Raw genomic sequence first — 72089 nt, forward strand, 5'->3', positions numbered from 1 at the left:
TAAATTCCTCGTAACAAACATGTTTACTACAAAATTGGAATGCTTAAATTCCCCCAAAAAAAATTGTTCAATGTAACCACTGATTGTCTTGGCCGTTTTTGGCCTGTTTTTCTACACTCTGCACAAAAACGGAAGAAAAGCGCAGCGCAGCAAACAAAATAACTATTTTCTGTTATTATGGTGTTGCCCATATTTAGCCTGCAATTTCTAATTTTCTATGGCTCGTAACATTTGGTTGCACACTCAGTTTGAGTAACTATCTTGCCAAATACCCCGGGACTTTCACTTTGACCTCCTCCCTTTTTTTGAGCCATCCATTTGAGTGGGGACTTTCACTTTGACCTCCTCCCTTTTTCTTGAGCCATCCATTTGAGTGGGGTAGTCTATGGCAAGAATGAAAGCCTGGTCAATAGATCAATACTTAGTTGAATCACCAGTTAACCAAGGCCCTGTCAGCCTATAGAGTAGTGTTACACATTTTCAAGGTAAACTCTTTAAATCATGTGCCATGATAAAATAAATTAGACATCTCGTTTAAAATCAATTCTATCTGCTACTAAGATGTAGGACACACACCCCTGTGCATCCCATTTATATGCATATAAACAAGGAAATAAAAAATTCCTTAAAAACAGAGATACTCTGTTGTTTATATGCTCTCCAATCATTTATGCTGTCTGCTCTATTTGGCAGAATGGCATCGTTGTGTAGCCAAAAGCATTGCCATGGCCCTCATGAAGGCACACGTGGATACGGGCTAGTAAGAGAATTGAGGACTTCAGAATATAATTGACAGCCGAGGAAATTCCATCAGGAAGAGAATTCTATTCTTGTCAAAATTTAAAAATTTTATGAATAGTCTTCCGAGTTACAGCTTCTCTGAACAACAGAGCAGCATTAATCTGTGTTTTCAGATTACAAGAACAGAATCAACGATAAATTAAAAATATAGTATTATCACACTAGGTTCACAATTGACTGATGACAAACATAACCATCAAAATGAACTGTGTCTAGACATCCTGACACTTCGTGTCTGATGTCCTTGATTGAAGAATGCAAATGGTGTAATGGCCTGGTAAGCTTTCGTTCCTGGGATGCTTGCTTGTTCTACAGCTTCCCAAGCAATTGCATGCTTCTTTTCATTTATGTGTCCACTGCACCATTCATAATCTACAAGTCTAAATCCAGCAGCATCCACCCACACTACTCTCTAACTTGTCAAATCAGATAAAGATTCTCTTCATCCTAACCATCCCAACTACAAGCAAGAACAGCATCCCCCTTCAAAAATGTAAATTGTTAGTTTCCTTCAGTATGCACAAGTTCTGGTAAGTAACACCAGAACTATAAGGCTGGTCATGTTTGTCAACGCTCCTTCTGGCCTTAAAACCACTGAAGCTGAAACACATTTAAACGTGCACCAGAAAATATTCTAGCAGAACATGTCGAAGCACCAAACTAACTTCTCCACTGACACATACCCAGATATAGAATCCAAGTTAAGAAGTTTAAAATCCAGTGAGGGTGATGTCACGTCTGGTGCAGAACTAGAATCCCAAGGGATTGGAAGACAGAAAAAGGGATCCCAATTGCTGTCAGGTAACTTTGTTCTTTTAACAATACCTGATAAAGAATGCAACCTTAAATTTGCGTATAATGCAGTTCATGTTCAGCTATCTGGTTTGTGAGCTACACAAGATGAGGGTTACATTTCCAATTAAGAATGCACCCTTTAATTTTCATGACATGCAGTTCATGTTCAGCCATCTAGTTTATGAAGTACACGGGCACATTTATGGAACATGTTCCTGTTTGCTTATAAGGTTCAACAGATCTCTTGCCTTCCGTCTGGCTCTAGTAGTTCCATTCTGAGCAAGTTCAATCAAGTATTCAAATACACCAAGCTGCATTGCTGCCAACAAATGAGATGAATCATTCATACCCAAAGCCAGCAATACAGCAGCAGCATTCTCCTTGTTACGAGCTGAACCTGAATGGATCAATTCAACAAGGATGTCTATAGCAGAGTGCTGGCCAATGGCAATCCGGCCCTCCTGATGAGTAGCAAGTATTGCAAGAATAGCAAGAGCTTCATCAACCATTCCAATGCTTTGGTCAACAAGCAACACTATTAGAGGAGGAACAACTCCAGCCCTAACAGCCCTAAATTTGTTCCCTTGATAAATTGATAAATTAAAAATAGCAGTAGCAGCATCCTTTTTCCCTCTCACAGTTCCATCACGAAGTAGATCAACTAAAGGAGGGATGGCTCCTGAAGCCCCAATGATCACTTTATTCTCATCCACAACAGACAAGCTGAAAAGGGTCGCAGCAGCATTTTCTCTTGCTTCCATGCTACCATGCTTCAGGACATCTATTATACGATTGATAGCACCTGCTTGAACAATAAATGCCTTATTGCTGCTGTGAATAGATAAATTTAAAAGGGCAGTGACTGCATGCTCCTGGGTCTTCATGTCAGTTGAAGATAACAATTTCACTAACTGTGGAATAGCTCCTGCCTCTGCAATTAAAAGCCTGTTATCTGCATTTCTTTTTGCAAGTAGTCGAATCTCTTCTGCAGCAGCTCTTTGCACATCTATCTGTCTAGAATAGAGCTGCTGGACCAAAATATCTATACTTGTTCTGTTTCCAAAAGAGACATCCGAGCTATCAGACCGACTAGAACCTGCTTTATTTGGCATTTCAACACCATGCCTTTCACACCATTGTGCAATCAAGCTTCGAAGAACGTAATTTGGTGTTAAAGTCAGGTGGGGTAAAACTTGCTGAGTTTTGGGGCATGTTTTGTGTCCTGAGTCAAGCCATCTCTGAATGTATAATCGGTCATATGTCTACACACAACCAGCACACATTTTATTTAATTTTTCTAAACTAACTGCATATTCAACTTCAAATATATACAAAAGAGATTGGTCCCTACCTGTCCTGTGGCAACAATAACAGGATCTTGCATTATTTCTAATGAAATTGGACAACGGAAATCTTCTGGACAAACAGGAGAACTAATCTTCTCTAATGAGACTTCAGATAAAGAGAGACTGTCCAAACCAATCGTATCTCCTCCAAGGCTTCCAATCTCTTGCATATCTTTCATCTTTTTCAGAAGATAAAGTATATGTTCAGCAGTCTCACCGATATCACCACCTCTTTCTTTCATAAGTTTATCCACTGCCCTTGACTCCACAGTTAAATCCGACACTGTTCCAAGCTGGAGTTTGTCTGCTAGCCTTTCGAGAACAGCAGAATCTGCATTTCTACCATCCTTGTGTGAAAGGGCAATCATAATATCCATATAAAGTTCAATATCTTGAGTATCAGCCCTCCCTTTGGATCTCTTTAACTGCAAGTGCATTAATTCAACCTGAATGCAACCAATGGCTCAATCAGCAGTATGAAATGATTTGTACTTACAAAGCTAAAAAGCTTGCCAAGGCTGCATTAATATATTATTGAATGCATGCAAAATACATGGCCATCAAGAACTAATACTCTCAATTTTAAGAATGTACCAGTGACTCAAAAAAACAAACCCAGGCCCCAAGTATTCAGCTGACAAAAAAAGAATTTTATTTTGTGAAAAATGCATAAGATGAAGCACATCTCTGATCAGGACAACCCCAACAACTCCTGTGATATCCAATGTCACCATAAGTTGTATTCATGCTGTATTAAAAGTATTAATTTGTTCTCCCAAACTTTAGACAGCAATGACTAAAGATAGGGTGCCCATTAGTTCCTGACTTGTATAGACAGTTCGAGATTGACAACAAAATTTCAGGCTTACTTTCAAAAAAAATGAGAAAAGAAAACTAAGGATCTCTTCCTCTGATCATGCTTGAACAGAAAACAGTATAAACCTAACTGTTTCAAAATTTTGAATCAATCTTCAATCCAATAATAAAATCTAACTCAGTTTGACCTAAATATTGAATCATTTCCCCTCTAATTTGTAGTTTCTTTTCTTTCCAGCTTTCATCATTCAAGTAGCTGCCATAAACGTGTACAAAACAACTGCTTTCACTTCAAGAAGTTCTTATATGTCTAGATGTTAAAGACGCCTCTCATTTAACGTCTTTGGAGCTTATACTCTCCAGCAGTCAGTGGAATTGTAAAAAGAAAGATCAAACTATATCTAAAAGCTGTTTAAGCATACTGCATTGAGAAACTAAATTGGTAATGTAGTGCCAACAGAAGATTTCACATTGAATAATTAAGTAAAGAAAGCAGGAAAAATTTTCAGCATTGAACATAGAGTCTAATCTGCAGCAATTAACCTGCAACATTCCTCTTGATCGTGTTGCGCTATTTTTTGTCAAAGTTCCAAGGAAGCAGATGTACCTATTTTTTCAAAAGATTGACATCATCAACCATCAGCGTTATGTGTCATTGTAAACCCATTATGCAAGTTTTTAATGTAAACAATGCTAGTAGGACCATGTATGTATGTAACAACCTAGGTAAGCCTATTACTTTGGCAAAAATTTCATCCTAGGAGGTTTTTCGTCTTACAGACTCATTTGTGTTTCTAAACACGAATGGTTGGGACTCAGCGTAGTCTTTCCCTCCAACCTCACCCCAAAGCTAGGGTGGAATTTGTCGTCAAAGTCTAAGGTCAGTCCTAGTGTTCTAGTCAAATTTTATTCAAAAAGAATTTGGAAATAATTTAAGCTAATTGGCTAAATTATTTTATTATAAATCACTTGGTCTACTAGATCATATTGTGTCACAGAATTGAGTATGTAATTTGAAGGTCTAAGCCGAACGGGTATTCCCCCTTTAAAGCTTGAATTGTAAAAATTATGTAAAAAATATTTTAGTGCATGGTCCTTCGTACTTAAACACCATGGCTAATATATTAGAGGGTGGGAAAATATTTAATCCCCTCAAGTGTCAATTCGTTAAATTTTCTGGCAAAAATAAATTAAAATCCTAAGCCAAAAATTTAATTTATTAGAGTCAAAATTAAAAACCTAGAAAAATTAAATTCTCCAAATGGAAAAATTCGTGGGTATCAAAAACATTAAGTTTTGGTGGTCCCCCACAAAGGGAATATTGGAAATTTCAAGAAAAAATGGACCCTTGGACTTTAGCGATTAAGTGAAAGTCAATTTTTTCTGTAAATTAGTTCAAAATAATTAATTTTGAGCGAATAAAAAAAGGATTTAATGAGAAATTTGAAAATTCCTCAAAAAATAAAAATTCAGTGGCTAAGATTAAAAGATGATAAAGTATTTTCAAACAGCCAAGATTATTTTGACGAGGATCAAGCCAGCTAGTCGTTATTTTCCACTTGGAGGATTTATCTATATATAGAGAGTCAATTGTATGTCAAAGCCATCTAAAATTTGACTAAGAAATTGTTGCTGAAACATTGATGTAACACTATTGTCCCGCTGGAAACATTTATTTGAATCATAATAAAGACTTTAGGGTGCAGTTAAAGGTGTCAAGTGTTAGTTGATTTGTGGTATGTGTTGGGTATGGGTTTTCCTATATTGTGTTGATTAATGTTAAAATTTGTTTTTCATTAGATGGGGATAAGATCATTCTATTGATAGATTTTGGGTTTATCTTAGATGATTTGATTCGCCATATTGTCTAGCAAATTTTCTTGAGAAATATATGGTGTTTGCAGGTTCCCCAATTCTTGGTCTCCAAGTTCACAAACTATGGGCATAAACCGACTTTGTTTGGATTCCAAATATTTATGTGGTTGATTTAAATTTCGCTTAGCCTATAGCATGCATTAATTTTTAAAGAATTTTTAGCCATTTATCAAAGAAAAAACTCCATAAAAATTATTTCTCAAAATTTATTTCAAAACATTTGTACATTTGTAAATTTTGTAAATAGATTTGTAAAATAATTTTGTATATTATTTTTGTTAATTGGGGTTTCGGGGTTTTTAGATTTTTTGTATATATTGGGGTTTCGGGCATTTGTATATCTATTTGTGATCAAGTGGAGAAAGTTGGAATAAAGCTAGATCTAGTCCCTTGAAGGCAAGATCTAGTCTCTAAAAATTTTTGCAGGGCCAGCTATTTAAGAAACCAAACAGAATTGCAGATCTAAAGGAATAAAAAATTTCTAAAGTTGGGGTTTCAAGTTTTATCCCTCTCGGACCCAGATCTGGCGTCTCCAAGGCCAACGTTGGCCTCTAAACCACTTTTGTCATCACTTTTTCCCTCTAAGTCATCCTTTTAGGGCTTTTTAGGTTGGTCGTACCCTCTAGGGGCCTCGGCCTCCCCTTTTAGCCCTTGCATTAGGGTTTCAAGACCTTGAAAGGCCTAGTCATGGGCCCTAGGCCACACAGTTGCCCTCCCAATCCCTAGACAGTTGCCTCAAAGGCTAGTCATGGCCTTTTTAGGCCATAATTTGCCCTAGTTACCCTAGCGTCAAGCCCTTTGGGGCTTTCCCTCTCTCCTTTGCCCTTCACTCTCCCTTCTGTGGCTTTCTTGACCCTTATTCAACCCCTCTTTGCCCTTTTTGTTGACTTTCTTGAGCCTTTTCCTTAGCCTCTAGCACTCTTCTAGCCCTATTTTGACCCTCAACCATTTCTGAAATTTTTTGGGACTAAATAATTGGTGGGTTTTGCAGAATTTTGGACTCGAAAAAATTGATTTGTAGGTGGCAACTTCATTGCAAAATTTTGGCAAGTTTGGGCAAAGTGATCTTCAAGGCCTTAGGCCTAGGGTTTGCACTCTAAACCCTAATTTATCACTGTTTTGTTACAGTTGTAAATTCTGATTTATAATAGTGACTTAAAATCCCTAACATACACATTAAATTGGTCAAAATGCTCTAAAATTGCAAAATTCAATTTTTCTATAAATTTGGCCACTTGGTCATTGAGAATCTAGCTTGGATCTAAATTTTAGCTTGCTGGAAATTTTCTGCATAAGTGCTAGATCAGATCTGAATTTTTCTGAATAACACATCTAAATGGGCTCAACAATTGAATTCTTCAGTTTTGGCAAATTTTTCCAAGTTTTGGGCTTAATTTTGGTACTTGTTACAACATCAATAGTTCACTGATTTTAGGATCTACTTACTGCTATAATAAGTTAAATCAGATCTGATATAAGTCTAAACATTGCATCTTAAAGTGGGCTAAAACTCATAATTTACATTAGAAAAGTGTTGGACATCTCATTGATCATCTGTGGCTATCATAGGCATGTTGTTTCTCGAATCTAAAGCGATTTTATTACTACTGTCATAAGAATAACAAGTGTTGATATTTCTAAAGTATCACTGCTGATTTTGATTATTGGAAATCTAACATTCGTTTGTCTTGTCTTAAGCTCTAATAATTGTCAAAGTTTGCACTTAAGACACTCACACATCTAAGCTCTAAGTTTCTAAATCTTGTTTAAGTTACTTTTGACATCTTAAGTTTTACTCTTGAGCATCTTTCATTATTGGCATCTTGTGGATTTGATATTGGCATCATCATTGGCATTTACTTGATTGAAATATCTTTGAAGATCTCTAATTGTTTCAATTGTGGCATTGTCTTTAATAATCTTGCAATTGATATTTTGACTAAGTGTGAGTTAAGTTATTACAGGATTTGTGTACATCCCATAGTCATTAGAACTTTGTGATTTATCTTGAGGGATTCAACCCTTCTTAGTGGTTAACACAGTGACCTTGCAGTTGTCAGAGCCACAATCTCTACAACGTCGGAGGAACTAGGTGGTTGGAACACAGGGGGAGGTATTGTTAATCAAACCATTGTCTGCTTCTCGTTGGCTTCCATCTCACAACCTACTCTGAAGACTGTTTCTCAAAACAGTTAAGGGAAAGGTTTCATTTAGACTAAGCATATAATCTACGATTAACCAAGATCTTTGCATCACACATAGGTCTTAAGAGTTGCATTGCATATAGGTTAGTCAATCATATAAGCAGCATTTGTCCATCCAGTTACTTGGTCATAATTTATAATAAGCAAGAGCTTTTGACTCCATAAGGCACTAGTCTCCATTCTAAATCTAATTGAATCCTTAATCTTGTTAAATTAAACCAAGTAACTAAGCCACTCCGCTGTGTCTCCCGGGCAAGTTGGTTTCCAACTTGCTTTCCATCATCTCATTTCCATAGGGACTACCCCCCATAGGCTATTGTTGGGAGACAGCTAGAACAGAGTGGGCGGGGATCAGAGTGACAACCCCCGCCCTAAGTCATTATAGCAGTGCCTGTACAATCCGAGCGACAACAGATCTCATCCACCCTTTTTCCAATTTGCTATTTAAAAAAAAAAAGTAATCTGCTGAAGCTGGAACTCTGTCCAATCCATTCGATAGATCTATCATACAGTGAATTATATTTGACGTGTACAGTATTACAATCTAACCATTAACTATGCCATTGGCTCACTGACCATTTAAACCAAGTATCCCCTATCATAGGAAATTTTGAGACAGACTTTAGCTATCTGATATGTCAGACTCTACCCATGTTACTATTGTAGTGAACATTTCTAAAAATGTTTCCAAATATGAAAAAGGAATGCAACATAACTATATAAACTAGCAACAGCCTGCGAAGTACTATAGACTCTTAGCAATCACTTGAGGATGCTTTAGGATCAAAGAAAGGAAAATAACAATTTGAGGAGATGCAACATTTAGAAGACAGGACACTGATTGTTGGAAGAGTTCAGACCCCAACCTTTTCACATATTATGGAAACATTTTAGGAATGGGTTCAAGAGTTAGTAAATGGTTTTCAGACAACTAAAAGACGATCAAAATTATATCAAAGTGTCAATAAAAGAATAGAATAGTAGAATGTATATTGCAATCCAATGGTGAAATTGCTTCAAGAAATGGCATCTCTGTAGAAAACCAAGATATTTTATGTTTTAAATTGGAAAATTCCTAGTTATAACAAGTCTAAACTTCGGAATTTGCAAGGCCCTTCTCTATGAATTCTTAATCTACTAGACGAGTGCATATTGCATGAGCAATTGTTGCAATGAGACCATAGATTTTGTGGCACTTAATTATTCAAATTTAACAAACTTATTTATCTTAGTGTTCCACAAGGACACATGCTACATTTCCCACACTCCAAGGACTAGGGGCCACTAGGGGAAATGTCGCCCCACATCCACCTTTGGGGGAGACATGGGGAAATGTTTCCCCAGTATTGAGGATATGTTTATGGGGCACTTATTGAGGACAACTTGATGATTGAGCATTATTTTTTCATTATAGTGGCATTTTTGGGGGTCGGGCTAGACCTATCCACCTTGTATCATGGATTTTTGTGTTAGAGCTTTTAGTGGATATTAGCTCTTGTAAAGGAAAAGTGTTTGGTTTCCTCATTATATATAGAGGAAGCACTACCCTCATTTGGATCACTGCTACTTGTGGAGATAACACGCAACCCATCTACTCTTATTCTCTTATCTAAGCTATGGATGAATATCTAGTGAGACCTTCTGGAAAGATGAAGTTTGAATTGTGGACTATTTTTCAAGTTTAATGAATGGTTCATGGCTAGGGTTTATCGATGAGCAATGATTTATCAAGTAAGTGTTCTTCCTGAGTTTGTGGATTTATTTGTTATATGTATTAAGTGCAATTGTGCTTATCTAGTGGTGAGGATGCATTCTTTGCATATTATTCTTGGATAGAACCTATATTGTAAACCCTGAGAAGAGTTCTAGTGGAGAATCTTCCCTTTATTTCCCCTTGAGAGCTTGCAAAAGTCATAGGAGGATCTTTTAAGATTAATAGTGGACAACCCTAGTCATCACTCTACAGAAGGAGCTCCTCAGGTTAGTAGTGAACAACATTACTCATCACCCTTTGGAAAGATGAAGTTTGAATTGTGGACTATTTTTCAAGTTTAATGAATGGTTCATGGCTAGGGTTTATCGATGAGCAATGATTTATCAAGTAAGTGTTCTTCCTGAGTTTGTGGATTTATTTGTTATATGTATTAAGTGCAATTGTGCTTATCTAGTGGTGAGGATGCATTCTTTGCATATTATTCTTGGATAGAACCTATATTGTAAACCCTGAGAAGAGTTCTAGTGGAGAATCTTCCCTTTATTTCGCCTTGAGAGCTTGCAAAAGTCATAGGAGGATCTTTTAAGATTAATAGTGGACAACCCTAGTCATCACTCTACAGAAGGAGCTCCTCAGGTTAGTAGTGAACAACATTACTCATCACCCTTTATCCATTCTTTAACTTTCCAAGAGAGTCCCTAGTTTGACTCCATGTGCCAAAAAAAAAGGCACTAATCTCTCCCAATAATCAATCATTGAACTCAGATTTTAACCTTTTATTTTATGTTTTGTGGTTAGACTAGGGTTTGTGACAGCTATACTTTAATTTGCAGCCATAGATAAGTTAGACGTCTAGGGTGGGTTAGCACTTGTATGGTCAAAAATACATCTTATCATCATTTATTACATCGCTGATTTATGTTTCAGCCCTTTAAGGACTTTACGTCTTGCATTTTAGGACTGCTAATTGCTACCTTGTTTTCAGAAATAGTTAGTTAGTTTAACCTTAGTTTCACTTATATTTTCATCCCTAATTTTAATTGGTCATTTGCTTGTTAAAGCACTGATTTGTTTGCTACTGTTATAACTTCATATATTACTGAAGTCTACCATCTTTCACATAAGTTTTACAGCAGCTACAGCTTTTTCTTATTTTGTAATGTTGGGGTGCCCTCTTTGACCTATCTTAAATCTAGAAACTTCACACACTCAAATCTAGAAATTGCTTTGAATGAACCACTTTGTTCTCACCTTAAACATCTTATTTTACTGGTGGTGTTATGAGTAGCTAATATAGGAGAACTTATACTTGAATTACCTTTAGCCTAAGGATTCCTTGAAGTTACTAGCGAAGCCTCCCTTGTGTTGAATCCATCCTTCCGTAAAAAGGGAAAGTTATGTGCTACTTTATTTTCAGAAATAGTTAGTTAGTTTAACCTTAGTTTAACTTATATTTTCATCCCTAATTTTCATTGGTCATTTGCCTGTAAAGCACTGGTTTGTTTGCTACTGTTATAACTTCATATATTGCTGAAATATACCATCTTTCACATAAGTTTTACAGCAGCCATAGCTTTAGATTATTTTGTAATGTTGGGGTACCCCCTTGGACCTATCTTAAATCTAGAAACTTCACACACTCAAATCTAGAAATTGCTTTGAATGAACCACCTTGTTCTCACCTTAAACATCCTATTTTAGTGGTGGTGTTATGAGTAGCTAGTATAGGAGAACTGGTACTTGAATTACCTCTTTCCTAAGGATTCCTTGAAGTTACTAGGGAAGCCTCCTTGTGTTGAATCCATCCTTCACTAAAAAGAGAAAGTGATTGCCTAGGTGATAGTGGTAAAATTTCCATATTACACTTGTCTTATCCCCTTGTGAAAGGCTTTGCACTAAGGTACTAGATTTTGTAATAACAAGTACCACGTAACTGGTGTGTGCCAAATCAATTATATAACTTATATGTCGGCAACAATATAGCCCACTTGAAAAATGAGTAAGAATCTATGTTGCATTAGTTTCTGGAACGTTGGGAACTTGGGTACGGTGTCGGGAATGGCTAGAGGTTTCCCCAAAATCTACAGGAAACAGCTAATCCGGAGCTGTAATATTATATAATAAAAAAAATTAAAAATATAAAAATAAATTTATGTAATAATCAAAATTAATATTAAATCAAAATATTCAAATATTAAAATCAATTTAAATATATAAATAATAAATATATAATCTCTCTTATATATACATATATTCTTTGGGTGTCTCTCTTTGAGTCTCTCCCTTTTATATATATAATATTAAAATGTCAAGTTCATTATGACACATGACGAGTCTTTGAAACAGTCTAGCTTAAAAATACAAAGGAACAGGGTTACATATGTTTCTTTAGTTATTCTTAAGAGAAAAAGTAAAGCAACTCTAATGTTTAAACATTGACTGCCACATACAATATGCACACGCAATCTTTTGCAATATATAAACATAAACAACAAAAGAAATACTCATCAGCATGACATCCCAGATATCGCCCTTACATCGAGGTGCCACGCACTTCCTTATCCCATCAAGGGATTGCTCCAGTTTCTCAATTAAAAGGATATCGGTGTTAAGGATGTCTTTGGCCTTTCTTCCTACGAAGGTTTCAACTTAGGCTCATGTTTTGTGGGCAATTCAACATATTTATCTATAGATTTTGTATTCCCCAACCCCAGGGAACGTCAGAACTCCAAAAAAAATAGTCTTCAAAGCTCCCGGAACTTTCCCAAGCTCCCACTGAAAAGGGAGCGTTCCCATACTATTCCAAAGCTCCCAGGAGCACGAGAACCATTGGAACGAGATTCCCAACTCTTGGGAGCGGTTCCCGTGTAACAAAGGTAAGAATTAATATATATGGAAGATAAACTCATTTTACTCATATACATATGATATAGACAATATCATTATTCGATATTGTTATGCTTTGGAATTATATGGAGTTATTCTCTTATTTATTTGGAGTTGTGCAACTCATTGTCATTAGAACCAAGCCAACGTATATATATATATATATATATATATATATATATATATTAGGTTAGGTACAGACTCACTCAATCGCAGAGTAATGTAGTGCAACTTAACAAGTAACTAACACAATTCTGCAAGGAGTGACATGTGATAAGCCCAATGGATAAACCTCGCATGTAGTGCAAGAGTAACACGTGTACACAATACATGAAGCTGACCCATCCATGCACCTTCTTGTAACTTGAGACGCTAACGATACAACATTAATCTTATGTAAATTAGCATTGTTGACCACTGAAGTGTACCGAAATATTTTTGAAGGCTCCATGCCCAAGGATGTATCATAGGCTTCATGTACTATCAGATTTCACCATATCATCAGAGTTTCTCAACTCTACTTTTCTTCTCACCTTCTTCTGTTGTACTCATATTCCACAATCCCTGCGGGGATGATGTAAAGTGATGCTAGTATGATGAATTGAGTCATGTAACAGGCCTAAATAACTTGGGACCTTGTCATCAAGTGAGTTTACTCTGGGAGGTTTTCTTTTACTTGGTTAATTATTATATCCTTACGGGGACTTGATAATTAATTGAATTTTTTTTCCTCCAAGCATAACCCCAAAGTCGGAGTACGGCTTGAAGGCGTGGCCTTAGGTGAGTCCTAGTGACTAGAGTCATTATATATTACCATACTAGATTACTCATAAAATTTCGTGGAATGCGATTAGGTCTAGGGGTCCCTTTTCTTCTTTTTTTTCCACAAAACAGATATTTGAATAAAATTTGAATATATAATGTAAAAAATGATATCTAGAGAAGTTGTGTGGGATATGTGTGCTTAAAATTACACCTCTTACCCTCAAATTTCTACTATGACACACTTTGAGAGGTAAAAATAAGTTCTAGACCCTCAAAATCCATTTTTCTTAAGTTTAGTGGAAAATCTGACAATAAATTAAACTAGAAAAATAAATAACTCCATGTGGCGAAATGACATGGAAATTACTTACAAATTATCTCAAGTCAAAGGAATGAGTCAAAGGACAAGTGGCGCATGATTTGGCACCTTGCATCATAAATACATGGCCCACTCAAGGAAATAGAATTTATGGCATTAATGAGGAAACTGCTTACTTGGAAAATCGAATTTCTTGGAGTAAATGCACATGTGGGGACATCTTATGGAATATTTGATTGAGATTATTATGGAAACATGTCTCCACTTCCACTCCTCTTAGCTCTCACACTCAAGAAGAGGATTAATGCAATTCCCAAGGAGGCCCACGCAATTTCTATAGGAGGATCAACGCATTTCATGAGGATGAGGTGTCATCACATGGTTTGATCATGGAGATTGACATGTGTTAACTTCTTGATTAGTTCACACTTGGCTTGGCTTGTATGCACACTTGGAGTTCGATTTCCTCCCTTGGGATCTTCTCCATGGCCATTTGTCACTTGGTTGCTACATTGGGATTTGCTCCCATTTCTCTATATAATAGAGCTTTGTGCTCTCATTTTGTATCCATTGTTACGAGCTATTGTGCTTGGGGAAGCTCTGCTCTTATGTACACTTGTTCTCAATTGCAATAAAAGACTTTGAGGTTCATTCATGAGTTGTTCCATTGGAGGATGATGATTGGAAGACTATTGGTATAACTTTTTTGCTCATGCTTTGATCAATTTTATTTCCATATGCTCTTGTAGATTTGTTAATGTAAAGTTATTTTGCATTGGCAATTGATTTAGAAGTATGCTCTAGGTGTAGAAATCTCTAGTTATTTTCCAATAAATTCTAGAGTTTTCTTATCATTGTTTTCTTTGCTAGATCTATATGGGACTAATGTTTGATTGAAGTGTTGTAGAAGAAAAATCTTATTGGAATCAAATATCAAGCATGAGGAGAAGTCTTTGGAGAGACCAACCCACTCTTGACACATTCTCCAAGGAGCTCTCATTGGTTCTTTGAGCCTCCATAGTTTTATCTTATAAAGTGGTTGTTGTAGGGGTTTTCTTGGACATAGCTTGTATACAAACAAAATATTTCTAAATTTAAATCTCTTTAAAAAATTGTGCTTTCATTGATCTATTTAGCTATTTAAGAGCATTTTCCAAACTAAGCAAGTGATGGGGTTCACTCCTATCACTTGATTTGTTTTTGTACACTATTTTGTATCATAATTGTTCATTTTACACTCTCTCTCTCTACACTAATTGTGTCTTGGTTTTGCAGCCCATAGTTGGAGTTTTGACAACAAGTGCCTTGAGGAAAGACCATTGAAACTCTAACTATTTTTCTTATAGGACCTCTCAAACATTCAAGATTCATTCTAAGAAGGTCGTAGGCACTAGAAGGAGCCGCAAAGAAGGCTAGGCCGTGGGCCCTATTGGAGCTTGTAATTTTCTGATGTTAGGACTTCACTGGTCCTTGAGGTTACCATAGTTTGGAGGGATTTTCTAGCTTTTTCTAGCTCTCATCTTGTACAAATCTCTTTCATCTTTTGGGCAGCCCTCTAAGAGGCTTTTACATCATTGTAACAAGTTAATAAAAGGCTTAGTTTTCTTGTGGGAGCTTGGGTTTTACCCAAGGCATCCTTTCTCCTTATTTAGAAGGAGGAATTTGTGTGGGTGGATTAACTTTGCTTTTCAATCTTTCCATTTGCATATTTTAAAATTAACACAACCTCACTCTCACACTTTGCTTTTCTAAGTTAGATTTTGCTACAAGTTTTCATTTGATGCTTTGCATTCTATTTTTGCTTTGAAAGTACAAGTTGACATTTTAGAGAAACTCATTTCTTACATGCAAGTATCTCAATTTGTGTAGCAAGTTTAATTTAGTTGTTTAACATTTGCTCTCTTTACAATTTGCCTCACAATAGGCTCACTGGTGGTTTTGCTCATTTATTTTCAAAGCACACTTTACAAGCAAGTTTCATCTTATTTTCAATTTCTATAAGTTTATTGTTTATTTATACAATTTCCTTTACTTATAAAGCTTATGTTTATATGTCTTGTACAATTTTGAGAGCAATATTTCAAGTTATATCATTGTGAGCATATTTCCATTTACTTGAGGCAATTCTTTTTTCGCAAAGCACTAATAAACTTACTTGCATTTCATTTAGGCATTTTTAGCATAGTTTGCGTTTAACTCAATTAACCTCCAAGCATAAGCTTCATTGATAGACATCATAGGGAAAAGACTTTCTTGGAAAATTCTTCCAATTGGTACAAAGTAAGAATAGGGTGTGTGACCCTGTAGTTATGGATGTGACTTGTCCCCTTATAGGAACGAAGACACACACTAGCTAGTAAGACTGAGGGGAAGGGTATTGTTAATGACACCTTCGTGCCCTCAACCCCTCTTTCTTACAGTCACCCTAATTTTTACCGTTTGGCAAGAGTTCAAAAATGAATTTTTCTCACTTAGAGTAAGCATCTAGCTTAAAATTAACCAACATAATTGCATCTAACCTAAGTTAAGTGCATTTCATCTTAATTCATTTTACTTTTCAAGCTATTTTACTTGCAATTTATTTATATGCTTGTCATGATGAAAATGTCTTGAATTGATCATTTTGAAATATCTCTTTAGGCAAGTACCATATCTTTCATTTTGCAAGTAAAGCTTTAGTCATATTGCAGGTTATTTTACATTGCTTCTTTACACGTTTTGGAATTGTCAATGGATAAATTTTGAAAGCATTTCTTTAAGAGCAATTTTTATATCTTGCAATTTGAATCATTTGATTTGCAAGATTACTTGATCTTTTATTTTGAAACATTTCATTTTTAGAGCAAGTGTTATTTATTTTGAAGCAATATTGAAGGCACTGGTTTTATATGCTCATCTTTGATTTATGTGTTGATGGTTATTGAGAATATATTTCATTTCATATTGTTTATCATACTTGTTGAACTTGCTCATAATCTCTAAGTAATCAAATTGACTTTAACATCTCCTAGAAACCTCACACCCTTTTTAACTTAGCTTTTCATTTAGGGACCACCCTCGTTAGCTTAACTAGGAGAGAGCTTAAATAGAGAGAGTTGGGAATAGGTGACAACCCCATCTCTTGATTTTACCAACAACCACACCTTGTGGGGTTAAGGGATTTTCTCACTAACTTAGGTGTGTCTGCAAGACGGCAACAACAAGCAGTTTGTATGAAAGTTCATAATGTCATATCAAGGTCTTCAACTCCTTAGTAGAGTATATTATATTTGTAACATTTGTATAAGTTCACATGCGTGAAGTAAGCCCTAATAGACTTGTTACCACAAACTCTAGCAAGCCTTGAAGAGGGAAACCCTACAAAACAAAGAGCTAGACTAAGTGCTAACAATGGGGCAATGGCCCACTGTCACCACAGCGAATATCCCCTGCTCTTTATAGACTTTCACTGATGGAAGGAGTCTCGATAGGAGGATAATCACCCTTTAATAGATGTTCTAGGGTTTAAGCTGCTATGTGATGAGATAGGACCTCTAGAGGGAAGCTTAGGGTGATGAAATGATGCTTCAAAGGGTACTTCGCTCCCTCTAAGAGACTTGTACAAGACCTAGGGTTTATGGATAATCGTGGGAAGAGGCACTTCCAAGGTTAAGGCAAGGAGGAGAAAGGAATTCTTATGACTTATTTCACTAAGTACTAAGCCCATACAACCCTCAAAGAAGTCCCCAAGTTGAGGAACTACAAGCCAGGGTTGCCCTCTTAGGGCACAACTAGGGCAAGAGATTTTATGGATGAAAACCTATGGGATGCTCACCAAACTTTGAGGACTAGGAGATAAGATCCTAGGCTTGGTGTCTATGCTCCCGGAATCCACCAACTCACTCTCTAATGCAATTTTCTATATGCCCTAGCCTAGTCATCCTACTTTAGGGGACCGAAATTTTGGAGAGGAAAATTATAGAGAATTTGAGTTTGATCACCAAAGGCTTGGACCAATGCCTTGTCCTTTGGGCATATGGAGTCCTAGATGCTTTAGATTAGCCAAAATTGTCCTTAAGGAGGTCAAGAATTGATGCCCTAGGTACCAACCCTCAACAATTACCCACTCAAGAATTATGGAGTTTTATGGAGAAAAACAATATTTCACCACTAGGAACATTCATCACATGTCATATCATGAGTAACATATGCAATTGCCAACCAAATAGATTTTTAAAATTTATCTTCACAAAATTAGGGCACAATGTAGCATTAATCTAGTTGCAGCAATTCCATACATTAGACATTATTTCAAGAGAAAAATTTCAACAAAAAGGCACTTACAAGATGGCATGTAATATATCCATCTACAATCAAGAGATAGCTCCAAAAGAAGATCAAAAATCAGCTCCAAATATCGAAATGCATCCAAGATACTCCAATAGCCAATCCAAGAACAAGTGTGAATTTGCTAAAGAGGTTGCAATCCCAAGTGATGACAATGATAGATTAGAAATTATCTTTCTCTTATTTATTTGTGTCTAACTATGTCGAATTATACCTACTAGCCCCTTAACATTATAAAAATGGGTAAGATACATCCCTTGGTCACAAGCTAACCAAGTCGCTTCATAAAAATATGAATTAGCCATCCAAACACAAGCTAAAATGATGACAAGTTGATGTAGGGTTGTTGGAAGGCAACATTGGGTCCTCTTTGTGCCAAAATGTGTGAGAGGGCTCCATAAATCTCGAACAAGGGGATGGCCCCTTAATCTCCATGTAAATCATCATGTGGGCCCCAATTTGTGTTTGGGGACAAAAATTGGTCTCATGGGTCTCCCAGTGATAAAATAGCTTGTAAATGCTCCAATGCTAAGGGCTCTAGCAATGGTGCTTTCTCTCCCATGTATCAAAGGGTGAGACAAACCTCCTTTGGGCCTTGGATCAGCTGTCACACCACCTGGTAAATGCTAAGCCAGATAGGGCACACTGGTCCAAATGCATCATCTCGTGAATAATGAAGGGCAATAGAGCGGAATATTGAGGGTGTTGAAGGTGCCCATGGCATGGAATGATGCTTCGCACAAGATAAGAGTCCCATGGCTCTCAGCGCTTCATCTAGGTGTGTTCATATGATCCTCTGGTGGACTTGGGCCCCAATTAAGTTGCCTAGCCCATAATGAAACCACCTACCAATTACATATAATGCCCAAGGTTGCATCCTCACCATCAGGTACAATAATTAATTAGTGCATCTAAGTGAACCAATCTTGTTATTCAAGTGCAAATTGAGACTTCATATGGGGCTTCCCTTCCAAATTTGAGGTTTTGATCTCGTAATAGTATTACCTCCCTAGGTAGGAGTGGTTAATAAACAACCATATTAGGTGTTCCCAACCCTTAAGGGGAACGATAGGTCCCGTACATCCTTCAATCAATAGGTGGTATGTGAATGATGATAAAATGGATGGGGTCACAAGGGCCTTGAAGCCAAATGCCACGGATTCAAGGGTGGCAATGATGAGGGATGTCCACATATTGGGTGCATAGATGTAGGAGGGAGCAATCGTGGATACATGAGTTACCCCGACCTTTGTTTCTCCACCCTTCTTTATTGCCTTTTCTTGATTTTTTCTTTATATTATTGTTTAGGGCTCCAGGAAATGAGAACATGTTGTGTTACTTTGTGTATGATGTAAAACAGTTATTACCCCGTTATGGTGGGGCAGTTGATCGGCCCCTAAGGGTTGGGGCGTGCATGGGTTCCTTAATGATGTGGGGGCACTCATAGGCCTTAGGAACCAAGGTGATGGCCATGATAAAGGGGTAGAGCTCATGTTTGGCTTTTGCCCACGTGCTATATTAAATGTCTCAGACATCTTTTGCATTTTATAATATTCTTTTCTTTTGTTTATTGCTTGTGGCCATGATATGTTTTTAATGCTCCTTTAGCTGCATCAACCTCTAGAGCAACATTTCCAAGCCTGACCCAGCTATGTGGACAAGCGAAGGGGGAGTGTCAATGCCTTCTGGACCTAGTGATGACGTGGAGACAGAGAAAGAAAATGATGAAATAGGGCTTGTATTGTGTGGAGGAGAGTGAAATATGTGGAACAGGAAAACAAGACCACTCTACCCAAATCGGGGTTTCCCAAGTAGTGCCCTTCCTAAAACCATAGGTCAATAGGAGAGATCCCACAAGAATAGGATTAAGGATTAAACCTCCATTTAAGGTGGGGGAACAAAACCACGGTCAAAGCCCTTCCTTCTTCCAAGTCACCCAATAATCCATGCCCAAGATGCCCAAGAAAAACAAACCTTTTGGGTTGGATTACCCACCTTCTAACATATGCTCTCGACAGATGGGCAAGGGGCCATATGACTAATGTAGGGAGCAGAAATCAAATGGCACAATATATCGGCTACATCGATGGTTGTTTGTGATTGTTGGCTGCGAGCTGAAGAGATCAAATTCTCTCATGGGGTCACCCAATTATAGTGGATAACAAGACTTTTAAGATAATTAATAATTTAAATAAGAGCCTAAATACACTTTAATGTTGAGTTGGGCCCCTAGTAAGGGTTTCATCCTTCTCTTATATATCAAAACAAAATGAAGTTTTATAAAAGTGAAATTAACATTGTTATCATTCAAAAATTTCCTTCGAGAAAACCCAGGGGATTTCAGATGAACAGATCAGGCCACTGGCAAAATACCTTTCACCTCCAATTTAGTGCTTGATAATCCAAGAGGGGTGTCCCTAGATGATTCTTTATGTTTGAACTGTGAGCAGCTACAAGTAAACTTCATGTCACAAAGAAGACTCCTTGAATTTGATGACTGATTTGTCAATTACAGCACTTGAAATCGTAATTATATGCTTGAAATTCACTAGTGACTGGTGCCAAGTTCTTATGGGCAATCAAGGGGATGGAATGGACAAAAATCAGCAAGGCAAAATCAGTTTAATCTTGCTAATTAAAAATCCTAAAAAATGAATTGTTACCACCTGAAAATGCATGACTTATTTCGCATTTACAGGATCCTTCTCTCACAAACACGACAGGAAATCTTTGGAGTTCAGTGGCACTTACAAGTTGTGAGGCTATGCACCTTGTTCTATCTCGCCTAAGCATCATTCAGGGAAGACCAAAGATGCGAAGGGGTAATGTTGCCTTGAAGGAGAACCATAAACCCATGGATTGGAGAATGCCCCACCCTAGAAGAAGAAAGAAGCAGGCTGCAGGTAAGCATAAGTTGACAGTCCCTCCTAGGGTTAGGGTTAAGTGCTTCGTTGTAGAGAGGACATGCACATATGGAACCATTCAATCTCATAAAACAAGGTTTTCACAATGATGGAAGAACACTCCACTTCTTGGAGCACAATGAGGTGTTTAGGGTTATCATGACATGAAAACACCCACTAATGGGGAATGCCCTACCTCATTGGTGGCCTCAAGCATGACACATGGAAAGAAAAGGGGTTATATTGGCTTAATGAAGGAGTTTCCACCTATTTGGAGATGTACTTCACCTTTAAAGAACACTTTTGGGGTAAAGATGCATTGTTCAATGTGTGTTTCACATATTTGGAGGCACATTTCACCTTAGTTTCACTTTGTTAAAAGTCTATGTAACATTTGAAGTGCTGGTCTGGGAGGTAACAAATTTGTGTGGTTGCAAGAAGAAAGTCCAAAGCCCAAGATTAAATAAACTGGCTACAGTAGCCGGGCATTTATCTTTTGAAGATCTTTTCTCATCTCGTGACTTCATGAAGGATCAAAGACTCCACCAAAAGAATTTGAAGTGACATTATGTTTGTAAAGGTGGGGACATCCAGCAAAGTTTGAATGCATATGAACACTCCTTTGATAACTCCATTGATATAAAGAAGTGGCATGACCATGATGTGTTTCGAAAATTACATATCAGTTTTTCAATTTGAAGATTTGGAAGTGAAGAAATATGGCATCATTCCAAGAAGAGTAGGGCATCGTAGGGTTTGGTCCTTTAGATTCTCAAGTATCCTAGGATATCAAAATGAGCTCTTGGATCCAAGATGGGGCAAAGACATTTTCAATTTCTATGGAAATACTAGTTCAACTACACTATATGTTACATATTTCACTAAACTTATTTCAAATATGAATGTTGTCAATGAGAAAGTCATGATGAAAAGATTGCACTGACCTTGAAAATGATGTAAGTGTTGCACCTCATATAGCATGAGGTATTGATCCAGTTGATGGAGCTTCATGGTTTACTAAGGAGGATTATTATTGGTACACACACTTTCCTCCGCACTTCCCTTGTGACTTTGTCAACTACTCTCTTTTTTTCTCGTAACACCCCTAGACAGGCTGAACTCCTACCCAATCGACTCTACCACAGGGAACCTAACCCTAATGGACCCTGTTGTATATGTTTCTCGAACGCAGTTCTTGGCTGCGAAACTGCGCCGAGAAGCCAACTCGGCCAAACTTTAGGTTAAAGCTGGCCCTCAAACCAAAGGGGGCTCCTTCAAGTGTTACGAGGCTTTTTTTAACGTTGTTCATTGTCACTGAACAACAACCTGTGAAACACAACGACCAGAGCTATGATTTGTATAGGTGGTTGCTGATGAGAATCCAATCTCCGCAAAAAAGTAAATCACTCTCTTGCAGAGACCTTATCAAACTGCCAACGTCCAGCTTCGACAGAATAACATAGCTTTAGAGAGTTTGGTAGAGGAATAGAAGAGAATATATGATAATTAAACATTCATACTTAATCAACCAGATATAGTAGATGTATGTAGAAGAATTCTACAGCCAAACAAATATACATTCAAGAGATGACAGAAGGCAACAATTAAATGATGCAGAGGAGTTGTTTTAAACAGACTGTTCAATTAGCTAGTCTCCATAATGATGATAACTTTGCAGTGGGCTGTCAGGGAGGTTGATACTCAAACCTAGCCTTGCCCTAGCTCCTATGTTACCTTGAAAGTATGCAGAAAAAAAAATTATGAAAATCACAGGGCAAGACATACATGAGAAACAAAATTTGTCATGAAACTAAAGTCAGAATACTTTAATTAAAAATTATGCAATAGAAGTCTTTACAAAAATGGCAGGGTTTTGGCATCAAAAGCTAACCCTTTTACATTACAATTGAAACAATATATAGAACATTACATCAAACTAACTGTCTAGCTTTCTGGAATAAAAATTTGAACAATATACTAAAATAAAAATAATCTCTAGAAAATTGTAAGAAATTTGGAGTTGTTCCATTGATTGTTGATTAGCTCCCTTTATTCTTGGGACTTGTTACCCACGATTTTGTGGTTGATATCCCTCGGAGAAATTTTTTTCCACAAGTTGGTCCTCAACCGGCAGCCACCAGCCACCAGCTAGCTCATTGTGCCATTTCTCCGCCACCTAAGCCAGCCATGTGGTTCCTCGCCCATCTGCCATGATTCTATGTTTGAAGGTGGGCCCCCTAAACCTTAGGGTATGCCTTATCATTTGGTAATTGAGTATTGTGGTTTGCTTATCATGGACACTTCTAGGCATGGATTAATAGGGGGATTCAGCAGAATGAATGGGCTAAGTCTGTGCTCTTGTCCCCTAGACCCTTTTTGGATACTAACCTTGAATTCTAGTCCCGTGGGATCTCTTTTATTGACCATTTGGCTTCAAGGATGGTATTTCACAGGAAACCCCAATTTTGGTTGAATGGTCTTGCTCCCTTATCCACATATATAACCCCCTTTCCACTCATTATTACCCCATTCATCATCTCTCCCACTTGGGTCCACATTCCTCCACTGGGTCCACATGGGGTTGGCTCACCCCTTCCCCTTGCCCGCACCTTGGGTCAAGTTTGGAATGATGCCCAGGAGGTTGATGCATCTAAAACGAAGATAAAATCATATTTGACCACATTCAATAGGAAAATGCACCACAGAATGCAAAAGACGGTCGAGACAAACACATTTAGTACGTGGGCAAAAGACAATACATGAGCTCTACCCCATCATTACGGCCATCACCCTGGTTCCAATAGGTTCTATGAGCCTCCATCATATAGGAACCCATGATTGTCCCAGCACCTGTTGGGCAATGAACCACCCTACCTTAAAAGGGGGTAGTCACTACTATATCTTATACATCATGCTCTTACCCCTTGAGCCCCGAGCAGTTAATCAAAGAAAATCATAACAAGACAAAAAAGCATATAAAAATAGGTGGAAAAATTAGGGTCGGGGCACCTCATCTACCATGATTGCTCCCTCCTATACATTATAAACCCAAGTGTGGGCTTCCCTTTTATTAGCTACCCTCGTACCCCAACATGTGGCCCAGAGTTGCCCCTTCTCATCCCCTACTTCATTCACCTATTTGTCATATGCCACCACATTCTAAAGGATGTACCTTGAACATATTATCCCCTTTAGAAGTAGAAATCGCCTAATAGTATACTTGGTTAACCCCATTTGGAGTTTAGGAGACATTGGCACATCCCGGAGCCCATTATGAAAGGGCATGCCATTATGAAGTCCCCACCTATGGTCCATGATTGGTAAGCTCATTTACTCGATTTCTCTAATGACTTGCTGTATTGGAAGGCTAGGGGACACATTGGATTTTATGCATGATTACAGATGGTCTCCATCTTGGGTTTGGTCTCCCTATACGGGGTCCTGATCCTCCAGAGGGCTACATTGGCACATGTAGGGTGTGTGTTGAGACTCGAGAGCTATCGGCTTTCACAGCAGTAAACAGTGCTACATGGATCCTCGAGTACGTTCAGAGATTGCTCAAGATTCACCTATTGGACGAGGAAGATGCACCTGTTTCACCTTTGCCCAGCCAGCCCCACAGATGTACCATACACTTGGCAGTTGACCCAGGACTTGTAGGATGATGTGGCATCACCTACACCATCATCAGAGCCCTTGCAAATGATCTACAAGCATCTTCAACTCATTTGGAGACCCATGAGGTTGTTGTTGTGCCCCCACACCCATCGGCAGCACCACAGGTTTATTGTTTGGAGAACAAGGGGCCAACCCCTTGTCCATCACTTTTGAGGGTCCTATTCTTCATTATGGAACCTATGGACCTCATCAAGCCTCTCAGAAGGCCCTACGACATATATTATTCATCATTTAACCTCTTAAGAGGCTTATTCTTTCATTTGTGAGCTAGTTTGGTGGGCTTGTCACCAAAAGTTAGATTATTAACACATTATTTTATTTTAGGGCTTATGTAGGCTAAGGTGACTAATTCAAACTCCTCATTCCTGTATAAATACAAGCGAGATGAGTTCATTTGCTCATCATCACTTTGGATTGGATTTCTTCTCTCTCTCGAGAATTTCGCACTTTTTCTTAGAGGATGAATTGGAGCTTTATGGATGAATTTTGATGTGTGGATTTGGTTTATCTTATCTTGGAGCTTCTCTATTGTCAAATTGTGGATGGTTGGATATGTTCTATTACATGTAAGTACATGCTTTTAATGTTATTCTTGTTTTACTTTGTCATATACATTGGATTGGGATTTTCACTATTTTTAGGGCTAATTGTTGCATGCATTTACTGCTTAAATTGTGGAATTTTGTCTCTATATAGCATCTCTCAATGTATGGGCCATGTAATTTGAATGAAATATCATAGGGATAATTCTATCAACGAATTCATCTCGATAAGCCATCACCTTTTGCACATCGAAGTATAAAAGCTGCAAGATTGCTTCTCTTTTTCCTAGAAGGCCAGAAAGGTAGTCTTGAGGCCTCCCTTGACTAAGAACCAAGGCACTCATTCATATTTACCATAGACTCCATTCTCCCAAGACTAAGGCACTGATCTACCAAGAGGTGATCACCTAAAATCAACTCTTTTTCACCTTTTCCTAGGTCTAGCCAAGTTGGGTCACCTAGGGCATCATTTTCCTAACAAAATAGCCCTCCAAAAAGTTCAATCTCCTACCCTCTCTTGCGTTGGTGTCTCATCAAGGCCTCCTCCAATTTTGAAGCCATTCCGACAGTGGAGTTATGAGAAAAGCCAAGCCCTAGATCCGAGATCAAACTTTGCCCTAGTATCCCGAGGCTAGTGCCTCATAGGATCAATTCAACACCTTTAAGTGAAATTTTTTTCTTTGATCCTTTCCCTCTCCTTGTTTGGGTTAAGAACATCATTGTTTGCTAAACTCTTACCTCCTAACCTAAGCTAGATCCACTTGGTCCTGGGGGGTCCCATTCCTTTGAAAAGATAATTCTTCAAGAACCATCCAGGGTAGCAATTCCAACAAGGATTTTATGGATTGGAAAATTCTTTCACAAGCCATATTCCCTAAACCTAACCCTCAAATCGTCCGTTCCCTCTCCATATCCATTTATTGATTTATCCTTCATTGGTGACTCCATAATATACCGAGCCTCCTCCCATCAGTGAAAGTTTGTAAATAGTAGAGAGCCTTAACTGAGGTAACAGTGGGCTAAGTCTCCATTTGTTGCACTTGGTCTAACATTTTCCCTTTAGGGATCCCCTTTAGGTCCCCGGCTAGTTTGAGTGATAGCATTTTGGCGTCGTTGTCGGGGACACGAAACGCATGTTTTGTTCCCCATACGACATATTGACATATCATTATTGGCGACTCCATTGGAAGAACGAAACCCTAGTTCTCCATTGAACTTTAATGTCAATGCTTGTAGGGTGATGCAAGCATTTTTCTAGGCATCTTTAAATTCACCCTGGCGACTCCTAATATTTTTCATGTGTAACTCAAATAGGTTGTCTTTCTTTAATAAATCTCCTGCTTTGGACATTGCTAACATCCTTGGGCATCCTAATCATGTCGTGGGAAGGATGGTACGAGGGGTGCCCATGTTTGATGTTGATCTACTCTTCACAATTGACCACGTGGAAAGATTTAATGCACATGTTTCAAGAGAGAAGGTTGTTCGCCAAGATGTCCTTATTTTATTATCCATGGGATCTCTTGGTGGTCATAACTCATGGTTGCATGATCATGAACCTAGGAGCATCTCATCTATTCAAGAGTTCGTTGATGGCTTTCTTAAACATTTTCAAGTACACCCTGCATTAAGCATCCAAGACGAAGTCTTCATCGAGCATCATCAAAACATGAAGAATCTGGGTAATGAGCAGGAAGACGAGTCCTCCTAAGGTCCACATGCTGAAAATGATGATTTTGAGGACACATGTGCTGGGAAGGATGAGTTTATGGAAAGTGAAATAGAGACCAGCCTTACCCTTCTCAAGGATATTACTCCCGAGGAATCCTCTTTTGAAAAACTTGAGAAAGATGATCCCATTAGCCCCTTGGAAAATGACATTGGAGATTATTTCCATATTGAAAAGGAGAAGTGGGAAATCATTGGTCCTCAATTTGATTATGCTCCCATTTATGATACCGACAAGGAAGATGAGGATGAGGTTGGTCTTCCCTTCCCCTCAGGCACTATTTATGATGACATGCCCATTGATACCCTTGGGAAGGAGAATCTTCATTTTCCTTTGCATAAAGAGGGGCAGTTGGAGGTGATCAATTTTCCTTTTAGGAGAGACTCGGTCTTCGATACTTAAGGAAATTGATAAGGCTCCCACTTCTCTTGAGTATGCTTCTATGTTCAAATCACTCAAGCCTTTAGATTATGATTTTGGGAAAGCAGAACCCGTTGAATACAATACTTCTCCTTTTTTCCTATTGGTCATCATCTTGAGTCTTCAGCAAGTGATTCCCTCACCCCTAGTCATATGATCTCCAGTCACTGTGAAACCCTTCCCCCCTCCCGATTATAGTGTCATGGAAAATCCCTTCATTGATTATACTTTTCCTCCTTGTACACACCCTTAGGGTTTTGATCACTCCATAGTCTCCCCTCTCCAGTGTAATAATCATGTGCAACCTACTCGTGTTTCTCCATCTCGTCGACCTCGTTTTCCTACTAATCATAACCCGATGAAGGCCATAAGCCATGATGTAAATAATAAGGACAATGATGGAAGTGATATGCTAGAGGTTGACATCCATCAAAAGTTTATGAGCTTGGTTGTTGACATCTCTATATTTTGGTTGCAAGAGAAGATCTCATGGACTAGATTACATCTTTTTCTTACCTATTCTCACATAATCATCCATGTGTGGGCATCATTTTTTCCCACTTCCTGCCCACAACATCCTCCATGTGTTTGGGTTTACATTCGCTTTGGGATTTGTTGCATGAGTAATCATATAGGCAAGCATATTTATATTGACTTGATGATATGTTGGTTGCACTGTCTTTATGATTACACTTAATAATAGCTTTGGCATATGCATGCTAGGGTAGGATGCATTGCATGTTCATTTTCGCATTAAAAGTAACATCATATGATATTTCTCATGGTAGATAGATGCATATTTGCATATTTTATTTTTTGTTGATTTTATGGCCTAACATTTAGCACGTGCGATCATGAGATGTCGTGAAAGCATGTTGCCTCGTGTTTTTCATCTATTATGGGTGCAAGGGACAGGTCTACGGTAACTAAGAGATAGTTGGAGTTCTTGTGATCTCCCGTTCGAGTAGCTTCCCCCACTTTGAGAGAGATCACATCCTAGTTGGAGCCAAATGTTACCCACCATTTTGTGGGTGACATCCTAGAAGAAAAAATTTCTCAAAGATAGTCCTCAGCCAGCAGCCTCTTGCAACCACCATCTAGTTCATTGTGCCATTTCTCTGCCACCTGAGCCAGCCATGTGGTCCCTCGCCCATCTGTCATTATCGTATGTTTGAAGGTGGGCCTCCCAAACCTAAAGGTATGCTTTGTCATTTGGTAATTGAGTATTGTGCTTTGCTTATCATGGACACTTATGGGCATTGATTAATGGGAGAATTCGGCGGAAAGAATGGGCTAGGTCTGTGCTCTTATCCCCTAGACCCCTTTTGCATATAAACCTTGAATTCTAGTCTCATGAGATCTCTTTTACTAACCATTTGGCTTCAAGGATGGTATTTCACGAGAAACCCCAATTTTGGTTGTGTGGTCCCACTCCCTTATCCGCATATATAACCACCTTTCCACTCATTATTACCCCATTCATCATCTCTCCCACCTGGGTCCACATTCCTCCAATGGGTCCACATAGGATTGGCTCACTCCTTCCCCTTGCCCGCACCTTGGGTCAAGCCTGAAATGATGCCATGGAGGTTGATGTAGCTAAAAGGAAGATAAAAGCATATTTGGCCACATTCAACAGGAAAATGCACCACAGAATGCAAAAGATGGCCAAGACAAACACATTTAGCACGTGGACAAAAGCCAATACATGAGCTCTACCCCATCATCACGACCGTCACCCTAGCTCCTACAGGTTCTATGAGCCTCCTTCATCATATAGGAACCCATTATTGTCCCAACCCCTGGTGGGCAATGAACCGCCCTACCTTAAAAGGGGGTAATCACTACTATACCTCATACATCATGCTCTTACCCCTTGAGCCCCGAGCAGTTAATCAAAGAAAATCATAAAAAGACAAAAGGGCATATAAAAAGGGGTGGAAAAATCAAGGTCGGGGCACCTCATGTACCACGATTGCTCCCTCCTATACATTATAAACCCAAGCATGGGTTTTCCTTTTATTAGCAACCCTCGTACCCCAGCATGTGGACCAAAGTTGCCCCTTCTCATCCCGTACTTCATTTACCTATCTGTCATATGCCACCACCTTCTTAAGGGTGTACCTTGAACAAATTATCCCCTTTAGAAGTAGAAACCACCTAATAGGATACTTAGTTAACTCCATTTGGAGTTTAGGAGACACTGGCACATCGCGAAGCCCATTATGAAAGGGCGGGCCACTATGAAGTCCCCACCTATAGTCCATGATTGGTAAGTTCATTTACTCGATTTCTCTAATGACTTGTTGTATTGGAAGGCTAGGGGAAGCATTAGATCTTATGCAAGATTGCAGATGGTTTCCATCTTGGGTTTGGTCTCCCTATACGGGGTCCTAATCCTCCAAAGGGCTACATTGGCACATGTAGGGTGTGTGTTGAGACTCGAGAGCCATGGGCCTTCACAGCAGTAAATAGTACTACATGGATCCTCGAGTATGTTCAAATATTGCTGAAGATTCACCTATTGGACGAGGAAGATGCACCTGGTTCACCTTTGCCCAGCCAGCCCCACAGATGTACCATACACTTGGCAGTTGACCCAGGACTTCTAGGATGATGTGGCATCACCTACACCATCATCAAAGCCCTTGCAAATGATCTACAAGCATCTTCAACTCATTTGGAGACCCATGAGGTTGTTGTTGTGCCCCCACATCCACTGGGAACACCACAGGTTTATTGTTTGGAGAACAAGGGGCCAACCTCTTGCCCATCACTTTTAAGGGTCATGTTCTTCATTATGGCACCTATGGACCTCATCATGCCTCTTGGAGGGCCCTACGACATATATTATTCATCATTTGACCTCTTAAGAGGCTTATTCTTTCATTTGTGAGCTAGTTTGGTGGGCTTGTCACCAAAAGTTAGATTATTAACACATTATTTTATTTTGGGGCTTATGTAGGCCAAGGAGACTAATTTGAACTCCTCATTAGTGTATAAATACAAGTGAGATGAATTCATTTGCTCATCATCACTTTGGATTGGATCTTTTCTCTCTCTTGAGAATTTCGCACTTTTTCTTGGAGGATGAATTGGAGCTTTATGGATGAATTTTGATGTGTGGATTTGGTTTATCTTATCTTGGAGCTTCTCTATTGTCAAATTGTGGATGGTTGGATATGTTCTATTACATGTAAGTACATGTTTTTAATGTTATTCTTGTTTAAGTACATGTTTTTAATGTTATTCTTGTTTTAATTTGTCATATACATTGGATTGGGATTTTCACTATTTTTAGGGCTAATTGTTGCGTGCATTTACTGCTTAAATTGTGGAATTTGTCTCTATATAGCATCTCTCAATGTATGGGCCATGTAATTTGAATGAAATCTTTTAGGGATAATTCTATCAATGAATGCATCTTGATAAGCCGTCACCTTTTGCGCATCGAACTATAAAAGCTGCAAGATTGCTTCTCTTTGCCCTAGAAGGCTAGCAAGGTAGTCTTGAGGCCTCCTTGATTAAGAACCAAGGACCTCATTCATATTTATCATAGACTCCATTCTCCAAGACTAGCGCATTGATCTACCAAGAGGTGATCAACTAAAATCAACTTTTTTCACCTTTTCCTAGGTCTAGCCAAGTTGGGTCACCTAGGGCATCATTTTCCCGACAAAATATCTCTCCAAAAAGTTCGATCTCCTAGCCTCTCTTGTGTTGGTGTCTCCTCAAGGCCGCCTCCAAGTTTGAAGCCATTTTGACAATGGAGTTGTGAGAATAGCCAAGCCCTAGCTCCGAGATCAAACTTTTCCCTAATATCCCCAAGGCTAGTGCTTCATAGGATCAATTAAACACCCTTAAGTGAAAATTCTTTCTTTGATCCTTCCCCCCTCCTTGTCTGGGTTAAGAACATCATTGGTTGCTAAACTCTTACCTCCTAACCTAGGCTGGGGCCACTTGGTCCCAAGGGGTTCCATTCCTTTGAAAAGATAATTTTTCAAGAACCATCTAGGGTACCAATTCCAACAAAGATTTTAGGTATTGAGAAACTCTTTCACGAGTCATATTCCATAAACCTAACCCTCAAATCCTCCCATCCCTCTCCTAGAAGATATTGTACCTTGCTTAGAAAGCAGGCAAGCTCTATTCTTCAACCTCTTCTAAAAAGGGATTATTTGGGTCACTCCATATCCACTTATTGATTTATCCTTCATTGGTGACTCCATAATGTATCAAGTCTCCTCCCATCGGTGAAAGTCCGTAAGTAGTAGGGAGCCTTAGCTAAGGTGACAGTGGGCTAAGTCTCCATTTGTTTCCCTTGGTCTAGCATTTGCCCTTTAGGGATCCCCTTTAGGTCCCCTACTAGTTTGAGCGGTTACAGTACTAATTACTCAAGTACTGCCTCAAAATCTTCCTTTAAATTTGAAATTGATTTACTGATGTTGGTCTTTTGCCTTGGAATCTGGAGTTTTTGACGCTGCATCCTCAAAATCTGTTATCTTCCCTTCAATATTGGTCAACCCTGCCACCTATTCTCCAGTTGTTCTTTAACTATTCATGGTCAAAATATGGTTCAATTTTCACCAGAGTTAGCAATATTTGGTAAGGAATTCAACTCGCTTCTTTTATTTATAATGTTTTTCCTATTACATTCAAGTTATCCCTAAGATTACCATTAGGCCTATATTTATCCACTAGTAATCTTTGAACTTTTTGTCGATTGTATTTTGTATAATAGCCAATGAGTAACTCAACCTGGATAAAAGCTCAACTTCAACTAGGAATCTGTTGTTTATATTAAATCTATTTCAACAGACAAGTTCCTTAACATGAACATTTTTTCATTTTTAAGTTGACCTTGATAAACACTCTTACTTCCTCCCATGCATCTCAATAAGACCCAACTCTTATTTCTGGATTGCAACGTTGTGAAATTATTTCATGGTGAATGTCTACTTGATTGGTTCATTTCTTATGTCGCTTGTTATTAACCTTTAATAACCATGTAACTTTCATATGCCCTAATAATGTAGATCCGATTAATTTTATGAGCATTTTCTTCTTTATAATTATTTTCCTCCTTATATCCGTAGCAAAAACATTCATTTGTCTGCTTTGTAAAATTTCAATTTCACCTCTGTAAAATTATTCCACAGGGAGGAAACATTTCTTTATAGCATTGGAAACTCCACGATTTGTATTGAAATGTACTTCTGGAACATGTATCTTCCTTTTTACCTACACGAAGATATATTTCAATTGTTGACCTAGCCTCCTCTTCCCTCAAGCTTTCACCCATAAGCTCATTCTAGAAAAATACACCCATAAAAACTCCCTCCCTTATCGCCTTTGATGCAGACTTTATAATTTTTTAAATTTCCCACCTCACATTTATCAATTCAAATCATTGTGGTAAATGGTATGGCAACAGTATTGCAAGGGGGGGGTAGTATGTGGTAAATAGTTTAGGGGAGGGGGTGGGGGCGTAGGTTAAAAATTAGATAGTCAAGGGCCTTTGCAAACCATTGATTTAATATTTCACACATCTTGCGGTATTGTAGACTATGGAGTTTTAATGTGTAAAATGCAGGGTGGGGACATAGGTTTGAATGGACTTATTGATTTTGACTCTCGACCCCCATAAAACATGGTAACAAATGTGGTTCTTGTACTTAGAGATTGGGGCTGACTCAATATTTTTAACATGAGTTTAATATTTTAAAATTTAAATAAATATTTTTTTTAAATATAGTTATATATATTTTATAAAATTTTATTTTATTTAAAATCAAAACTATTATAAATAATACCCCAAAAACTTGTATAAAAACCAATTTTTCCAACGAGGTTCACATATACTTGAGGGTCTGGCCAGGAAACCAATTAACAAAATTTAGAAAAAAATTGTAACTTTTCTTGGACAAGAAAAGGTTACAACATCAGCTCCAACTAGGAACTGCTTCCCCCTGTGGGATGTAGAGAACCTGTAGACTTGTGCCTTGAATCTGTTGGGCATGGAGTCAGTTCATCAGCCTGTAATCTGCAGCTGCATTTGCAAACTGAAACCATGTTGTCTGCACTATTTCAGAGATTGACTCAGACTGAAATCTGAAAACTGAAATTGATTCATTCTGGAAACCACACATTACAAACTGAATTCTGAAAATTGTTGCCAAAGAAGATTTAAAATTAACTGATCTATTGTATACTAACACTGCTGAAATCACTCCATTCATAAACTGCAAAAAATCCATATACTGCACACTGGAACCAACTGATCTATTTGCACACACCTACTTTACTGAGCTGAAATTGTACATTATTAGGTGTAATCATGCTTCTAGTGCAACCATGTGAGCATTGGATTAACTAGCAGACCACCTTGCATGTAGCTGAAAATATGACAAGAATATACACTATAAACATTAAATTCCATGAGTTGTTGATACTTACCGGTGAAGATCAGTAAGCTGATGAGACATAAAATATTGAAGAACTTTGAAGACTGCATAGTTGTTTTCCTCAAGAGGAAGAAAAATATACTGTTGATTGCAACCATCACTGAGCCTTGCACAAGCACATCAGTAAAGGCATCTGACATCTGGAACCAGTGGAATTGATAACCTAGTGGAATCGCCATATAAACAAAGTGGAGCCGCCAGGTGAAGGAATTGCAACCAATATCAAATGTCTACTCCTTGTTCACCAACAAGGAATAGATCTAGTCTTGATCGTTCTTTGGGGATAGATTTCTTCGTTACTTCGCTCCCTGGCAATGGCACCAAATGTTATATCTATATCTCGAAGGTAGTGCTTGGCTACGAAATTGCACCAAGAAACCAACTCGACCAAACTTTAGGTTCAAGCTGGTCGTCGAACCAGAAGGGGTTCCCTCAAGTGTTACGAGGCTTTTTTTAACGTTGTTCACTTATCCAAGTGGATGTTGGTGGCCACCCGCCTATTCCACTTGGACCCCCACCACTGTCTCTTTCAGCTTTTTAGTTTCCTTAATTGTAGCACAGTTAACTATTTTTGGTAGTTTTTCGAGTCCTGAACTTCTAGAGCTATTTTGAGGCCCTAAACGACGTTTTTTTGGGAAAACCAGGGCAAACATGAGTTTTTTAATCATGTTTTCCATTCAAAAGTTGTAGTCCTTGGATAGATCTTTCTAACGAGGTATTGTACGCATCAAACGGAGATCGTATGCCAAAGTTACGACCCCGGGAAGTTGATATACCAATTTACCCAAATGGAGCCCATAGTTTTGACACTTCATCTCCTAGGGTTACGTTTTTGGATGTTTAGGGTTTTCCATTGTTTTTCAATAATAAATAGGCCTTCGAACCTCATTGTAACACAGTTCAAAGGCATGTAACTGCCACATCTCTTCTCAGAGATAAGCTACCATTGTCCGAGCTAATACATTTCCATTCTGTTTGTAAGCTTATTTCAGTGTTTGATATTAATGAAATGATGTGTTATTTTTGTTGCATCTCTGTATTTATGGTTATATCTGTAATTTGTTGCGTTCCTGTTTAAGTTTGGATCAGTGGTATCAGAGCGGTCTCCTCTTTCTCGGCTTTTCTTTGCATCTCCCCAACGAGGTCGGGATATAAGGAGTTAGGGCTCGAATTGGTCGAACCTTTGCAAGACCAACCTCGCAAACCCCGACGGCCTCCCATGGCGGAAGAAAAGAAAGACGAGGGGACAAGAGATCCTTTCAAAATCTTGCTCGAAGAAGCCCTCGAGCAACAAAGGAACGTGATGATGGACAACTTTTCCCAGATCCTTCAGTGGCTACCCAAAGGCGACGCATGTCCTTCCAACAACCACTCTGGAAGCACCACACCCTTCAAAGTACAAGTTAACTTTAGCATCCCCATATTTGAAGGTCAGATAGATGCAGACATCGTAGATAAATGGTTAAATCTGCTAGAAGGATATTTTTCTGTTCATGATTTTTCCAACCGGGAAAAGATTACTTTTGCACTTCTCAAAGCCAGCCCCCACATCAAGGAATGGTGGGAAACCTGCTGTGAGAAGAAGGACGAAAGTACACCCTCACTATTTTCAGCCGCACCCACTTGGAATTCGTTCTAAGGCGCCATCAAGGAGCAGTACTACCCTGTCAAGAGCTATGAGGATAAATACATAAAGTGGAGCATGCTGCGGCAAGGAAGGGACCAAGACATGCCGAAGTTTACCAATGTTTTTCATACCCTTCACACGAAGTTGGGTATCAAGGATTCTGAGCAGCATTTGGTAATCAGGTACCGTGGTTGTCTACACAAGTACATCCAAGCCGAGATGGAGTTCCTGGACATCTCCTCACTCGGCACGGCATACCAATATGCTGTCAAGATTGAGCAGAAGTTTAAACAAAAAAAACGAGACTTTGGATCTGCGAATCCAAAACAAGGGAAAGGCGCCCCCAAACCGTAGAGCAAAGGACAAAGCCCAGGCAGGGCAACCCAGTATAACCCGCTGAAGCCGCAAGCAAAGAATAACACCACGAAGACAAAGGACACTATAAAGTTGTGTAAGTTCAATAAGAGCTCCACTCACAACACAAGTGAGTGTCGGCCAAGCAGTCACTATTGGCCGAGCTGAAGGCTTCCGAATTAGATGCATGTTCCGACTCTGAGTCAAAACCCGACAAGGGGAATGATAAAGGGAAGCAGATCATTTACGCAGAGCCCAGTGCCACCGTGGCCACCACCAAGATCCATAAGATTGAGCCTGAAGATCCAAAGGAGGGGGAACGCCTCTTCCACTCATAGATGTGGGTGAAGGGTTCTCCGTTGCAGTTCATTGTCGATAGCGGGAGCCAAAAGAACCTCATTTCAACAGAGGTCGTGAAGCAGCTGGGCCTACAGACTACAGCACATCCACAGTCGTACACCATCGGGTGGCTTCACCAAGGACAAGATCTCTATGTCAGCCAGCAGTGTCGCCTTCCCTACAACATCAAGCCCTTCACGGATGAGGTACTGTGTGATGTTGCTCCTCTTGAAGTTTGTGATGTATTATTAGGAAAACCATACTTGTGGAAGTGACATGTTGTATATGAGTCTAGACCTCGCTCTGTTATTATTTCTTTGGGTAATAAGTTATACAGGATACCAGAGGTAGCCCCGCCTACTGCCATCTCTTTGATCTCTGCTAAGCAATGCAATAAGATCATCTCCCAGACTGGGAAATTTGTTTTCTTTCTGATTCGCTCTCAAAGTAAGGGGAAGATCATAGCCACATCCATGGCCCCCAGGAAGGGTTCCTCCACGCAGCAAAAGCAGGTGGATACGATCGTGGAAGAATACAGGGACATCTTCTCCTCACCCACAGGGGTACCCTTGCACTGTCAGGTCAAGCATTCGATCAATCTAACTCCCGGAGCACCTCTACCCAACGAGCCGATATATCATTGCTCCATTCTGGAAAATGAAGAGATCAAGTGGCAAATCCAAGAGTTGCTGCAAAAAAGGCACATCCGACAAAGTTCCTAACCTTGTGGGAGCCCGATTGTACTTGTACAGAAGAAGGATGGGACCTGGAGGCTCTGCATTGATTATCAGGCACTAAACAAATTCACTGTCAGAAACAAGTACCCAATCCCACAGATTGATGACCTCCTGGACCAACTCAAGTGGCCCAAATATTTCAGCAAGATCGATCTGAAGTATGGCTATCACCAGGTTCCAATAGAGCCCATAGATGTATGGAAGACCTCCTTCAAATTTAAGGAAGGCCTTTTTGAATGGTTGGTTATGCCCTTCGAGTTGACAAATGCCCCTACTACTTTTATGAGGCTAAAGGATGACATATTGCGGCCCTTCACCAACTCATTCGTGGTTGTTTATCTGGACAACATCCTCATCTTCAGCAAGAGTTGGGAAGAGCACTTGCAACAGATTCGGCACGTCCTTCAAACCCTTCAGCAGCACAAATTGTGTACCAACTTGGAGAAATGCACCTTTGGCATGAGCTAAGTCCAATATCTGAGTTACATCATAGATGAGTGTGGTGTGCATGTGGATTTGACTAAGATCCAAGTCATTCGGGATTGGCCAGCCCCGACCACTCTAACAAAGCTTCACAACTTTTTGGGCCTTGCAAATTTTTATCGAAGGTTCGTGTTGGGATTCTCCCATATCACTTGGCCTTTGAGTTAGATTACTAAGGGCGAGGCGAAGGCAAAGTTTTTCTGGTTCAAGTCCCAACAAAAGGCGTTCGTTGAGTTGAAGCACCGCCTCTGCTCTGCACCAATACTCACACTGCCAGAACTTCAGCAGCCATTTGAAATTGAGATAGACGCCTTCAATTATGCTATTGGTGCAGTCCTCACCCAGTGCCGGCATCCAATGGCCTATCATAGTGAGACACTTTCCGATACAATTCAGAAGTACCCCACCTATGATAAAGAGATGTATTCCATCGTGCAGGCTTGCCGGCAATAGAAGCATTACATTCTAGGGAAGGAGACGATCATCCACATCAATCACCAACCTCTTTAGTTTATACAGACACAAGGGAAGTTGCAGAATGATCGCCATCATAAGCGATCTACATATCTACAACAATTCCACTTGAACATTAAGTATAGAAAGGGGAGCACCAATCACGTTGCAAACTGCCTCAGTCGGCCCACAATTGTAGCACTGACTACTGTTCTCAACTCTTGTGGCCACAAGACCTCTGGATGGCCGCAACTATACAAAAATGATCCAGAGTTCGCCTCCACATACCAGATGCTAGTAGATGGAAAGCAAGTTCCTGATTTCCACCTCCAAGACGCATTATTATGCTACCTGGGCCACCTTTGTGTTCCTTCAAGCAAGCATGGCAAGCTGATTTGGGAGGCGCACTATAGTCGGGTCATAGGACACTTTGGTGTGGAGAAAACTGTGGTTGTTCTACAAAAGAATTTTTATTGGCCAAAACTCCGACTGGATGTTGGGAATATATCAGATCCTACACTGTCTGCGCCATCACGAAGCCAACCATCAAGAAGCAAGGCCTGTACACTCCTCTGCCTACTCCCAACCAGCCATGGGAATCCATCTCCATGGACTATATGTCTAGCCTCCCTTCTACCAAGCATGGTAATGACTATGTATTTGTGGTCGTGGACAGATTTTCTAAGATGGCTATATTAGCAGCCTGCAAGAAGAGTATCACAACAGAGGACATTGCCAAACTCTTCTTTGAACAAGTGTGGGTACATTTTGGGATCCCACAGACCATTATATCAGATTGGGATAGCAAGTTCCTGAGCACATTCTGGTCAAGCCTCTGGACACTATTGGGCACCAAGCTCACCAAGTTGACTGCCTTCCATCCACAAATTGATGGCCTAATGGAGGTCGTCAATAGGATGATAATGCACATACTCCGCATGTACAACTCCAAGCATCCACAAACCTAGGATGAGAGTCTTCCCTATGTGCAACACAGTTATAACAGAGCTCTCCATAACTCGACTAGTGGCAATCCCCTTTCAAGTGGGTGTAAGATTTCAACGATTATGTCCAATTGATGTTACCATGCCTCATGCGACTACACAAACAGAATCCGCACATGTATTGTCTGAGCCTGATAAAGCGACCAGATTTATTGAACGCATCAACCACATCCGCTAGCAGGTTCACAACATCTTAGAGAAGTTAAATGCCAAGTACAAGCAGCGACATGATCAACATCGGGTGCCACACAAGTTTCAGGTGGGCGACAAAATTTGGTTGCATTTGCAGAAAGAACGCCTTACCGGAGCCCATTGGAAGCTCAGACCACTCTGATATGGTCCTTACACCATTACCAAGGTTGTGGGAGACAATGCTTTTAAGCTCAGCATTCCCCCATTCTTTGGCATACACCCAGTGTTCAATGTGGATTGCCTTCGACCATACTTCCCATCATTACTGGACACATCAGACATTGCAAAACAACTCACACCAACAGAGTTAAACCCAGACTACATGGAACAGGCCACAACTGATCGAATTATGGACACACAAATCAAGAACATTTGCCAGCAAAAGATCCAACTATATCGAGTTGTCAACGCTGGCCAAATCCTGCACCAAGGCAAGTGGCTCACCAGGGACCAAGTTTAGCAGAAGTTTCCCCTATCTCATGGAGGCACTCAACACAATGGGGACCATTGCAATCTAGGGGGGGGGGAACTAATCCAGGTGGATGTTGGTGGCCACCCACCTGTTCCACTTGGAACCCCACCACTATCTCTTTCAAGTTTTCAGTTTCCTTCATTGTAGCATAGTTTACTATTTTTGGCAGTTGTTCGGGTCCTGAACTTCCGGAGCCGTTTTGAGGCCCTAAACAATGTTTTTTTGGGAAAATCGGGGCAAACATGAATGAAAGACTCATGATTATCATTTGAAAGTTGTCGTCCTCAGATAGATCTTTCTAACGAGCTATTGTGCGCATCAAACAGAGATCGTATGCCAAAGTTACGACCCCGGGAAGTTGATATACCAATTTACACAAACAGGGCCCATAGTCTTGGCACTTCATCTCCTAGGGTTAGGTTTTGGATGTTTAGGGTTTTCCATTGTTTTCAATAATAAATATGTCTTCGAGCCTCATTGTAACACAGTTCAGAGGCATATAGCTGCCGCATCTCTTCTCAAAGATAAGCTACCATCGTCCAAGCTAGTTTAGTTCCATTATGTTTGTAAGTTTATTTCAGTATTTGATATTAATGAAATGGAGTGTTATTTCTATTGCATCTCTGTATTTATGGTTATATCTGTAATTTGTTGCGTTCATGTTTAAGTTTGGATCATTCACTATCACTGAACAACAACCTATGAATTACAACGGCCAGATCTATGATTTGTATAGGCTCAGAAATAAATCCCTCTCTTGCAAAGGCCTTATCAAATTGCCAACGTCTAGCGTCGACAGAATAACATAGCTTTAGAGAGTTTGGTAGAGGAATGGAAGAAAATATATGATAATTAAACATTCATATTGAATACTTAATCAACCAGATATAGTAGAATTCTACAGCCAAACAAATATACATTCAAGAGATGACAGAAGGCAACAATTAAATGATGCAAAGGAGTTGTTTTAAACAGACTGTTCAATTAGCTAGTCTCCATAATGATGATAACTTTGCAGTGGGTTATCAGGGAGGTTGATACTCAAACCTAGCCTTGCCCTAGCTCCTATGTTACCTTGAACATATGCAGAAACAAATTATGAAATCACAGGGAAAGACATACATGAGAAACAAATTATGTCATGAAACTAAAGCCAGAATACTTCAATTAAAAATTTTGCAATAGAAGTCTTTACAAAAATGGCAGGGTTTTGGCATCAAAAGCCAACCCTTTTACATTACAATTGAAACAATATATAGAACATTACATCAAGCTAACTGTGTCTAGCTTTCGGGAATAAATTTTGAACAATATACTAAAATAAAAAAATAATCTCTAGAAAACTGTAGGAAATTTGGAGTTGTTCCATTTATTGTTGATTAGATGCCTTTATTCTTGGGACTAACGACTCAAACACTGCCTCAAAATCTTCCTTTAAATTTGAAACTGATTTATTGATGCTGGTCCTTTGCCTTGGAATCTGGAGTTGTTGAAGTTGCCTCCTCAAAATCTGTTATCTTCCCTTCAATATTGGTCAACTCTGCCACCTATTCTCCAGTTGTTCTTTAACTATTCATGGTCAAAATATGGTTCAATTTTCACCAGAGTTAATGATATCCAAAGCAATATTTGGTAAGGAATTCAACTCGCTTCTTTTATTTATAATCTTTTTCCTATTCCATTCATGTTATCCCTAAGATTACCATTAGGAATATACTTATCCACTAGTAGTCTTTGAACTTTCTATCGATTGTATTTTGTACAATATCTAATGAGCAACTCAACCTGGATAGAAGCTCAACTTCAACGACGAATCTGTTGTTTGTATTAAGTCTATTTCAACAGACAAGTTCCTTAACATGAACATTTTTTCATTTTTAAGTTGACCTTGATAAACATTGTTACTTCCTCCCATGCATCTCAATAAGACCCAACTCTTCTTTCTGGAGTGCAACACTGTTAAATTATTTCATGGTGAATGTCTGCTTGACTGGTTCATTTCTTATGCCGCTTGTCATTAACCTTTAATAACCCTGTAACTTTCATATGCCCCGATAATGTAGATCCAATTAAGTTTATAAGAATTTTCGTCTCTATAATTCTTTTCCTCCTTATGTCCATAGCAAAAACATTCATTTGTCTGCTCTGTAAAATTATTCCACAGGGAGGAAATATTTCTTTATAACATTGGAAACTCCATGATTTGTATTGAAATGTACTTCTGGAACATGTATCTTCATTTTTACCTGCACGAAGATATATTTCAATTGTTGACCTAGCCTCATCTTCCCTCAAGCTTTCACCCATAAGCTCATTCCAGAAAAATACAACTATAAAAATCTTCCCTCCATTATCGCCTTTGATGCAGACTTTATAATTTTTTAAATTTCCCACCTCACATTTATAAATTCAAATCATTGTGGTAAATGGTATGGCAACGATATTGCACGGGAGGGGGCGGGGGGGGTGATATGTGGTAAATGGTTTAGGAGGAGGAGGGTCCGCAATACATGAGATGGGAACACGTGTAAAAGCAGTAAAAATGAAACAACTTTACAGGGAGGTAGGTTAAAAGTCAGATAGTCAGGGGCCCCTGCAAACCATTGATTTAATATTTCACACATCTCGAGGTATTGTAGACTATGGTGTTTTAATGTGTGAAATGCAGGGTGGGGACATAGGTTTGAATGGACTTATTGATTTTGACTTTTGACCCCCCATAATACATGGTAACAAATGTGGTTCTCGTACTTAGAGATTGGGGCTGACTCCAGCGTTAATTGCTGGTATAGTGACCATACAACAGCAAGAAAGGCAGTTTGAGGCACAGTTTCCAAGGCAAAGAGTAGGCTGGAAATTGCTGATTGTTTGGACAGCAACAGGGATAATTTTTGGACACAAATCAAGTAAGGGACTGGCTATAATCTGGGTTGTACAATACGATACAGCAGTACAGATTTCTGAGCAAGTTGGACACAAATCGAGGGGCAGATTTGGCACATTTCTCAAGGAAAGGACAGCAGAAATTAATTAGCTAAGTTGTTGTATTTATGGCTGAGTTGTAATGCTGCAATTTATTCCTGTTTGCTCAAGAAATAAAAGAAATAATTTATTCCCATGGCTGAGTTGTAAAACTAGTTTGGCAGGAAGCCTAAAGAGTACTAGAAGAATGCATAACTAAGTTAAAGAGGGAAACATCAGCAAACAATACTAGAAGTCCATTACTTCTCTCTATTGATTCTTATGAGCCATGAACAATCCAAATGCTCTGAAAAAGGATCACATTGATAGCACTTAGAAGACACGGTGAAATTTGCTCCTGGAGTGTTCTTCATCAATGGCTTCCATTGTAAAATGGCATCAAATGAACGGAACTACCTTCTCCTGCATAGAAGGAAATCTTTAAGCGGAATATGCGGTTATGAAATAGATCAGAATTATTTTTTAATTAAAATAAAGCGTTCTCTTTGTAATTAAAGAAGCAAATAGAAAGGAAGGCATGATAATGTTAACTACACTGCTTAGCTGCAATCAGCACAGGAAAAGAAAATCAATGGCTGGTATGAATACTTTAGGAAAATGGTGCATAGAAACATTAGAATTATGGAATATAAAGAATTTTAATCAATGCCCGGGATGAAACACAGACCAATTTGCTATAACTTTTCCCACCATTTGAAGTTTGAACGATTTGTATAGTTCAAAACCTCCAGATTTCACAACCTCATCTTAGGTTAGCTTCATATGCATAGTTCTCATTTCATCTTTAAGCTTGACGACGAGATGAAGGGACCAGGCAAAAGACTAGCCAAAATCACATGAGAAGAGAAAGGGCAGTAGAATAACTAAAAACCTCTTAAACATGGCCTTCAGCAAGAAACCTACTATCATTAGTTTTGTCATCATTCTGACAACTTGCATTAGATAGTTGCAGAGAAAGCAGAATTTATGAACTAAATGACAAGCATCCCTGTTTTCTCCAAACTTAAGTCACCCCCACTCTATTGCCAAATTCATGCATAGGTGCATGCAACTGTTTTTCATTAGCACTTTGGTTGGAACTTCCAACTGTTCGAATCCCTCAAGAAGACATGAGATGCAAATTCGAAGATAACTATCATACTTGTAATGAAACATAGTGGAAACCATTACAAGTCTCTACGAGACAGTATAGTTATAATACATATTTCAACACCAGAATCAACTCCATTGAAATAATACTGACGCACTGAATTTTCTGGATACAAACTATAACTTAGCTATTGAGTGGTTATTGATTTGGATAAGAGCCATGCACAAAGCTATAAATGGATAAAAGTAGCAAATATCTGTACTGCAGTCATCGCAAGTCAAAAACTGACTTCTACCAACCCATATTGTTTCACAGATAAAGGATATCTCCTCCACTTATTGCAATCTCCCCCCATTATAAAGACTGAACAATCGAAGGTAAGTGGAGATATTCATTGTATAGACTTAGTGGTAACCTCATGTCAGAGAAAGCATTCTGAAAGATTTCAATATATGAAGATTGTGACTTATTTATCAATCTTTAGCATTATACCATTTTGCATTGACTGAACTTTGTCGCCCCAGCCTTTTCCAACACATGTTTAAATAAACAAAAGATATGATGATAAACAATTTTCCAAAGTCCACAAAACACAACCATATAAATGCTAAAGCTTTAGTACAACCATAAAAGGCCAATAAAAAAAATTAGAATGTATCTTATGATGCACATGACTGCTTCATAGTTACTTAAAAGGCATTTCTCAAGTTTACGATGGTTTTTATGAGGCTGTAACATTATCATATTGTGGATATGAGCTTTGATCAATGATAAGACTTATTCTCGATGCAGCTAGCTGGACAAATGGCTGGGTCAAATACAACATAAAACTAGGTCCAGACACCAGGTTGGATGCGCTATACAAAATATTATCCAAAAGAAATCCACCTGCCAGGAGTGCAAGTCAAAACCTCAGAAAGGTTTAATAATGATGCTATCAAACTAACTATGCTCTGAGACACTTAGCATAGTGGTGATCACAGCAGGGAACATCAAATACCAAAGAGATATCAAGCATCCTTCAAAACAAGAAGCCGCGATGGCAACTTGAAAAATAGTTGCCCCTTATAAGGTAGAAGTCAACTTTTATAACAGATAATGTGGCACTCCTGTCATGATTAAAGTTTTGATAACTCTATGAAATAATTTTCAGACACAGTATCAATCTGATAGTTCTAATATTGCTTATCTTCTTCGGGATGAAAAGTGGAGGAAATTCCTTGATGATGAAGGTCATAGTATTTTCTTCGTGCTGGTACGGCAGGTGTGCGAGGTGTCATTTTTTATCCTGGAGAACAAAAGGAAGATATGCATGAATGGAGTCTAGGCCACCTGACTATTGACTAACAATATGGCAGAAGGCTACGCCTTGTTTCAAGGCTTAAAGATTGCTCAAAGTAAAGGAATTGAACAGATCATTGTAATTGGGGATTAGCAGAATATTATATTATATGGGCTTTGGTCATGGATCACAGGCCCAAGGATGTGCAATTGACTGTTGTTCTGTCTCGAGTCCGAGGATTGATGACTAAATTTCAGTAAATTTTAATGTTTCATTTTCTAAGAAGATTTAATAAAGAGGCAGATAGCTTGGCCAACCAACCTTGCAAAAGGAGGCTGCGGTCTTTATGTTTGAACTCTCACCTCAGCACTGAATCTCTCCGATGACAAATCCCATGGTAAGCCTTCCGGGCTTCAGACTCATTAGGGTCTGGTTTGATCACAGCGAAGTGTTTATGGCTAGGTGTTGGACTGAGTGTTAGGTTTTGGTGGGGCTGCTTTTCACTAGTGTCTCTTGGGGAATTTCGTGGGTTTCCATCAATTCTCATTGGGATTGTCATCTGAGGGCAGTATGTGGTCTCTGCACTTTTGTTGTGAACTTGCTGCTGTGCTTTTATGTTCTCCATGTAGCATTGTTGGACTGGGCTCTTGAATCGGGGTGGAATGATTTGAATTCAGTGTTATTTGGTCAGGAGCTTCATCACTGTGCTGGGGCTCAGAAATCTTTACCTTGGGCAGTTTATTGTTTTCATTATATGATCATGGAATATCAGTGGTGGAATTCTGCATTCGGAACAGTAGTGTGGGCCTGGGCTCACTGGGCTGGGTGGAAGGCATCACTGGTTTTTTCTTGGTGTTTCGTGTCCTCTTTGAATTCTATCATTTCTTGTTTGGTGCCTCTTGTTTGCGCTAGAGATTGCACTGTTGGGTTTAAAGACTTCCATTTTCTGGTCTTTACTCCTATGGCTACTGCTTATAGTGCTAAAGAATTGCTGAGCGTTCTTGCTCAGGACTTTGAAGGGACTGTTATGGAACTGGAAAAGATGTCTGAAAGCCTGAAGGGTGACAAGGAAATTGATTGGGAGAAGCTGTCTGAGCAACTGGAGAGGTTGAGTGTTTTGCAATCCACCTTGGATGATGTCAAGCAAAGTATCTGGGCTAAGCTTGATGATCCAGATAACCCAAGTTCATTAAAAAGAACAATCATGTAGCTTCAGCAAGCACCTCTGCAGGCAAGTTGAACCCAACTCATGGACCGGAAAAGGGCAAAAGTCAGGACTGATTTTGTTAACTGACAAGTGCATGTACTTCAAATGTTTTTTGTTCTTAGGCACATTTTGGAAATAGTATAGATATAGAATTCTGGTATCGGCTGAAATAAGGACTGAGCCTATATGGTTTCAGTTTTCATGGAGAAGCTTACAGCTCCCATGCTTCATCCTCAGTCCACCCTTGCACTCTCTTTTTATTAATACAAATATATTGTTTCGGCTAAAAAAAAATCTGTGTGCTATTTATGGATGGCCAAATTGAAAGCCAAATCCCTCTGGCAAAATTAAAATCCGCCAAGAGACTACAAAAACTGCCTAACAAAACTTGAATACTTTTACCAGCACTAGGAACCTAAGAAAGCAGAACTCGTTTAGAACAATTAATAAAACAAAAACAATCAAGTGTCTGTCTTCCAGGGAATTGTACACAACAATTTACTGAGAGCCATATGATGCAAATATTAGAAGAAAGATTGGCCAGACCTACGCCTATCTAGACATTCTTTAGTGAAGAACCATCCGTTAAAATATTTGCTTATCCAGATTCATTAGCACCATGTTCTGCCATAAAATCCTATGTGACCAGAGATGGGAAACGGAAAGAAACAGGAACGGAATGAGAAATAGGGTAGAGGGTTTGGAATGATAAGAAATGGGATTCCGCATTATCTCTGACGGCATATGTTAAAACTCGTTATAATGTACTAATATAGCGTTGAGACAGGAATGGAAATGAAACTAAAAATGGCCCTCTTGGTCAAGTCTCTGGTAGAACGTAAGGTCATAGGACAAAAATCTAATCAGGTATATTTATTAAACTCAGAATCAAAAAGAAGATGAGATTGAACTGGAAACAAGATAAAGATCTAGGCTTCCAATTGCTGTAAGCATCCAGCTTTGCTAACTTATCTTATGATCTACACAGGGTACAAAATGATACCGCTTGCTAGGAGAAACTTGCGCCCCCAACCATTATACGAAACCCATATAATGAAATGCAAACTGGTTCTCCAGCAGGTATCCGCAATGAGCCTAATCCGAGCTCAACACTTACCTGTTCTCGAACTTCATCCGAAACTTTCAGTTGTTTATAAGACAAGCCATCTAAAGCCTGATCCAGTTCTTCTGTCAACTGCACAAACCACCCTGCGATTGCTTCACGCTCTAGAACCTGCATTAGAAGATAGATGCTCAACATTATTGCACTGAGAGAACTGAGGTGTACTCTACAGGAAATGTGGGAGGTAGTAGAGGTGATCCATCAAACTCTTCATGGTACATTGAAGCCAGACGGTGCAATGGGTAATTGGGATATTGAATATGGACACTAGCAGAGACCCATCTAAACTTGGATCTGATATGCACCTTGAGTTCACACAAATGAGCAAGGTATAATGATTGGAACAGAGACTTTACAATCCGGAGCTTGACAGCCTAAAGGTTCATATCAGACCCAGGGTTAGATGGGCCTCTGCTAGTCCTAACATCATGGCCGAAAACCAACAACATTTGTTTGGTTCTGCTAAAAAGCAGCGACAGCGCAGTGGCCTGGTCATGGTAATGGCACATAAGCACCAAAACATAGTTTATTATAAGTGGATGTGTAAATCCATGCAGGATAATCAGATAAAGCAAAAACAAAAAGTGGTTAAAGAGCTAAAGTACCAGATAGAGTTTACTGCCATCATGGCAGAGTTGAAGCAAAGTTTTGGCAGACAGCAGCGCCTTTTCCAGAGAAGAAACAGAGGAGAAAAAAGCTTCGTGAGGGGGGGATACCATGTCCTTCAATTCCTCAAACAAGGGCATCAACAGTTTAATTCTTCTGACCAGAGTCATGCAATCTTTCCTGTGGGTTCTTCTGTAATCCCCAATGACAGCTATCTCATTCACAATGTTTATCAATGATTGACATTGGTGGCGGGATGGCGATAGCAAGTCGCCCTCTTCCGGGACTGTGGCGGAGAAGAAGATGAACAAGAATCTTCCATATTATCTCATTCACTCACTCGCTCACGCCCTCTCAACTCCCCCACTTTCATTGCATTGCACAAATGATGATGAAGCAGCAGAGAATCTGAATAATGCCACGGGCTACTGGGCTTTCGGCGATGCATATCCTGGCTTCTTGCTTAAACGGTGATCATGTTTGTTGTATAAAAGTTGGTCTCCTCTTCTCTACCGTGGCATCCAACGACGCACCAACATTGCTGTTCATTGCGCGATTGAAGGCAAACGCGGCCAACCGAAGACACTAATATTTTACTTCAATCCACCCGACCATTAGTTGTAAGTCTGTTGGATTCCATCGCACTGCATGTCTTTTCCCTTTTCTTGTCCTCTCGTCCCACCCATCACTGTAAGCACCACCATTTTAAATAACTTAATTTTAATTTGTTTTTGTTTACACTTTTCGCTCACTTTTTTCTATCCCTTTTGAATTATTTTCTACAATTACCTACGTGGAATATTTAATAGTCAATTTACTGCGTAAACCCCTAATATTTAAAGTCAATTTACTATATTATTTATTAATATTTATTTTTTTATTAATTTAAATTTAAAATAAATAACATAATGAAATTTTGTCATTTAACTATAGATTAAATGGTTTGAAGAAAATTGTTATCATATTTTAAATATCAATCTCGGAAATATAATTTAGGGATGAAAAAAAAGGAGCTGTTCTCTTTTTATTCCCATTTAAGCTTCATTTTCTATCATAATATTTTCTTAAATTTAGTATTATTCAAAAAATAAATTGAAAATTTGATGATAATTTTTATATGTTTTTAATAAATTTATATACACTCGGCCTGGAGTATGCCGTAAACCTGTTTTTGCTTGGCTAAGAGCTCGTCTTCCTCGGACTTAAGGAAATAAGTTAACGGCCCAAGACCCAGAGGCATCTGGCAGGAGTGGAAGCTTGGAAGCCTGCTCCCTTACGGACCACCAGCCGGTTATTACAGGTGGCGTGGTTTTCCTATTTAACAGTGATGAGTCAAGCCGACACTCGCGGATAGCAGCCAGAGATGGTTGTCCTCACTGTTGGTTTGACACCTGAGTTGATAGGTTTTGCCACCTTCAGAAAAAAAAAAAAAAAACAAAAACAAAAAACAAAACAAAGACAAAAAACAAAAACAAAAACAAAAACAAAACCAAAAAAACAAAACAAATTTATATACAAGTAAAATTTATTCTATTCTAAAATTTAAATTATTTAAATTATAATTATAATTTATTATATTTTAAAAATAATATATTACAAAATTAATTAGGAGAAGTTTTATAAGATATTAGGAGAAGTAATTAATTAAATAGATCAACTATAATGAATATGTTATAACTAAAAAAATCACAAGAATTCTTTTCAATGATTATATTTTTCATAAGTATTGTAACAAAAATTTTAAATTATGATTGATTTGAGTGTATGTAAGATTTTTTTTAAAGTGCTTTTTATTTTTAATTTTTTTGGTATTAAAAAGATATGGATTTTTTTGAATATTTTATGAATTGTTTAATATTTTATGTATTTTTTTAGGGGAAAGACTTGCTTCTATGAAGAGGATAGAATAAGGTGTATTACTTTTAATTTTAAGATTATAAATTATAAAACATTTTTAGATTTACTCTATTTTTTCACAATTCTTTAAAGATGTTGAAAACCCAAATTTCAGTGTCATGTGAGAAAAATAAGAGTGACTAGAGCTTCTTGTTACAGGGTAGCCAAAAGTTCATTAATTTATTATTGTTTTCAAGGGCATTGTCTAAACATGCTAGATTTTTGGTTAAATCCAGCAAAAACAATTGGCCAAATCTTAATTTTTGTTTTTAAAAATGGGTTTTTGACAACATATATGGATTCAACACCATGAAAAACCTCTAGGGCACTCTTATCGTGGAGAGTTTACAATACAAACTTGTGATTCCAAGAATTCTCTTGGAATTCGAGACAAATCACACCAAAAACTATGCTAGAAAATCTTCCAAAAAGTAGAACAAATAGACTACGCCCTTTACAAGTCTATAATAACATTTCCACCCCATTTATCTTTTTAATGTTATCATTTAATTAAGTTTACAATGAAAATTAATTCTTTAAATATAAATATGAAATCACTTCCTCCAAAATATTGTTGTCAAAGACAAAATTTGAGTAAATGGTCTTTTTAGATTTAATGATCATAATTCATTTTGTCAATATTAATAGTCATAACATTGATGAGAGACCTTATCTAGTCCAATAAGAGGGAGATGATGTCACCTGTAACATTCCCACCCCATTTATCTTTTTAATGTTATCGTTTAATTAAGTTTACAATGAAAATTAATTTTTTAAATATAAATATGAAGTCACTTCCTCCAAAATATTGTTGCCGAATACACAATTTGAGTAAATGGTCTTTTTAGATTTAATGATCATAATTCATTTTGTCAATATTAATAGTCATATCATTGATGAGAGACCTTATCTAGTCCAATGAGAGGGAGATGATGTCACCTAATATTAATAGTCATATCATTTAGGAGAGACCTTATCTAGTCCAATGAGAGGGAGATGGTGTCACCTAAGAGCCATTCGGAGAAGTTGTCACTTCAGGTTATATTTAAAATAATAAAATAATACTTACATTAACAAATTCAAATATAGTAATAACCAAACAATCTCAATATTAACTATAAATAAAATACTTTAATTTTTACCTTAATTTTACATCAACATTATATAGATGTCACTTCAGGTTATATTTAAAATAATAAAATAATACTTACATTAACAAATTCAAATATAGTAATAACCAAACAATCTCAATATTAACTATAAATAAAATACTTTAATTTTTACCTTAATTTTACATCAACATTATATAGAAAGATTAAGTAACTGAAAGTAAAAAAATTAGCTTACTCTTTATAACAAAGGAGATAGTAATTCCTTGAGTATTTAATATGGAATTGATAAATGACATGTAAAAATAATATTAGTGATATTGTATGGCATGTGATTCATTTTATGTTCAAATAACATATAATATTTAAAACTAAAATATATTTGTAACTAAAATATTTCAATGTTCATATTAAATGATATAATTTAAAAATAATAATAATAATAATAATAAAATATTTTATTTTTTCTAAATACTAATAATAAAATAATGATATATAGATAGATGGGGCATGTAATATTTCAAAAAATATTAATAATAACAAAAATAAGCATATATATAGAGAGAAATTTTCTACTTCCAAATATGAGGGGCAATGTATCAACATTTTAATATGGAAAATATGAATTATAAATAACATATTTCAAGTCAGCTATGTATATAGCGTATAAAACAGGGGAAAACAAATAAGTTCTTAGAGTTAAACATTTTATTAGCATTACTCAAAACCAACATTGATTCATCTTAACTTTAGATCTATCAAAAGCTTAGAGAAATAAATCTTTAGAGGTGCAAAAATTCCCTCAAGTTTTACACCGAGAAGAGGTTTACATTTGAAAGATTTGATTTCTCTATACATTTGAAAAGCCAAAAGTTAAGATAAATCTATATTGATACTAAAACAAAAATACTTAAAAATTCTAATTCTTTATATAAATCATAAAAACTTTCACCATAAAAACAACACCATTAATATAAAAAAAAAAAAAAATGATTTACACCATAGACACAACTTATTATAATTAATACTTCAAAATATCTTTTATTTAATCCAAGTTTATTCACATTAATTATAAATATAGAATTGTTGTGTTATTATTAATATTATATAAGTATTTACTTAAAATTCTATCTTAAATAATATTTATTTTTTTAAATAAAAAAAATTTATCATCTTTTTATTATTAAAAATATAGTTTAAAAAATAATTATTCTAACTTTAATTATTTATTTATTATAAAAATAATTTTGATTTATTATTATTATTTTTTTAAATTGTATTACCTAAAATAATGTGTTCACCTATAATTTAATAATAATAATTTTTTATTATTCTTTTTATACATTTTTGTTACATAGAGTCTTAGCAAGAACATGGAGCGAGTTAGGATGAACGTAAAATAAAAGGATTAAGTATAGCAAGGCACACTAAGGAAGTAAACCACTCTCAATTCACTGATGATACACTCCTTTTGGGTAATGCATCAAAGCAAATTGTATTGAGATTCAAATAGATTATTGATCCTTATTGGATATTTATGGAGGTTTAGTGGATAAAAGAAAGAGTATGATATTCGGGTGGAATTACTCTATTTCGAGCCTTAAGGTGATATCCAAAGTCTTGGAATTCCCCTTGGACTTCGAATGCAACTTCATTAAATATATTGGAATTCCTATATCCTTAGGCGCCTCTAATTCTGAAAGTTGGTCCGAAGTTTTAAATAAATTCAAGAAGAAAATGCAGTCATGGGGAGCACAATGGCACTCTTCAGTGGTAGAGTTGTATTGGTCAAATTGGTTTTATCATCTCTACCTATTTGTCGTTGTTCTGGATTATTAGTTCCAAAATATGTCCTTAATCATATGAGTCTCCTTATTCACGAATTCCTTTGGCAGGGAGGAAAGAATAGTGAAATTAATTCCATTTAGTTAATTGGAATATTGTTTGCCTTCCGAAGGAAAATGGTGGCCTATGCGTGAAAGGTTTGCATATGCATATGGCCCTAGGTGCCAAAATCATATGGAGACTCATTCTGGATACAAAGTAATGGTGGAAGATGACCTTCATAAGAAAATATTGTAACAAAACTCACGTGCTCAGATCCAAGTCAATAAATTGGTCCAGACCTAGATCGAAAATTTGGAAATTGGATACAAATTAATGGTGGAAGATGACCTTCATAAGAAAATATTGTAACAAAACTCACGTGCTCAGAGCCAAGTCAATAAATTGGTCCAGACCTAGATCGAAAATTTGGAAATTGTGTACAGCAGTTGCACCTCTAATAGTTGAGCATCTCATTTGGCATTATGGAAATGACACTCATATCAATGTATAGAAAGACAAATTCTCTTATGACGGCCCTCTGGAAGTTTGCGTGGAATTTAGAGAATTGACTCTTTGGATGCATCAAAATAGCTTTTCCAAATTAAGATATATATCTTCTGGATAATCGGGGGCATTAGAAAGGTTGATTGAGGCCAGAGCTCTTGATTCATCTTAGGCTCCATTGGAAATGCTTAATTGCCAATATGAAAGGTTTGGCACCTATCTTAGTCCCGTTTTAGGATCATAGAAGATGGAATCTAAGACCTCAACACTGATACACTATAAAATTGGGATACTCACATTTGGTTAAGAGAATTCCCCATCTGCCACCTTGCAAAGTTTGGTCAAAAATATGGAATAAAGATGGCATACCGAAAGTCAATATGTTTTGTTGAAGTCTTGTCCACGAAAAAACCCTAACTGCTGAAAATTTAAAGAAAAGGAATATACGTGACTTGTCTCGATGCATCTTATGCCTCAACTCAAAAGAATCCATACACCATATATTATGGTTCTACCCCTTCACTCTACAATCATGGTGAGTTGTGTTTGCTTATGTGTCTTCCATCGATTCTATTCCTGGAGCGTGGATGGATATGTTTGAATTATGGAAATCGAAATACCCTTGGATCTGGAAGGCCTCTTCTCTGCCAATTAGATGTTGGGAAACCCTCCCCAAGTATATTTGTTGGTCTATTTACATTACAAAGAACAAAATATTTTTTTAAATGAATAGGCTACCCTTCAGATGGTCGTCATCAAAGTGACAACTCTACTCTTTGAAGAAAAATCTTCAAGGGGTTTCAACAACAAGGAATTTGAAATCCTAAATTAAAAGGAGTGAGAATGAATTCAAGGAAAAAGTCATTTCCCTTCAAATAGATTTTCGCTTCGTCACCCTTGTAATAAGATTTCAAGTTTAAATTTCAACTAGTTAGAGTTTATTCAATGGAGAATAAGTAAAAATCAATACTCTCTATTTTTTTATGGATCATCAAAAGGAAACCCGAGCGAGGCAAGAGTGGGAGCAGTTATTTTTAACCCTGATGGGAAAATGGTGTTTCAATTTGCTTGGGGTCTTGGCATGGCAGCCAATAATGAACGCGAGTTCGTTGCCTTATGGAAACGCTTGAAGCTTTCTCTTATAAAGAAAATTTATAAAGTAATGGTTTTTGGTGATTCCATGCTCATCATAAGACAAGCAAATAAGGCTAAAAAAATTGAGCCATGACTACCCTCCCATTCTACAAAGAATTTCTCGATGCACCTATCAATTCGAATATTTGGAAATTCTTCATGTATATCAACATTTTAATCTTGAGGTTGATGTGATGGCAAAAAAAGGATCTACCTTAGGATGAGGTAGAATAGAGTTAAACCAAGGTAATGTCATCCTTGCATGCATTCCTTGAGTTTTTTTGGAATTCGAAAGGTTTGAAATATTTTAATGAATGCCATCATGAGAAATCTTCTCTCCCTCAATATGAGGTCATGTGCCTTGAACACAATATGCCTTGAAATATTAAAGAATTATATGGTTAGGTCATTCTCCATCTCTGGGCCATGAAATTGGAAAAATCCTACCAGTGGCACATCATATAGAATAAGTGGTTAGTGACAACAAATTCTATGCACACAAGGAGGTACTTGCATTCAATTCATATGTGGATGGAGTGGGTGAAGTTTATGGTGGGTTTGTTGAAGTGCTTATCGAGGAGATATCTAGCTTTAATGTCATTGTCTTGTATCTCCCATAAATAATTATCCTTGCATCCCTAAGGATTTTAGCCAGGAAATGGATTTTGTGTATCAGATTAGTTCATGCCAAAAATTCAATGTGGTTTATTTAATGGCCTCTTGGGCTTCATGGGGCTACTACAGGTCAATTTTGTCGCTAGTTTAGGTAGAGAACTTTGTATTGTTAGTGTATCTCCATATTGTTTTCATCGACTCTCTCTAAGTATGGCGGAACCTGAGTTCAATCTAAACCATGATAATGATGCTTTTCTGATGGACAGGATCCTGGATTTTGCCAAAGCTCTGTTGGAAGCTAGGCAAAGGTAGGATGATATAGCAGAATGTCAAAAACAATCCTTTCAACTTCTATTATAAGCTAAATTGTTACGTCACCTGAGCAATATGGAACATACTATTAATGATTTTCCTGAGGAGGTTTACTCCCTTAGCAACAAGGTCTCAATGTTGGAAAACATTCTCTGATTTTGTGTAGCTCAACTCTAGCGATAATGGTCCCAATGTTGCTCCTGAACCAATGAACACTCGTCACCAGCGATAGTTGACTCTCATAACAACGACGCTACTAAAGATGGATTTTACATTGTTTGTGATGGTCACTTCTCATTTCTATGCTATCTTGCAAATATTGTCTCCTTGGTTCTTTCTATCAAGTCTTTAATACTAGTGTTTTTGGCAAAAAAAAAAAAAAAATTTGATTTACAACACTAAAATTAAAATTTTGTATAAATAAACAAGTGTGAATCTCTATAAAACAAAATTATGAATGCTACTCTAATGAATTCTGGCCTACTCTCCAATTGTTATTAATATAATCTCCTTAACCAATTCTTATATATATATATATATATAAAGCACTTGAACGTCTCACTCTCCCGACATCGTAAAAAATCGTATGCATAGAAAAGCATATTATATAATATATTCGATGGTGACAAATGTTTCTCTCTCCTCTAAAGCAATTAAATAAAAGGGCAACGTTTGGTCACCCCATATATAGCAGCCTTTTTTGTTTTTTTGATGTTGTAAAGAGTTGATATTGAAAAGTTGTTGTTGGAGGAACCACATGGTCCCCATCTAGAGGAGAACAACTGTTTTCTTTTTTGACGTTGAAGTTGAGAAGAATAAATATAGAAAAGTGGGTGAAGGAGGCCCGGCATGGAATATAAATAAAGGGGCGGTGAGGAAAATGTAGCTTGTTTTTTCAAATTTTGAATAATAATATTTTATTTAGAAGTTAAAAAATAATTACTTTATTGATAATTTCAAATTTTAACAACTTTACTAAAATCAATGATAATTTCGAATTTTAACAACTTTTTGTAAAACCAATGAAAATTATTTTGATTTAGACTGAAACCTAACTAATGTTTAAACCAAAAAAATCGACTTTTACACTGTGAGTGGGACTTTTATATCTGCTTTTGATGAATTGGGTCCAATAAAAAATTAGAAGTACTTCATTGTAGTTATTAACATGTGCAAAGTAATTTATGAGTCTCAAATAAGAAATGAGACCCATTCTCACAGCATTTCCATAATACGAAAAATGTTGTCTATGGTTAACCAATCACATCATTTAAGCCAACTTACATACCTCACAAATATGAAAGCTTTGAAACCTTTTGCAAATTGACCAAAATTGTGTCAAGTGTGGGTCACAACATATATGAAAGCAATTTTACGAAACATATGGCTTAAATGAAGATAGAATCTCAACGCTTATATTGTGTGTAAATTATAAAAGAGATGTTGTCCCTTACATCACATTTAAAATAATATTTTTGTTAATAAATTAAAAAGTGTAATAATAAAAAAATTAGTGAAAATAATTTTTCATATTATATTGTGTATAATTATTTTATGTTTCACTGATATCTAATATTTAAAACAAAAATAAACTATTTCAATGTTTTTATTAAACAAGTGCTACAAGGCAGTGTAGTTTTTTTATTCAAATGGAAATTATGTTTTTAGAAAAATTGCAAATTGATATATGAAGTGGAAAAATCAATTGTCTCGTAAGGGACAAGGACTTGCATAAATTTTGGTGGGTAGTGTTATCACTTTAAAATTTCCCTAGGGTTTTCATGTTGTGTTTTAAAGAAATGATAGAGGTAACCACAAACCTACTTTTGAGATCAGGATCTAGCCTTCCTAATGCTCAAAGAGGGCTCTCTCTTAATGATTTAACTTTGTTGAGTTAATTGATTTTAGGCTAGTTATTTAAGTTTGATTGGGTTTTGATTTGATTTGGTGGTGGAATTACTGATTCAATGGATAGATAAGTGTCTTTTTACCATTGGGCCATGGAGTCCAAATGTCAAGAAAACAGGACTAAATTAAGTTTTAAAGATAGTGTTCACAGGGCAATGTAGCTGAGTAAATTCAGATCTTTTAGGCTGGATGGTGAAGTGGTTTTTTCAATCGGGGTCAAGGAGCAGTTAAGGATTCCTCAAACCGGATAATGAGGGAAATGAAAGAGGTCAATCGAAACTAGGGAGCAATGAAGAATTCCCTACTCTGGATATTAGAAGAAAACATCAAACTGAATAATTGTTCAAGACATAGTGTACTTAAACAAATTCTGTAGTAATATTCCAGTTATTTCATTCAAATTGGAAAACATGTATTTATGTGAAATACTTAATAAAATGACAATTTAACAAATGAAAGATACTTCACTGAAGTGGCCTAACACATGAATCCTGTAATGTAATGCCTTTATTACTCAGTCCAGTCCGCTGACTTGAAAATGTTACAATAAACCCTCAGGTTTTAGATCAATACAACTATAGAAATGTTCAGCAATCCACCCATTATACTTCAAATTGTGAAGTATTTATACAAAAAACTTATTGCAAAATATCCTAAACTATTTTAGGAATTATTCAATGAAAAAAGAAATATCTTCATGCAAGAAGATAGAGACAGATATGTAACTGATGCAAGTTGTCCCTCTTTTATTGTTTGTTGTTTTGATCTTTTGTTGCTTTCTCTCTTTGGTTGTTGCTCTACACTGGTTGTCCCTTTACTCTGCCTTTGACTTTTAAACTTTGTCTTTTACCTGATACTCTTTGACTTCGTTGATTTGTTAGTCTCTATTGTTTTACCTTGGCTGCCCTTGACTGCTCTGTTTTACCTTTCATCTTCATAGTAAATCATTCAACTTTTCCCAAGACTCTGCATCTGCTAATTTAATATTTACCATCCTTATGTAGATTTCATCAGTTTCTGTGTATTTTGAAAAGATAGGCTTGTTTATAAAAAGATGTTTTACCTCATGTGGAGGTAAAAGAGGTTCTCAAAAGTCTGATAGAACACTTTTCTTGTAGGAATCCCTTTCATGGAGGAATTGTCGGCTTGTTCCTTTGCCACTTCTCTGATTCTCTTATCATAGTCTTCATGCGGCATCAACTTATCATTAATCACTAATGGATTAGGTAGACCTTTCTGCCTCAAAGCATCAAAGTTGACCATGAACCTAGCTATTGCTAGCTCCATTGTTTAGCACTTCTCCTCGAGTTGTATCATCAGGTTTCTCTTGGTGATTACTTTCTTTACCTCTAGTATGGTCTCAGTTTTGTCAGCTATTCCAAGCTCCTGCAATTCATACTTGTTCTTTGAGTTAAGGAACTGTATTATTCTTGAGGCTTCTTCTGGCTTATTCCCAAGTTCGACTCTAACCCTTTGAATTGCCTCACCAGCCTCTTTGAACAAATCATTCTGTTCAAGTATCACCTATATAGATGGCCAAATATCTTTGACTGAGTCAATGATATTGGCCCATAAAATTTGTTTTGCTTGGGCTAGTGGCTCTTTTAGTGTCAATTCCTTCTCTAACTTATGTATCCTTTCATTCACTTGTTTGATTTCTGTGCCTCATTCTTATGCATGATTTGAGCTAGTTTCTTTCCATTCTCTAGACCTTTTATTTGTTCTTTAAGTCTATTTATTTCATTTGTTTGGATGGACATATCTTCCATGGCTTTAATCAGTTTACTTGCTTCATCACTGAGATGAGTTGTTGTTTTGTTTAACCTGTTGCTGATGTAGTTGCTGATGCAGTGGGAAGTGTTGTAGCTACTGGAGTTGTTGTGGCCAGTGAGGCTGCCAAAGTAGAAGCAACTGCTATAGTAACTGTAGGAATAGCAGTTGCAGTAGCTGCTTCCATGCTGGCCTGTTTTTCCTGCACTAATTTATCCATCTCATTCTCCATTTCTTTTAATTGAGCATTTAACTGAAGAATGAGGTCCATCATCTCATCTTTTGGCTTTGGCTCTTTAGAACTTCCTTGGTCTATGGATGTTCAGAAGGAGGAAATTTTAGTTGCTTCTTCAATGCAGCAATGTCTTCATTCTTATTTTTTATGAGCTTTTCTGCTGCCTTGATGTCATTTGGATTATATCCAATCTCAATAACCAAGTCTTCTAGTGATTTGATTCTATTATCCTTTGTTTGTGAGGATGTTTTCTCTAGTTTAAACTGTGTTGTGATATTCTCTAGAGAATTTTGAAGTTTTTGTACACTCATAGCCTTGTTGGTCATTGTTGAGTATATCATTTCTCCTGCTTGCTTATGAAATTCAATCTGATCTATAGGATGAACATTCTTGGCCAAAACTTCAAATTCTGTCTTGTTGTAATCTGTTGATGACTTAGGTTGTTGTACTGTAGGCTGCAAAAAGGTCATTTGCATTTTCCCTGTTTTAATGTCAAAAGTTGAAAGTAACCTATTCTGATTACTAGGAGTCTGTTTGAAATATTGGGCATAGTTTTAGCTTTCAATGCTTCATTTCTCAACTTGATTTCTTTATACTTCTCCTTTATATATTTTTCTTTATCCACTGGTTTGCTGGATGAAGAGACTTCAATACTAAGTTGTTTGTGAATAATCTGAGTGTTAGAGGTTGAAGGTTGATGAGTTTCCTCTGAAACTGCTGGAGTTGTACTTTCTCTGACCATTGTATCTGTATCAATGATTTGAACTATCTCAACTGTCTCTTCTTGCTCATTTACAGGATTTAGCTTGGGCTTCTTCCTGTACATGATTTCAAATATGTCATCTGTTGTATCCTTGTTTGAGCAAGAACCTTCTTCCCTAGTCCTTTTTGCATTTCTGTCCTGTAGGGCTGGAGTATGCAGAATGGAACTAGTATCCATCTGTTTCTCCATATCTATCAAGGTGTTTTCCAACCACTCTGACTGGTTGGCATATTTTTCAATGTCTGGCCTGGACTCATGCATAAAAGGGCTCAATTTAAACTTGAGTCTTAGTTTGTTTATGACTCCTAAAGGGTCATACTGCCATTTGAAACTGTTACTGAACTTCATTTCCTGTAAACATTTTTCTGCTTCTTCTCCAACCTCCCTATTATTGCAGATAAAAGGACCAAGCTGGTTTTTTATTTTGAACTATGTTTTCTTCCTAGCTGATAGAAAATTCACATCATCTGAATTTATAATCTGCCTGATATACTCTAATGCAAATATCCTCATGGGGAGATATTTGGGCAGCTTATAGGGAGTGAGCTGGCATCCATATACCCTAATTTTCAGTGTGGTCCTGGTATAAATACCAATCTCCTATTCTACTATGTTTGGACAACTGTAAAACTTTCTTTATCTCATCACTGATCCTGGGTTGATTGCTACTGCTTAGCATGTTAACCATTGGGTGAACAAATGAATCAATGAACTCCTTGTAGCTGAAAACAGTGGAATATTTTTGGATTAAGGGTGTCCAAAAGATAATAGACCTAGGATTTCCCTTAGTGTCCAGCTTTTGGATGTTAACTGGAAACCTGTCTGATTGGAAATATAGGAACATATGGAACAATACTGAAGAGTATTTGAATACTCTTTCATCTGGCAATCTGATCAATTGATCATGGATTCTGTCTGCTAAGAACTGGGAAAATTGAAAACTGCAGCTGGAGGCTTGCCTGGGCAAAAAATAGAAAGGAAAGCAAGTATAGGCTCATCTACATGCTCATCAGTGGTATATCCTAGAATACAAGACAACATGGTTACAATCTATCTGGCCCTCTCAGAGAAAATGGTGGTAGAGTATGGAGGACTGTTTGTAGGAATATGAGCCTCTTCTAGGATGAAAGTCTGAAAATTTTGAGATCTCTTGGAAGGTCCAGCTTTAAGTACAACTCAAGTAGGTTTTCAATAGAAAATGGGGTTTCATTTGGCTTTGGTTGGATCTGCAACATCTCATTTATTGACTCTACAGTGATTGTGAATAAAACATGCTGGTTAGGAGAGACTATGGCTCTTTGACTTGGGATATAGCAGAGTTGGCATAGGTGGATGATTTCAGGGAACTGATATACCTATGGGAACAAGTATTTGTGCAAATTAGACTCCCATAACATAATATCATCATTGTGGTTGAGGAATTTGTCTTTACTCCAACAGTGGAGTTTTAATAAATGGCTAGGGGAGGTTGTGTCTTTAATTTGGAAATCTTTATCGGCCAATGGGAGGTGGTTAATGTCCACGTGAGGGGTTTGTAGGGGTTTTGCATTCAAAATGTTCTGGGAAGCCATAGTTTTGTTTATTTTATTGAATTAATCTTTATCTGGCTTAAGGAGTAATCTTAGGACCTCTGAAACAGTGCGAAAGGTGAATACATTCTATAGAAAAAAGGGTTTATTGGATGCACAGTGGCATTCTTTAGTTTTGGCAAGGCTTTTAATTAGTTCAATTGGTTAACCTTTTACAAATATTGTGCAAAGCTTTAAGTACAGGGCCTTTCTGGTACTTTCAGGAATACCTGGAAAATGAAGATTTGGTATGCAGACAGGTTCTCTAGGGGCAGCGGAGGCTTTCTGAGGCTTCAATAGTCTTTATGCTGCTTCAAATTGGAGCCTGCAACGTCTTCTGGTCGTAAATGGGGTTAAAATAATTGAGCAGAGTTCCTGGGGTTTAGAACTGGTCGATAGAGGTTATTGGCAACGAAATAATAGTGAAAATGGTAAAAAGGGCGACTTTTGGTTTTTAACCAACAATAGTTAAGCTTTGGGCACGGAGTTAATGTTTGAACAGTAGGTGGTTTCATCCTATGCGGGGAGGCGATATTGTAGCTTATCGCACCACTTTTGAGTGTAGGGTGGTATTTTTCAGAGGATGTGATATAACGTGGGGCTGCCACATAGCAAAAGGGCCATTGGGCGAAACCACAAATATCACGTGCTTTGGGATGCTAAAGATCAGATTTGGGAGCGCTTCGATATGGGATGCGGGTTGTTGGATTTGGAGGGGGGTGATCAGAGGGTTATTGCGTGGCGGAGTTGCGAGGGATGAGTCAAGGTGTGGGGTCGGGTTTAATTAAAATGAAATGTAATTAATTAAAATTAATTACGGGATTTAATATATGCGATGAGGGTTAATAAAATGCAGAACCCGGGAAGAAATATACTAGGGATATGAGTTAAAAGGGTATCGGGGAGGGTTTTTTAATGGGGCCCGATACATTATTTAAACTTAGGATAAGGGGCTTTTAGTGGGTTTAAATAGAAAGTGGAAATTGATAAGGGGAGAATGATTTTTAAAGGGAAATGTCTAGGGAAAGGTGTGAAATAAAGGGGAAAAGGGTTAAAATGAAGGGAAAAGGTCTTTAAAGTGGAAATGTGTTAGAATAAGAGGAAATGAAAAGGGAAGGGTCCTCTGGAATCAAGAAGGGGAGATTAGTGAACAAAAAGTAATGAAGGGGTAATGAAGGGAAATTAATAAATTAGACATGGAAGGGGTTTATTGAAATGAGAGGAAATTAGTGAATGAGCTTTAGTATTCAGACCTAAAATTATATAGAACTTTTTTAGGGCAAATACCCAAAGTAATATACATCTTTTGTGAAAGTTCTCTTCCTTTGATAACTCTTCATGCACATGAAACATAGGATTAAGCATGATGAAGGTACATTTAAGCTCGCTACCTTGTGCATTCCAAAACCTCTTTTACCTACCCTTTATTTACCCTAGCATTTTTTCTTCATTTATTGGGTGCATTTGAGCTTGCTAACCCTTTATTTATTTTTCTTTGATAAACAAACTATCTAATTCTAATCTTATAACCTCCAATGGCTCAGATTAAACTGATGAGCTCATTATTATTCTCTACCTATCTATTGATCTGTCAAGATTAAACAGTTTGGCTAGATGTTTCTTCTCTATCTATCAGCATGAAATTTAAAGCATGAATGAATCAAGATTAAACTATTTGACCTTCATGGATTGTGGCATGTTTGACAAGCTGCACACAATCTTATTTTGCAAAGGCAAAGTAAAAAGTAGAGGCATTTGAATTTGCATCACTTTCAGAATCTATTTTTTTTTATCTATTTATGGTGGGGTTCATAATTTTTTTTTTTAGTCCTTTGATTTTTCTTTTAGGACTTACCCTCTTTACATTTTTTATTTTTAATATGGGAAAACATTTTGCAAAAAATAAAAGTATGTACAATATTACAAGATTAATCATAGCCAATTCAAAATTATGAATCCTATTATTATAGGACCCTAACAGGTAGTAACCACTAGTAAGTCTGCACATTTAAATTTTTACTCCTACATGTTAAAGTGTTGAAGAACACATAAGCTAAACTAATAGCACTCAAATTGCAAATTGATTGCTAGAATCAATAAGTATATTGTTGTAATGACTTTACACCTTGTTATTAAATGACATATATCTTGAAAATATAAAATTTACTTTTTTAGTAACTTGTTGGAGGCCAATTTTTTTTTAGTATTAGTGCATGGGACTACGCAAATAAGAGTGGCACAAAAGAAAAGTGTCCAGCGTGTAGCAGAAAGGTTGGTTTAGGAAAGTTAGACACGATGCAGGGACTCGCATCGTGTAAGAAAGGTCGCAGCGTCAAGCAGACTATGATGTGTGTGAGTAAATCTGGATAGTTATGATTTTGGAATGACTAACGAAGGAGAGGAGGGTAGTCGTGGTAGAGGAATCTAAAAATATTTGCAGAGAGAAAGAAGTTGCCAGAGTGATAACAAGTTGGTAACAAATATTTTTAGCAGGCACTATTAGGCGATTGAACAACATGGGACCGTTGGAGGGAAGCTATCAGAGAATATCCAAGTCGTTGGCCAACGTGGAGGACAACCGAAAGGAAGGAGAAGTGGGTTGAGGAGGACTGGGAAGCTGTGAAAGACTAATAAGAAGGCTTGCCTATCTCAGTTCAGGGGTTAGCGAGATGAACAATGGATTATTGATGTTGTGTTTTCTATTAAACTCATGTTAGTTAGTCATTCGTAGCAGGTTTTTGTGCATCTGTAGCTATTGTGTAGCATACAAGTAGATGGAACTATCTATATTAGAGTCGATAATGTTTTTACATTGTAATTGTTGATGTATTTGGTTACGAGTGGACATAGGAAGGTTGGTGAGCCAAACTTAGGTGACTTCTATTATAGTGCATTGCGCATGTTCCCTAATTTTTGAAGTAATGAAAAGATCGATGGATTGCCCCATATATGTTGATGTATGAATGTGTTGTGTGATTATACTTATTGTCTTGTTATTGGTTGTATAATTTTACAATGTTGATTCAGTATTTACTAATATCCTATATATAATGTGGAATTGATAGTGCTATGATAATTTTGTCATAATATTGTTATGCATGTTGAATGATGAGTTATTTTAATACATTTATAGTGATGTTGTGAGGAATGAGATACTTAGGTTGTAATAGTGTTGTGGGTGGTAAACAACACGCGAACTAGTTAGTCTAAGAACTCATGTTGTTTCGCGCAACACTTTATCTCAAAATGGTTGTTAGATTTTTATCCATTAGGTGTCTAGAACCCCATGCGGTAAGTTAAAATCCTAGTGTCACGAGACTGCAAAAATCCCATATAACTACAAAAAACTAGTTCTAACAATCCCCCACAAGACCTCGAGTGAGACTTCGTTCACTTTGTGGGTGATGCCGAAAGGGTTGGTGCTAAGTAGGTCTGTTGGAAAAACTACACACCAAATCTCGGGTCTGTCAGATCCGTGCACGCCAATATAACTATTCTTAAAACAAGGAAAAATACTTCACTTTTTTCCAAACCTTAAAACTTGAAAACATAAATAAATAAATAAATTTATCATATAAAAACTAATTTTAAAAATATATAGAAATTAAATAAAATTATATCATGAGTGGTCATTTATGGAATGTAATTAAGTGAAGTAATGTACTCATCATTATGATCATCGAGAGTCATCTCGTGCAACATATAACGGTCTGTTCTAATCGTACAATTCTGAATCAGTACATGTTGGGAGGAAGAGATGTGAACCTTGTCATTATTTGGATTGTCTCCTCGCACAACGATTTACTAGATATTATGAGATGCATTCGTTGACTATTTTGGAAACTCAAATTCTTGAGAATTACTTGTGTGTTATAATCAATGCTCATTGCCTATGTGCCAAATTCCCACATCATAACAAAAAAGTTTAGAAATTTGAAGTTAATATTGAGGGTTTTATGATTCAGTTCAAGAAAATATAGAACAAAGTTTTGACGAGCTTACAGTTGGAGCTTGTTTGCAACTCTGTGAAGCAGAAAAATAAATGGATATTAATAACAACAATACTTTTAACAAAAAACAACCATATAAAATTCCACAATTAGTGTACATAAACATACGGAGATATTAATGAATGATACTATTTAGTTTTGTGATGCTATGTGTTTTACCCCGCTCTTGTTGATCTTGCAGGAATTTTCCCACCTTTTCTGGCCTAACCTATCGATAGTCCATCCACCCTGGATTGTTATTCCTTGAAGTCCACAAAATCTAAGCCATATCTCAAGGTCTTGAGTAACCCAAGTAGTGAGATCACTTGGACAACTATTGCCCTTGATATCTGTCAGGTATTCAGTGATAGACATGAGAACAATGATGTTTAATTCTTATAAATTCTTTTTGTCTATGATCATCTGAAAAATATGCATTGCAAAATGAGAATATGTTAAATATTACATGGGTAATAAAATTAGTAGCCTTGCAAGGACCATTCAAGTTGAGAGGTCAAACAAGGTATGTTTTGCCTTGTGGAACAAGAAAAAAAAACTCGAACAACTCATTTGAGCTACATTCTAGGTTGTCAAGAATGCATGATTAACACAATTAAAGATAACATTTCATGAATTGACTTAGGTAATACATAAGCACAAAAAATTGAAGCCTTAGATCCATGTGGGAGGAAGTATACCTGGGTTATTATGATAACAACCACTCAAAATTGCATTAACATGATTTCTTGCTTTAAAGCATGACTTCTAAAAAACTAATTGTATCTCTAACTGAACTAGTTCACCATTGTCAAAAAAATCCATTCACGATGAGCACTAAACACCAGAGCACTTAAACTGACTTAATAACATATGTGTGAGCTGCTTCAAGGCAGTTACCTAAATGACATTCACACTAACACCCACAGGATCTTGATCACCAAGCCTTACTATGCATGTGTGTCACCCTCGATAGTTCATGCTTAGTTTAAATTTAGATAGAAATGTGTAACCAAATCAGCTCAATAATTTATAAGTTAATTATGTTGTGCCAAATGAAACCTCAGATAACAGTTGGCAATGTGATGACCCTGAATACAACGACTTCTAAAAATTTATAAGTTAATTATGTTATGTTAATTGAAACCTCAGATAATAGTTGGTAACGTAATGGCCCTGAATACAACAACTTCTCAGAGTTAGCATAATTTATCAGTGACAATGAGACAAATGGCATTAAGGTTGAAATAAGACATCAATTTTTTGTCCAATTAAATGTTTACAAATTAATTTTTTAATTATAACAAAAAATACTTTATTTATTTCTAAATTTTAGCATTAGGTTTTGCATAAGTTAAAGCTAAACTAATAACAGTCAAGCTGCAAATCGATTGCTATAGTCATGTCTAGGAAGGGACTAATAACATAATTTTATATCAACTTTATATAGAGAAAAATAAAGTTATATATACATCTATATATATATATATATATATATAGATATAGAGAGAGAGAGAGAGAGAGAGAGAGAGTATGTTTCTACTTTGTGAAGAATGAGAATCATAAATAAAATACTAGTTAAAACATTTTATTGGTGTTTTGCTCAAAACTAGTACACATCCATCTTAACTCCATATCTAACAAGAGCAAGAAGAATCAAATCTCTCAAGGTGCAAACTTTTTCTAAATTTTTAAAATAGATTTGCATCTTGACAGATTTGATCCCTCTAATACTTGGTCGATTCGAAATCAAGATAGATCTATACAAACACTTAACAAATATATTAAATTTGTCACTACATATTAAAATGTAGAAATTAAATTTACAATTTTATTCTCACTAAATTAACTTAATAAAATCAAGCTTTGCATTAATAATAAAATTCTTAAAATCAAACATTACACTTAACTTTTATAAGCTTATTAAAACCATATAATATATGAAAAAAATTATTGAAAAAAAAAACAATAATATTTATTTATAATATACTTATTAAATTTAAAAAGTATGTGCATGTAGAAATTTCACCGTAGATCATACAAGTGGAAATATCTCAGGATTACATAAAGCTTTAACTCACAAGCTATCCAGCTCTGAGTACAATCCCTCATTGCTGCTCATAGATAGAATAGACAACACATATGTCTTCCTTCAGTCCTCCAAGCCTCCTAATTCCTTGCGCAGTTTCTCCTGGGTCCTCCAGCTGCAACCTGTGTGATTCTCACCTCACACACAACACTGACCTCTGAAATAATTGCGCAATGCTGAAGGAGATCATTCCTTCTACATGGATGAGTTTCCTTCATAGGAAAATTCCTCCAACTAATAGTACACTGTCCCTTTCTTTAATCTCAATTGGGTCTTTCTCTGAACTGACATGCATGAGTTATTTATGAGAGAATATTCAGTTATCCGGAGAACACTAGTTGCATGCATGCATGCATTAACTGACTGAACTCACAATTAGTTCCTCCAACTGTTTGGAACTAATTTAACTGGACTTAACTCCGTTAACTGAGCTAACTAATTACAACTCATCCTTATCTCCTTAATTAAGGGATAACTTCCTCAATCAAAGGGATAATTGTTGCATGTCTTCACATAGACTTCATGTTTGATTTTCTCCAACTAATTAACTCAAGATGAATTAATTTATTATTTTTCAAACAGCTTTTGAGACCAAATTCGAATTTTAATTCAGGGACTAATTAAAATTGGAATCTATCCCGAAATGCTATTTATAGCATTTCTATTTTTTGCTATTTCCAATAGAGTTGGAGTATATCTTGAAATGCTATTTATAGCATTTTTTGTTGCTATTTTCAATAGTGCAAATCATCTTCCCATACTTATTAAATTTTAAAAAGTATGCGCAAATCATCTTCCCATATGTATCATGAAATAGAGATTTATAATTTTATTTTATATCAATAAAAAATACTTAGAGATCTCTATCCCATTAACATTGTAACGCATATGTTATAATTTATGTATTTATTTTTTATTAAAAACTCTTACTGAAACATAAATATTGTTTTATAAAAATCAAAATTCTAACATCTTACCATTGTAGTTTTCCATAAGGGAACCAAATGGATGGCAATGAGTGCTACTATAATAAAGTGTTGACATCAAATCTTTTTAAATCTAAATACTGAACTAGTTAGTTGCTTGGTAAAACATTGTTTGAGGCTATTGACAAAATAACAATATAGTAGTTGTTGGTTATTTTGGCCATACATTTAAATATTAAAATAAAATTATGTAATTAAAATTTCAACCAAGAATTTTGAACAATTATCATTTGTCGGAAGATGTCATTGGGGTCGGGCCTTGTGCATAGGACCCTGTTGGAGGTTTAAGATCATGTTGGTGGTGTCCTTCAATAAATGCTATGTGAGCATCAAGGTTAACCAAGAAAGAGTGAGCCTCGTCTACGCCAAAGAATGGGGTGCCGAAGAGGCCAGCCCCAGCGCGCGCCTTCCAGTTCGTCCTCTGACTTGCCTTCCCTCTCCAGTGAGCTGTTTACAGGCCGCTACCCCAGCACCCGCAGTGGGAGAGGGCGACTCCATTCCTCTCGCCTCCACCCTGGGCATCCTTCCACGTCTGGCTCTGCAATCTTCTCCTTTAACAGCTCTCTGAATCGCCCTAGAATAACTGCTCATATCTCGGTGGTTTTCCATGAGGCTGATCAGACAGAGGACTCTGGATCTCATCCGGAGGTTCGGGGGCAATCTCTGTTCCTTCTTCTTCCCGCCAGCTTGGAAATGAAAATGCGCCTCGACAGGATTTGAATGTACAGGTTAGCAGCGCTCAGGATGTGGTGATGGCGCCGGTTGACCCTGGTCCCTCTGATCAGCATGCGGCTCAAGCAAGGGATTTTCCAGATTATGGTTGGTGCCGTATCGAGGAAGAGCCTCCAGATGACTAGTTCGCTCACCCCGGCCTCGTCTTCATGCAGTGCGATCCTTACCACTGGGCAAGTTTGTAATGCAAACAGTTTTGTGGTTTTCTGGTGTTTTTTGGCATTTTTGTTAATTCTGCATTATCAAGAGAGTCTCAACCCGGTCCCCTGCGTGGGTCCTGAAAACCGACTCAACAATGAGCTCACTGCCTACAGTCAGTCTTCTCATCTGCTTTTCTTGACAGTTCTGTCTCTCTTCAGAGCAGAGTTTTGACTTCGGTCACGTTGTAATTGTACCTCCTTACTTTGTTAATAGATTAATCTTATTTAGAAAAAAAAAACCAAGCAAGAGTGATGGTGGTGTTGGATGTTTTGAATTTCATTAAGGTACACAATGATCTCATTGTGGTCTTCATATTTCTCTTTGAGCACACAACCTAGGAGTATTTTCAATTGCCAATGGAAGGCAATAGAATTAAAATATTGATTCTAGTTTCCCCTAGTGTGACTAAGATCAGGTACCCAACTAGCCACTTCAGTTTGGATTTCTAAGTTAGAGTAGGATTGACCATCATTAGTGGTTAATGCTTCTAATTGATGAATCTTAGCTTGGTTCAAGGGGGTGGAGGAGCGGAAGATGGTGGTAATTGATTGGGCTTGTATTTAGGCTCAGGGCTTACCCAAAGGTCCTTGACCTCGAAACCCTCGTTGGGATCTCATCCTCTAGTGCAACATGGTGCTAGAGAAAAGGTCAATGACAAAAGACAATGACCCCCAAAGGTGACGAAAGCCAATATTTCCAATAAGATATAACCAAGGAAAAGTCAATAATATGTTTGAAAAGTCGACCCAAATAAATGGTGGGAGAGGGTGAGGTGTTGGTCACTGAGAGGGTAGAGTCAGGGGTAGGCCTTGGGCTTAGATAAATGACCTAGAAAACCAAAGAAGTCTCAAATAATCTATTGCCATCAGATCACCTTGTAAACCAAGCACTAGATACCACCATGCAAAGAGAGACAAACTCAGTCTGTAAAAGAGTGGACATAAGAATAATTACGCATTCTCTGGTAGCCCACCAAGCTCAAATATTCTCTGTTCAAGTCCTTTTTTTCTCCTAGACCGCTTAAATTCCCTGTCGAAATCCTTCCTCGGCCTCGTCCTTGCACCTAGAACCACTCCCTGCAGTGTTGCAGTTGCTAACAAAATCTACTCCCGAGGGACCAGGATCTTCGACGCCTGATGCACCAAAAAGGTCAACACTATAATAGAAATGTCTGACCTGTAGCGGGGAATCTCTACTTACAATGCGGAGGAATGCAGGTTAGAAACTGAGAAAGAATGAGCACCCAATGGATGTGAAGTATGTCATTGTAATATTGTATATTGGAGGGTGTGTTGGCATGGGGCGAGATGGTAATGCCAACCCCACTCTTTAATCCAATAAGAGGTGACGGGGTGGCAAGCCTTGCCATCCTCTCTTTATCCCACACCTTAATGGTAAAGTAACACATATGTTATAATTGAAATTGTTTCATAAATTTAATTTATTTAATTTCAAAATATACACAATAAAAATAAAAATAATTACTATTATTATTTATAATCAATAATTGAAATAATTTTATATAATTTTATTTATTATTACTATAATTATTTAACACGCCACACTTGTTTTTTTTAATATAAAGATATATTAATAAGAAAGATTAAACCAAAAATCTCATATCATTTTATATACCATATTTACATAATTTATCAAATATATTATAAAAACAAAAAAAAAACCATCCACATTATTACTATAAACTATTTCATGATTTTCAATTACCATATAAATTGTTTCATGATTTAATTTATTTAATATAAAATATCTTACTTGATTTTAATGTAATTTAATTTATTTAATATAAAATTTGAATTAATCTTTCATAATTTTTAGCTACTATATAAATTGTTTCATGATTTTAATATCTTAATTTATTTAATATAAAGTTTTAATTAATTTATTTAATTTGTAGAAATTTTTTTAGATCAAATTGTCGATTGTAACATGTAAAATAATTGAATTGAATCTACTCTACTAATCAACAGAAATAATAAACAATCGATGAAATCATAATCATAAAAGAGAAAGAATTCAATCACACATAACACAATAATTCTATGGGGAAAGCCATAGCTAAAAACCCCTGCTATTTGTATATTGCATTAACCAGAAAATATGAGAAGATTACAATGCTTTACTCAAGCCCGAGCAACCTCTGCACTATCTCTATCTGTCTCGTTGCTTCCCAGTGTTATGCTCTTAACCTGCAAGACGATACAAGAATACCAAATATGCGCAGAAATATACCCAGAACATAGAATAGTGAGAAATAACAGCAAGTATTTTATTATTCAGAAAGCAATGTTCACTTGCCTCTTTGAGGGGGCAACCTCCAATAGAGCAGAGCTCGATTACAAAATAAGACACGATGCTCCTCGCAGGGAGTCTCTATCCTTTATATATGACTCATACATGCAATACCATGGAGCAATACCATGGTTCTTATTAATACCATCTATCTAATACCATGGCCCATTTGCAACTAACTGTGGTCCCGTCATTAAATGCGGGTTAACCACTTACAATTATTAATATGGGCTTTATTGACTCTTTACTTAACTATAACTATGACTCGATCCTACTACATAAATAAGGGGGTTAGGGTGGGACCCTAACATGCCCTCCCCCATAAGAATAGCCTTGTCCTCAAGGCTGAAGCTGTGGAAACTGCTGAAGAATAGTGGCTGGTTCCCAGGTTGCATCTTAAGGAGAGGTATCTTTCCACTTGATGAGGACTTCCTTGATCATGTGGCCACGCAGGTGCTGTTCTCGTGTGTCTAGGACCTGTTCAGGTTGGAGTCAGATTGACCCTTCTTCATCCAATTCAGGTAGACTGGTTTGAATTCTGCAATTGTTCCTAATCACTTTCTTGAGGCATGAGACATGGAAAACTAGATGGATTTTTGCAGTTGGGTGG

General features: G+C 37.2%; 1 protein-coding gene across 2 annotated transcripts; it reads right to left on the minus strand.

The window, feature by feature from the left end:
• Positions 1-805: 805 nt before the first annotated feature.
• On the minus strand, positions 806-48209 carry LOC149233451 (U-box domain-containing protein 15-like). Of its 2 annotated transcripts, XM_089379760.1 has the most exons (4): positions 47534-48209; positions 46923-47039; positions 2948-3388; positions 806-2858 (listed from the first exon to the last, which is right to left on the minus strand). In XM_089379760.1, exons 1-4 carry the CDS (start codon positions 47702-47704, stop codon positions 1797-1799), a joined length of 1791 nt encoding a protein of 596 aa, XP_089235886.1. In that variant the 5' UTR covers positions 47705-48209; the 3' UTR covers positions 806-1796. The 2 variants fall into 2 exon arrangements, with proteins under 2 accessions (XP_089235886.1, XP_089235887.1); XM_089379761.1 differs by lacking the exon at positions 47534-48209 and having other exon boundaries at positions 46809-46935.
• Between the last annotated feature and the right edge of the window lie 23880 nt (positions 48210-72089).

The sequence above is a fragment of the Pinus tabuliformis genome, chromosome J (assembly GCF_031772625.1).
Source record: "Pinus tabuliformis cultivar Carrire ecotype Pingquan chromosome J, CPIR1, whole genome shotgun sequence".
In the NCBI taxonomy this organism is placed as follows: domain Eukaryota; kingdom Viridiplantae; phylum Streptophyta; class Pinopsida; order Pinales; family Pinaceae; genus Pinus; species Pinus tabuliformis.

Excerpts from the sequence above, each read along its gene's own strand:
- LOC149233451 (XM_089379760.1), bottom strand. The coding sequence starts at position 47,704 with ATGACTCTGGTCAGAAGAATTAAACTGTTGATGCCCTTGTTTGAGGAA. Across the intron at positions 47,040-47,533 it reads ATGGCAGTAAACTCTATCTG|GTTCTAGAGCGTGAAGCAAT; the intron begins GTACTTTAGCTC and ends CTTCTAATGCAG. Across the intron at positions 2,859-2,947 it reads TTATTGTTGCCACAGGACAG|ACATATGACCGATTATACAT; the intron begins GTAGGGACCAAT and ends GGTTGTGTGTAG.